This window comes from Rhincodon typus, chromosome 13 (genome assembly GCF_021869965.1).
Source record: "Rhincodon typus isolate 14 chromosome 13, sRhiTyp1.1, whole genome shotgun sequence".
Classification (NCBI taxonomy): domain Eukaryota; kingdom Metazoa; phylum Chordata; class Chondrichthyes; order Orectolobiformes; family Rhincodontidae; genus Rhincodon; species Rhincodon typus.
Window position 1 is genome coordinate 22,929,576 of NC_063344.1, and position 62,941 is coordinate 22,992,516.

Here is a 62,941-nt window from a genome sequence, read left to right on the forward strand (position 1 = left end):
TAAAAAGAAGCATATGTAACATTTAGGAAGCTGAAATCAACAGGACCTGTGAGGAATATTAGGAAAGCATGAAAGTACTCAAGCAGGGAATTAGGAGAGTAAGAAGAGGCATGAAATGACCTTGGCAAATAGAATTAAAGAGAATCTGAAGGCATTCTATAGATACATTAAAAACAAGAGGGAGAAGGTAGGACCACTCAAGAAGACAGGAGGATAAATGATATGGAGGATAGTGAGATTTGTGTGTCACATGTTAATATGCTAGGGCATTTTTGGATCAAAAAAGAAGTGGTTTTGGATCTCTTAAAGAGCATTAAGGTGGATAAGTCCTCAGGGCCTCACGGTATCTATCCCAGGTTATTGATAGAGGCAAGAAAGGAGATTTCTGGGGCCTTGACTAAGATCTTTGCATCCTCACTTGCCACGGGAGATGTCCCAGGGGACTGGCGAGTAGCTAATGTTCCTCTGTTCAATAAGGGAAATAGGGATAATCTATGAAACTACAGACCAGAGAGTCTCACTTCGGTGATTGGAAAGCTTTGAAGACAATTCTTAGGGATACGATTTATGCACATTTGGAAAACCATGTCCTAATTAGGGACAGTCACCATGGCTTTGTGCAGGGCAGGTCATGTCTTATTAACTTGACTGAATTTTTTGAGGAGGTGACGAAGATGATTGATGAGAGTAGAGCAGTGGATATTGTCTACATGGATTTTGTACGGCTTTCGAAAAGTGGCAGGCTTATCCAGAAGATTAAGATGCATGGGATCCACAGTGACTTGGCTGCATGCACTCAGAATTGGCTTGCCAATAGAGGACGGAGGGTAGTTGAGGAAGGGTGTTTTTCAAGCTGGAGGTCCATAATTAGTTGTGTTCCGCAGGGATCCGTACTGGGATCTCTGCTGTTTGTGGTATATATAAATGACTTGGATGAAAATGTACATGGATGAGTTAGTAAGTTTGCAGACAATACAAAAATCGGTGGAGTTGTAGACAGTTTAGAAAGTTGTCAAAGGATACAGTGGGACATAGATCAGTTGCAGACATGGGTGGGGAAATGGTAGATTGAGTTTAATCCAGGTAAGTGTGACGTGCTGCGTTTTGGGAGATCAAATGTTAAGGAAATGTATTCAGTTAAAGGCAGGATTCTGAATGGCATTGATGTACAGAAGGAACTTGGGGTTCAAGTCATAGCTCCCTGAAAATGGCCATGCAAGTAGATAGGGTGATAAAGCAGGTGTATGGCATGCTTGCCTTTATTGTTTGGGGAATTGCGCACAAAAGTCAGGATGTCATGTTGCAGCTTTATTAGACTTCAGTTAGGCCACACTCAAGAGTATTGTGTTCAATTCTGGTCGCCAAATGATAGGAAGGATGTGGCGGTTTTGGAGTGGGTGCAGAAGAGATTTACCAAGATGCTGCCTGGATTAGGGGGTATGAGCTATAAGGAGGGACTAGAAAAACTCAAGTTGTTTTTTTCTTGAGCGTGGGGGCGGTGGAGACACTTAATAGAAGTCTATAAAATTATGAGATGCATAGGTAGAGTTGACATTTGGAATCTTTTCCCCAGAGTTGAAATGTCTAATACGAGGGGGTATGCATTTAAGGTGAGAGGGGGGAAAGTTCAAAGGAGATGTGAGGGGTATGTTTTCTACACAGAAAGTGACAGGAGTCTGGAACACACTGCCAGTGGAGGCAGATACTATAAGGGCATTTTAGGGATTTTTCAATAAGCACATGAATATGCAAGGAACTGAGGGATATGGACCAAGGGCAGGCAGAAGGGATTAGTTTCATTTGGCATCATGTTCAGCACAACATTGTGGGCCAAAGAGCCCATTCCTGTGCTGTACAGCTTTATGTTCTAAGTTCTAATATGGGGTTTGGGTCAAAAGACAGGAATCTTTCATTAACATGAAAATATCAAGGAGAAAATTAACATCATTTAGGGGTTCACTGGCTTCCATTTCTGTGGGATTTAAATTACTAATCAGAGAAAATTAAAATGGAAATGCATAAATACACAGCATAACATCCGAAAGAGAGTAGGCAGTTTATATTTTAGGTGATAATCCTTTGTTGAATTGTCAGAGAGCGACAGAGGCACCTTTATATGAACAAATCAAAATGAGGAACAGTACAGAAAACAGTAGATCTAGAATACAGAAACTTTTACTGAGGTAGCAGTTCTTATAAACAAACTGTTATTGGATTCAACAGCATGCTAAAAGATTTTAAAACCATGCAATATTTTTATGTATGAAGTTGTAAAAATGCATTCAAAATCAAAGATAAATGAAACAGTTGCCATTCAGGGAAATGTCATTGGATATTATTAGGTTGACATGATAAAAAGCTAGGAAAGAGGGCGACCGAACAAGAAAAGGAGAGAAGAATACCCGGAGACAGACTGCAGCACGTAAAAAACAGGAGAGGTGAGTCTGGATAAGTCATATTTGACTCAAAACATTAAATCTGTTTCTCTCTCCACAAATGCTGCCAGACCTGTTGAGTTTCTCCAGTACGTTCTGTTTTTATTTCGTATCTTCAGCATTACAACACTTTGCTTTTAATGGGAGAGAGGAGGACCTGGACCCAGTTCAGGCCAGTCCAGACTAGTCTGTCTTCCACTGAGTTGACTGGCCATACCCTGATAAAAAAAATCAAAGTGGGACACAGAAAAGCAGGTACTTAATTGGATGCTGAATAGTTTTCTACTCTTTATTACCCTATTTTTCTAATCAATGATGTTATTACACACCTCTGGAGCAGGTGGGATTTGAATCCAGGTGTAGGGACACTACCAATGAGCCACAAGTGCCCTTGAATATTTTTCTGGTTTATCTTTCAGAACTTATTGCAGTAGAGAAATACCAAGTGAAAGAATAGCATAGCACATCAAATAGCGAATTTTAGTGAACTCAGGTTTATTATAATAAAACAATGAACTGCAGTTGATGAAGATATGAAATGAAGAAAAACAGAAATTGGGAAGGTCATTGATGAAACAGCTGAAGACGGTTGAGCCTCGAACACTGTCTTGAGGAACACTTGCAGAGATGTTCTAGAGCTGAGATGACTAACATCCAGCCATCTTTTTACGTGCCAGGTATGACTCCAACCAGTGGAGAGTTATCCCCCTGATTCCCATGAACTTCCAGTTTTGCTAGGGCTCCTTGCTAGGGATCCTTGCTCCGATGCGGCCTTGGTGTCAAGGGCTGTCATTCTCACCTCATTAGAATAGATAGTTATTTGGCTTTGACTGGCACAGACCCGATGGGCTGAAGGGCCCTTTCCTGTGCTGTAGACCTCTATGGCTCTTATGAATGAATATTGAGGCATTTCTTGGAAGTGGTGCAAATTTGTAGCTGCCTTTGCGTTAGCATCACGTTTGTTTTATCAACAGAGAATGATAAAAAAGAGGTTTAGTCCATTCTTTTATTTTAAAAATAACTGTATTTCAAACAATATCTTCCAAAATAGAAGTAGGAGTTGACCATTCAACACATTGAATCTGCTCCTTCATTCAACACAATAATGGCTGATCAAATACTTTCAATAAATGTTTTCCCCTACCATCCCCAAGACCCTGTAAACATTTAGCAATCTAGCAGTCTTTACTTTAAACGTTGTCAAAGACTGAGCTTCATCAGCCTTCTTGGACAGAGAATTCCGATGATTCACAACCCTCAAGATAAAAATATTTCTCCTCAGTTTGGTCCCCCTTAATTTGAAACCTTTTCCTCTGGTTCTAAATTCCCATACCCATCCCCCTCCAACATACATATTTGGAGAGACTTCTTGCCGACATCTCCCCGACTTACACTATCCCCTTTAGTATTTTGCAGGTTTTAATAAGATCGCCTCGCATTCTCTGTAACTCTTGAGAAAACAGACCCTGTTTCCCCAATCTCTCTTCATTGTACAATTCCACCATCCTAGGAACAAGTCCAGTGAACCTGCATAGAAACATAGAAAATAGGAGCAGGAGTAGGCCATTCAGCCCTTCGAGCCGACTCTGCCTTTCAATGTGCTCATGGCTCATCATCCCTGTTCCCCCCCATACCTGTTGATTCCTTTAGCCTTAAGAACTACTTCTTGAAAACATTCAATGTTTTGGCCTCAGCATTTTTCTGTGGCAGAGAATTCCACTCTCTTGATGAAGAAACTTCACCTCATCTCAGTCCTACATGACAAACTCTGTATCCTGAGACTGTAACCCCTGGTTTTGGACTCCCCGGTTATCAGGAACATCTTTCCTGCATTTAACCTATCTAATCCTGTTGGAATTTTATACATTTCTATGAGATTCCCCCTCAATGGTCTAACTCCCTTCAATATATTCCTAACCGATCCGGTGTGTCTTTATATATCAGTCCTGCCATCCTAGGAATCGGTCTAGTAAACTTTTATTGCAGTCCCTCCATAGCCAAGGCATCCTTCCTCATATAAGGAGACCAAAACTGCCCACAATACTCCAGGAGCAGTCTTACCAAGACCCTGTACAACTGCAGCAAGACATCCCTACTTCTGTACTCGAATCCTCTTGCTATGAGGGCCTTCTTCATGAGCAACTGGTGTACAAGGATGTTCAGGCCTAATTACATCTCCCTCTTTCCCAATCTATCATTCAGATAATAACCTGCCTTCCTGTTTTTACTTATGTTTATCCACACTGTACTTCATCTGCCATTCATTTGTCCACTCACTCAACTTGTCCAAATCACACTGGAGCATCTCTGCATCCTCCTTACATTTCATCCTCCCATCCAGCTTTGTGTTATCTGCCAACTTGAAAATATTACATTTAGTTCACACATCTAAATTGTTAGTCCAAGCACTGATCCCTGTGGTATCACATTAGTCACTGGCTGCTATTTGGAAAAATATCGCCTATTCCATTGACATCGACATTATCCATTGACATTGAATTTCCTAAGGCAGTGCCCTGCTGCCTATGTTGTTTTGGGACCAGGCTTATGAAGATGCTAGCCCAGATTTACTGATGGTTGCTCCAGCATTCATACTGTGGTTGATGTGGACACCCTTGTGATCCCTCACTTGGACAATGATGTAGTCAGGCAGTTGCCAGTGTCTGGACTGCAGGTATTGCCATGAGGTGCCATGTGTTTGTCTCTCTGATGAAATAGGACGTTCATTATGACCAGGCCCTGTTCCAGGCATCTTGTTAGGAGGATCGGCCTTTCCAGAGGTTTGTAGCTGTCCCAACTCTGACATTGAAATCACCTTGGAGAATCACCTGTCTCTTTTTGGGACACAGGAACCCCAACTGATCATAGTTGCACGCTGACTGATTAACACAGGGACTTGGGAGAGTAAAGTCTTTGTCCAACGAGACGGATAAACCGAGATGATTAACACACACACACACACACACACACACACACACACACACACACACACACACACACACACACACACACACACACACACACACACACACACACACACACACACACACACACACACACACACACACACACACACACACACTAGACACACACACACACACACACACACACACACACACACACACACACACAATATATTGCCCTGACATCCCTTCCTTGGGCATGCAGTCCTACTTTCTTGTTCGTATGCATCAACGGAAATAATTCAAGACTAGGTATGACCTCATCTGGTGTCACCCCCTCCTAGGCCTCAGCTGATACCAGTTCTTTATCCTGGTGGCCCATCCCAGGTGACCCACTCTCTGTCCAGATAGCCTGTCCCTGCAGTTCTCCTTGTTCTCCAAGTCCAAGGAGAGACTGAAGAGGAGGCTGAATTGTGTTCAGTACTGTATTACACCCACAAAAATAAATTCCCCAAAATTAAAATCCCCACAACTAAGTCTTTCTAAATAAAACCCCAACAATAATGTTCTATAAATAAAATAATTCAATCAATACCCTATAAAATAATTCCCTGAATAAAACACACAACAAATAAACTCTCCACAAATAAAAACCCCCAAGTAGCTCTCCCTGAATGAATCATAAGGTCAGAAGTGTGGATGTTTGCCTATGACTGTGAAATGTTCAGCACTATTCGTGACTTCTGAGATATTGAAACAGTCCACGTCCAAATGCAACAAGGTGTAGGCAACATCCTGGTATATCTTCTCTGCACCTTCTCCATTGCAATCATATCCCTCCTACAATGTGGATTCCAGAACTGCACACAACTACTCTACCTGTCGCTGAACCAACACTTTATGCAGTTTCAGTATTAAACCATGCGTACTGCTGGAACCCATAAGACACCACTGAATATTAATACCAGTTTCCAAATGTTTGGAAAGGTGTTTCTAAGTTAAATCCTTAAATTATAATCCAAATTGTTCAATATTTACCAAAGCAAAGAAAGGAATTTCCCTTACTCTTGTGATCTTGTAGCTAACCCTATATTAGAACCATTGCCACTTAACTATGAGCAACATTCCCACTAAAATGCTGGTGTATATTGAAAAGGTTCACTTCAAAGTTACAATTTTTAAAAACATGTTTGTTTAGCAGAATTGTATCCATTAAAATGATTTGCATGAATGAATGTATTTCCTGTGTTGGGGCTATTTACCTCAGTGGACATTACACTGAAATAAATTAATAAATTAGCAGCAAAACTTTCAGTAACTAAATCACCACAGACATAGATTAAATGTAATTATTAGAAAGTACCAGTTGAGGCAAAGAGGTAATATTTTGGATCAATGTTAATACTTCATTAGAAATTTCAGAAGGATCAACATTGACCTGAGGGGTTTACTCTGTTTTTCTTCACAGATGCTACTTAACCTGCTGAGTATTTCCAGAATTTCTTGCTTTAATTATTACTGGATTCAGTGACAACTTCCCTCACAATAAGCGACTACGCTCCAAGAAGTATGCGTTGGAGGACCAATACTAACGTACTTTAAGTCCTGTTTGTGCCGAATGAGAAACTGTATGAGTTGGGACGTTAGAACATAAACAGATTTTGCTTACGATCTCTGTGGCTAAAGTTGAGCAGATGGTGTGAAAATCCACTGCACTGTCCAATCCCTTTTCGAAAGCGTAGTTTATTGATCCTGTAGCATCTGCAAAAATTACTTCTTTACACAAAATGGAATTGCCAGGCAACTAAAGAGTTAACAGGACAAACCTGATTGAGACTAAAATTCTTTTGCAGTTCCACATGTTCACATCTACCCCATTTGATTGCTTGAACTCTTTTGGTTAAACAAATGGACGTGATCATCAGCGACAGTAACAGCCCCCGCATGGTAGCAGCTTGAGAGGAATCTGAAACACAAAAGAGATTTCTGAGCCATATACACTCATATATTGACTGACTCACAAAAACACAGGTCCGTTCCTTTCATTTTATGGAGGCAATAGTTTTATCTGCAAATTCTCGATCGAGCATGTTAGCTCAGTCAGTTGGCTGGATCCAGGATAGAGTGATACCAACAGCATAGGTTCAATTCCCACTGTGGCTGAAGTTACCATGAAGGACTCACCTTCACAACCTCAGCCTTCACCTGTGATGTGGTGACCCTCAGGTTAAAGCATCACTACCAGCCATCTCATACCGAGAGAGGTGCAGACAAATAGAGAGCATTCCCATTCCCGGCACACTCCCGAGCTGACTTCCACAATGGCTTGATGTGTTGACCACAAAGGAAGTTCCCTCACACTGTGCTTTTATTCATCGCATCCCAAAGAAAATCCCTGCCAAAAGGTAAACTTCTTTTCAGTGAAAAGGCCTTTTACTCTCTTGGACAGCTTGTGAAAACACAAACCGGGTCCGGAGTGAACTCCACTCAGCTCGGGTACAGCTCGGGCCTCCCCCTGTACAAATCAGCTCTATTCCATTCAGCGAGCTGGCACCAAACAGCAACCTGACTGGGTCCGTCTCTCTTCATTCAGGAACCTGCTGTAGCCGCTTCAAAGGAGCACGGTCTAAACAACTACAGAACGGAGTCAATCTCTCTCTCTCTCCCGCTCTCTCCCCAGTCTGTCCAAAGCAGAGTTCCTCGTGTCCCAGTCCACTCCAATGATTGAACCCCCGAACCTCCCCAAATGCACTGATGCTCTCCCCGTTTAGTAACAGCCTCCTGGTTGTATTCAAAATGTACCGACCATTGCACAAATGGAGCATCTTTCAGTAGCGACAGGAGCTGTGCTCCCAAAGCTCCTCGTTATTATCACAGAATCACAGAATTATTCAAGCGTAGAAGGAGGCTATTCGGGCCATCGTCACTGCACCGGGACTACTATCCATCCAGTCCAGTTCTATTACCTAATCCTGCCCTGTTATCTAATCCGGACCTAACCCGGCTCGAATAACTCATTGGGCACCTTTATCCAGTCCTGTCCTATTATCGTGTCCGGTCCTAATCTCCAATCCGGTCCCAATCTCCAATCCGGTCCTAATCTCCAGTCCGGTCCTATTATCCAGACCCGTCCTATTATCCAGACCCGTCCTGTTACCCAGACCCGTCCTATTATCCAGTCCGGTCCTGCCAATCCTGCCCTAACTCGCTGAGCGAAATAAGAATTTTTCCCTTCACATCACTTGATTCGTTGCAGAGCATTTTATTTCGCTTTTCTCTCCTCTAAGATTCTTACAATAACTCTTTTCTCTTTAAGTAAACCCCTCTCCTCCCTCTCCCTTCTCCGGTGATACAATTCCCAGCAGCTTACCCTGAGCAACGTGGAGAGTGAGCGGCGCTGAGCACCAGAGCTGCTGAGTACCAGTATCTGCCGAGCAAACGTATAGCCAGTGCTTATATTGCGAGTCCGCGCTAACCGTACAACCACGAGATCACTTACCTAACAAGGAGAGTGAGATTCCGAGCCATCTCCCCCGAGGGGAGCTCCGCTCTGAATTATAAAGCAGCTAATGGAACCCGCTTATCAAATATCCCGTAAGAATCTTAGAGGAGAGAAAGGCGAAATAAAATGCTCTGCAACGAAACACTGCCTGTGCACCCCCGTACCATCGTTTTAACGAATCCTGCCAACAATGCTAAATACATCTATAGATTGTTTTCTGTTCGCCTTGTTAGCCCAGATTGCGGTGCGGGGCTGGTAGATCTTTGCTTCGATGAACAGGGAATGTTGTTTTTACAGGAGTTTGTCACACATGTCACAAACCTTTCAAACAAATGACTGTGAAATACAGAAACCGTGGTCCCAACACCAGCGGAATTTCCCAAATAACAGTCTCAGGCTCACTAATGCGTGTGCTTTGCAGTGGTACTGGTTTGATTTTAATTTGATTTATTGTTGTCACAGTATTGGATTACGTGCTGACCCGACAAACCATACTTTACACAAGTGCATCAGGGTAATAGAACAGAATGCAAAACATGGAGATCCAGCTACTGGACCAGTTCTGAGGAAGGGTCACCGGACCCGAAACGTTAACTCTGATTTTGTTTTCCTCACTGATGCTGCCAGACCTGCTGAGCTTTTCCAGCAACTTCTGTTGTTGTTCCGGATTTACAGCGTCCGCAGTTCTTTCTGTTTTTATTCAGCTACAAAGTGCCAGACTACAGGAGCAACGCCCTGTACTCGTTTAAGTAGCTGGGATGCAGCTGAACTCAACAGTGACTTGACACTTGAAAGACTGGACCGCTGACAATACGCACATCGCTATCTTCCTCAATACTTCATTGAAGTATCATGTCCTCATCTCAGGAAAGGAATTAAAACCCAAAACCTCATCCTTCTGAAACAAAAATATTATGGAAATTACTGGAAAATCTCAGCAGGTCTGGCAGCATCTGTGGAGACAAATATCTGTCTCTGTCCAGTGACCCAAAGCATTAACTCTGATTTCTCTCCACAGATGCTGCCAGACCTGCTGAACTTTACCAGTAATCTCTATTTCTGTTTCTGATTTACACCATCCACAGTTCTTTCAATTTATACCTGATTCTTCTGTGTGTCATTGCTAAGAACAAGTCGAATCCATTTCGTCATGAAACCAGCTGGATTCCTCTCCAAATTCAACTATTTCATATTTAAAAAGTTCTTAATTTCATTTAAACAAAAAAATTCTCAGCTCATTTTGAGTAACCATGGTACTCTCAGGATGGTCAGGATTTTAAAATCATTTACTGTCTTTGCGTTTTGCTGGCATGAAGAATATTTCTTGTCCATCTTTAGCAGCCGTGATGAGGTGGCAACAAGTGGCCTTTTTGAACCATTGCTGTCCTCCAGTGAAGGTATTGCTGAAGATTGGCGATTCTAGGATTTTAAGCCAGAGATGATAAAAGAATGGCAGCAATAGATTTTCAGCTCCAACTGATGTGTGGCTTGGAAAGGAAACTTGGAGTTGGTGGTGTTTCTGTTTGTCTGCTTTCACTTGTTCTTCCATGTGATAGAGGTCACAGGTATGGAAGGTGCTGTCAAACGAGCCTGGGTGAGTTGATGCAGTGCATCTTGTAGATAAAGCACACTGCTGCCATTGTGCATTAGTGGGGAAGAGAACGAATGATCAAGGTGGTGGATGTGTGATCAGTTAAGTGGGCTGCTTTTCCCTGGATGGTGTTGAGCTACTGGAATATCTCTGGAAGTGAACTCATTCAGGCCTGTGGGAAATAGTCCAGCATACTCCTGACTTGAGACCTGCAAATGGTGGATTGGGTTTGTGGAATCAGGATGTAAGTCATTTGCAACAGAGTACACAGTCTCTCACCTGCTCTTGTAGCCACAGTATTGCCTAGTATAGTTCAGCTTCTGGTCACTGGTAGGTATTGCAAGTATCAAACTGGGGAATCAGTTCTGTAAACTAAAGTTGTTTAGAATTTGACCTAACAAGTCTCTGCCGTTGCTGGGACTAAAGAAACAATTGCTGGACCAGTGAATGGAAACCATGCAGATTCTCTTTCTTTCAGAGCAAGTCCTTGTTATACCAAATGCTCCGATCTGAATCATAGAATCCCTACAGTGCAAATGGAGGCCATTCAGCTCATCATGGTCTGCACCGAACCTCTGAATTGCATGCCCGCAAGGACCAACCACCCTCCCCCCTTACCATGGCTAATCCACCTCGCCTGCAGAACACTGGACAGTACAGGGCAATTTAGCATGGTCAATTTAACCAACCTGCACATCTTTGGAACTGGAGCATCTACTGGAAACTGACGCAAACACAAGGAGAATATGCAATCTCCATACAGGCATTTGCCTAAGGGTGGAATCGAACCTGGATCCCTGTGAGATAGCAGAGCTAACCACTGAGCCATTGCACCACGTCCACATGAAGAGTCACCAAACTCAAAATGTTAACTCTGCTGAGTTTCCGCAAATGCTGCCAGACCTGCTGAGTTTCACCAGCAATTGCTGTTTTCGTTATTTATTGCCCATCCGTAGTTATCCTTGAGAAAGTGGTGATGAACTGCCTTCTTGAACTGCTGCAGTCCATGCCTAAACACAATGCCATTAGGGAAGGAATTTCAGGACCTAATGACACTGAAGGAATGGCAATATATTTCCAAGTTAGGAAAAGTGAGTGATGGGGCAAGATATGAATTATTTTTATGGTGACTGAGTTATTTATTTTGCCACTGTAGTTTTTCACGATGATAGTTAGGAATAGTATGAACAGCATGGAACACATTGCCCACTGATTCACATTCTTTTCTCTGTACATAAATATTTCAATGGGACTTATTCCATAAAGAATCATGCACATGGATCATTTGCTACAATTCAATTGTACACTGAGCGACAAAAGGTTTCTTTCCATTATATTTATATATTCCAGAAACAGCAAGAGCAAGTTTCATGCTCTCCCTATCAACAAAACAAACCTTCTGCTCCATAGCTCCAGGTGCTACATACTACGCAAATACTCAGGGGATAGAGGCAAAAATATGTCAACAGAAACATTACTTTCCACATGAAATGTTCTTGCCCTTTAGTTTCTTAACCAATATATATTTCCCCTTTGCTTTTGGTTTTCCCACATCAGGCATAATCTAACAACTTATCAATCTTCTCCCAATTATACCACTCAAGCAATCAATGGACTGTATATATAAACATACAAATTCGAGGAGAAACAGGCCACTCAGCCCTTCAAGCCTGGTTGCCCAATGTTACTTAACATCATGGCTGGACTGATTACTCCATGTTCCTGCCTAAGCCTGATCACTCTTCATCCCCCTGCTTATAAAAGATCTGCCTTAAAAATATTCAGACTCTGCTTCCACCATTTTTTGGGAAAGATTTCCAAAGCTTACAACCCTCTTGAGAAAAAGAGAAGTCTCCTAATTTCTATCCTTAAAATTTCAGTAACCTCTTATTTTTTAAATAACGACCTCTGTTTCTAAATCCTTTCCACATCCACCTGTCAATGCCTTTCTTCCTCTTCTGAACTAAAGCGGACGTAAGTCTGGTCTATCCAACCTTTTCAAATAAGACAAGCCAGGTAATCCAGGAATTAGTCTAGTAAACTTTCTCTGAGCCGCTTCCAATTCATTTACATCCTTCGTCATGTAAGGAGACTGACACTGAGCACAGTATTCCAGATGTGATCTTGCCAATGCCCAGTATAACTAAAGCATAACCTCTGTATTTTACATTTAAATCCCTTCACGACAAACAAAAATATTTTAATAGCTTTCTTGCTTAGTAATCTCTTGTAAATCATGTATTTGGACATTGGCCTTACCATCTTAAAATGCTGCAATCGCATACCATGCTTTTTTTTTAATTCTTCTAGCCAGATTGGATGATTTCACATTTTCCCATGGTAATGGGTTACATGTTTTGGCCAATGACTTTCCTTCTCAGTCGGTGGTATAACCATATATGGCTCTGTTTTTACTGTATACCAGTTCACAATAGCATGGCTAAGACAGTTGATTGATCATGTGGAGATTCTTGTACATTAACTCATGTCTTAATGTTTTAATTTGCTGTACGCCCACTACACCCCTAAATTTTTATTAACAGAGACATATGTTTTCAAATCTTTATTCTAGTAGGCACACAGAGTTATCATTACTTCATGAATTTTGATAAAGGAATACAAATTGGTCATTGTCAATAAAATGAAGTGAGGATCGATTTTTGTAATGTTTCACCCATTTAAGGCATTTAGGTTGACCATAATTAGCCAAAAATATGACAAAAGTCATTTACACGAAAACTCCATCCATAATGCACGATTTGTCTTTCACAGTTCTCGTCACGTGTATGACTGGCACAAGAATACACGGAATTCTTTGAAAGATTATTTCATGGTAAGACTGATAGCGCATTTATTTCATTGCAAGAGGCCTGATGGAGAGATGAACTTAGGGCATGTTTGGGAATATGGGACTGGGATTTCATAGCTATTACAGAAATGTGCCTCAGGGAGGTGCAGGACTGTCAGCTTTATGTTCCAGGATGTGGGTGCGGTAGAAAGGATAGAAAGCGGGGCAAGAGCGGAAGGGAAGTGATGTTTTTGGTTAAGGATAACATTACGTTTGCCCTTCGGGAGGATATTCTTCGGACAATGTCTGGTGAAGTTATATGGGTGGAACTGAGAAATAAGGAAGGGATGATCACCTTATTGTGATTGTACTACAGGACCCCAAATAGTTAGCAGGAAGTTGAGAAGCCAATATGCAACAAGATCTCAGATATCTGTGAGAATAATACAATTGTAGCGTAAGGGAATTTTAACTTTCCAAACGTTTAAACTGGGACTTGGATAATGTTAAGCGCTTGGATGGAAGTGAATTTGTAATATGTGTACAAAAATTTGTCTTATTCAATGTGTGAAAGTACATACTAAAGAAGGAACAATTAACCTTCTACTTGGAAGTAAGGCGGGGCACGTAATTGAGATGTCAGTGTGGGAGCACTTTGGGCCAAGTGATCATAATTCTATTATTGTTAAAATGGTTATGGAACAAGATCTAAAAGTTAAAGTTCTAAATTGGAGTAAGGCCAACTTTAATGGTATCAGGCAGGAACTTTCAAAAGTTCACAAGAGGACGTTGTTGGCAGGTATAGGGACGGGTGGAGAGTGGGAGGTCTTCAAAAATGGATAACAAGAGTTAGGAAAATTTTCCTATTAGGCTGGTAGGTGTAGGGAATGCTGGATGATTGGGAAATTGAGATTCTGGTCAAGAAAAAGGAGGATACATATGTCAGGTACATGCAGCTGGGATCAAGCGAATTCCTCAAGGAGTATAAGGGTAGTAGAAGTATACTGAAGAGGGAAATCAGGCAAAGAGGGGACATGAGTCAACACAGTGTGGAGCTGGAGGAACACAGCAGGTCAGGCAGCATCAGAGGAGAAGGAAAGTCAATGTTTCAGGTCAGGACCCTTCTGAAATAGCTATGGTATATAGGATTAAGGAGAATCCAAAGACCTTTTCTATAAAGGCATTAAGGGCAAAAGAGTAACTAGAGAGAGAATAGGGCCCCTTAACGATCAACGAGGCTGTCTACGCGTGAAACCACAGGTGATGGGTGAGATACTAAACAAATATTTCGGGTCAGTGTTTACTATGGAGAAGGACATGGAAGCTAGGGAACTTGGGGAAATAAATACAGGTAGTTCTGCTATAACGCGTGTTTCATTAATGCAAATTGGCTTTAATGCGATTGATGAATAGTAGACGCTGTTTGGATAATGCAAACTTTCTGCTGTACAGGTATAACGATTTTCTGTAGCAATTTCCCTACAATGCAATTTTCTGTGGCAACTTTCTATAGCACGAGGTCACACAAGAACACATCTGTCATGTTATAGGAGAACTATCTGTAATCATGTCTTGAAAAGTGTCCATATTACAGAAGAGGAGGCGCTGGAGGACTTAAAATCCAGGGGGAGCTAGCTAAATGGAATCAAAATTGGTTTGAAGGTAGGAGACAAAGGGTGGTGTTAGAGGGTTGTTTTTTGGACTTGGAGGCCTGTGACCAGTGCGTGATACAAGTATTGGAGCTGGGTCCACTGCTTTGCACCATTTATATGAATGATTTGGATGTGAATACAGGAGATAGGGCTAGTAAGTTTGCGGATGACACCAAAATAGGTGGTGTAGTAGACAGAGGAGAAGATTATCTCAGAGTACAAGAGGACCTTGATCAGAAAGACCAATTGCCTGAAGACTGGCAAATTTGAGGTGTTTCATTTTGGTAAGGCAAACCAGGGCAGAACTTATACAGTTATTATACTCTTAATACTGGGACTGTTACTGAACGAAGAGACCTAGGAGTGCAGGTACAGGTAGACAGGGCGATGAACAAGGTGTTTGGCACACTTGCCGACATTGGTCAGAACACCAAGTATAAGAGTTGGGATGTGATGTTGCAGCTGTATAGAATATTTGTGAGGCCACTTTTTGAATACTGCACACAATTCTGGTCGCCCTGCTATCGGAAGGATGTGATTAAACTTGAGAGGGTGCAGAAACATTTTACAAGGATATTGCCAGGACTGGAATGCTTGAGCTATAGGGAGAGGCTGAATAGGCTGGTGCTTATTTCCATGGAACATCGGAGGCTGAGGGGTGACCTGATGGAGGTTTACAAAATCATGACAGGCATGGATAGGGTGAATAGCCAAAGTCTTTGTCCGAGGGTGGGGGAGTCCCAAACAAGAAGACATAGGTTTAAGCTGAGATGGGAAAGATTTAAAAAGGACCTGAGGGGTAAATTTTTCACACAGTGTGGAGCATATAAGGAACAAGCTGCTGGAGGAAGTGGTGGAGGCGGATACAATTACAACATTTAACAGGCATCTCGATAGACACATGAATAGGAAGGGTTTAGAGGAATATGGGCCAAATGCTGGAAAATGGGGCCAGATCAGTTTACAATACCTGATCGACACAGACGAGTTGGACCGAAGGGTCTATTTCCATGCTCTATGACTATATGACTCAATGAACTTGTTAAATTGGTGATAATGAGATCATCTGGTCATTAAAGCTGTTTTCCAATTTCAATATTGCAAGTAACCTGAATCTTGCTGTTGAGTACATAAATGGAGCATTCAGGATTGCTAATCAGTGTTATAATTAAAGCTATATGAACAGAAAATCAGTGACCTTAATTTCTTTAAAATAAAAGCAAATTCTGTGGATGCTTGAAATCTGAAATAAATCAGAAAAGTCTGGAGAAATTCAGCAGGCCTGGCAGCATATGTGGAGAAACAAACAGCATTAATGTTTCGAGTTCAATACAACGCTTCTTCAGAACTTTAACTTTAATGCCTACTTTTCAACTGTTATTTTCAACTTTTTTTGATTCAGGGTGTGGAAATGGGAGGGGTTAGAGTAGGTCTATAGCTGGGAGATAGCTTAATCCCACTCCACAGCTCAAGACATTTTGTGCTAAGGGGTTTATTTCTGTAGTTTCTTTGTTGCGACATATCAACTGGGATTACAGACATGTAATAAAGATGAAGAATCATTGTCCATGTTTTAGTTTGATGAAGACTCCTTTAATTCTGTTACATTGCAAAGAAGTAAAAATTACTTTCACTTCACAACAAAAGACATTCAATACAAACACAAGATCATTCTGTAATCTGTTCAGATAAATAGCTATCATTAGATTTTTGAAGTTAGCAGTTAATTTAAATTCTGCTTGCCCTGCAATTTTATTTTGGGGTGTTTTCCAGCTTGCCCTTTTTGAGTCACTGTGTGTGACTTAACACTTTTTAAGAGGAATCATTTGACTTAAATTTCTGAAGAGAAATAGATGAATGGATAACATTAATGGTTGCCAAGAATAGAAAATAAATCATTGCATTAAAGTGTTTTACCATTACATTTAACAGTATTGATTTTCCATTCACAATTATCATTTTGTAATTGCCATTGTAACATTTATATTATTCATTTATTCTTTTATTACTTATTGTATTTATACCGCATATAATGTCAAAAATAGAGTCAATTATTCATGTTATTCTGCAACATCTCAAATTTGAGGCATTAGACAAACTTACACTTGAAACAAATTTAAAAATTATCTTTATGGGTAGAAATAATCCAGCCCCTGTAGGATGTGGTCCATGGCAAAAAATAGTTGAGTAATTGGGTGAGGAGCCCAGTGAGGAGCTTTTCAATGCTGAGACCAAAAAGTCCCATTTTCAAACCACAGCAAGACAAGATTCTCTTGACTGAGTAGCAAGTGGTCTATTTGCACACCTTAGTATGTATTAACATTTTTTTAACTTAATCTCACCTCTTAGTACACAGTTTTCCATTCTTCCAACCCAACCAAAGGCTATGAACATGAAAGAACAGGTGCCTGGCAAGTCGAGCTCACTGCTTGCTCTTCCAGGCCTCCAGCTTGGATACTCGACACCAATGTCACAAGGCAACCCCAGGGCCAGCAATTATCTGCACCCCATGTCCATGGACATTTTCATCTGACATGAGCTAGACTCACCACATCATCATGGCACATCTCTGATCCACTTACCATTATGGCTCAGTATTTCAGTTTGGAACTTGGGAACACACTGACACCTTTCATTGCAATGCTGCTGCATGGACATTGGGAGCAGGCACCCAACTCATGGATTAGATTAGGCTGCATCTCAGGACTGTTTGTTCATTCTCTCACTCATTTTTTGTTTGCTTCAAAGCTCACAGCATCCCAGCCTTTCCTTGCTTTGCCTCTTGGCATTTTGTCTTCTACCCCTTAAAGGCTCAGGATATTTCTACCACGCCCTGCTGCTTAACACAGATTAAAAAAGCAGACAGTTTGTCATAGATGTCAGCAGTCAGTAGTCAAAGGGATGGACATGCTGCTGTATGGCATAATCCTATGTCAATCTCACACTTATAACATGCGCCAGCAGCCTACACACCAAACACACCACACATGCTTCAACCAAAAGACCATGCCTCTAAGCTCAAAGAAGGGCTGGTCCTCAGTGAAGTCCAGGAAGGCTGTCGTTAGTTAGAGGGTCCCAGTGCAGCTAGTCAAGGGCATCATACAATCACAGACCAAGGGTTTGGGCATAGTTAGTCAACCACTTGTTGCAGTCAGGAGGTCCATCTCACTACAGTCCAGAGAATAGACGATGACCAGTCCTGCAGGTGCAATGCAGACAGGCAGGAGGTTCACAGAACATCACTCAGGAACCTGCATGGAGATTAATCAGGGGTCTGGGCATTCATCAGTCCATTGAACTCGCCAGGGGTGTGTATCGTGGTCAATCTAGATGATGAGCAGGGAACACTGTTGGGATTCAGAAGTGAGGGAGTTCAGTGTTGGGGTTTCAAGACAGCAACCTGGGGTGCAGAGGAGTCAAGGATAGTGAAGAGAGTAAATTTGACATATAAGACAGGAGATGATAGTGCATAAGAGGACTTGGGCTACTGTGGGAGGGAATATTATCTGTGGTCATTACTACAATTACTTGACGGGAGGAGTGTGGATCAGGATGCTGGATGGGACTAAACTATAGGGACGGAGCTCAGAGGTTGAGGATGAGAGCTGCAGGCATAATTCCATGTGGTGTGTGGAAACCTGTGGGGGAATCAGTTGTGAATGGCTATCCAGAAAGAAAGGAACATGAAAGTTTTGGAAGATTGCTGGAGACAAGGCTGAGCCTGAGACTCACAATGCCAAGGCTGGAAACCTTCTATGAAACTTGACAAAAATGACACTTAGCCGAATTCTGCTGTGATTCAGCCTTATGTCCATTATTACCCATCTCGGTATTCTGATTAAGTATCAGGGCAAAATTAAACACTCGTGAAAGTGCAGGGATTGAGCGCTCACAAACAAGAGTAGCCTGAAATGCAGAAATCAAACAGAAAATCCAAAATAAAAGTTCAAAAGATCCCTAAATAGATCAAGGTGTTCTGCTGCAGATACTTATTTTGCTGTTTGAAGAAGGATGATGGGAGGGGTGTCAGCCATGCCATTTTAAACTAGGCAAGGACTCTGGGCACTTACCCTCCCTATTGTGTTGAAGGGAAAGATGTGCTTGCTGGAAATAAGTCACAAACAGTGAAAAACAAGTATGCCTCAGTGAAGATACACCAGGCAGGCTGTCAAAGAGGTTTGCGACAAGTTAGGTGTGGCACCCCCAGTGACTGCCAAGGTCATTTCAGTTTGAACTCTTGTTCCTTCAATTCATTCCAGAGTGTCTCAGGGGATCTCAGTAACATCAGGAAAAGCACAGGGAGCAGACGTGTCAGGCAGGTGACTTACTTGTTTTCCACAGCTAATGACATCATTACTTTCCTCATGAGCATCTGGCAATAGCATGGCAGGCTATTAGATTTATTTCAGTTTGTATGCTTCTCCCATCTTGCCTAGTTCTGCGTTAATAGATATTAATTCATAAATTACACAATTTATCACTCCAACAATGCACAACTGGTAGATGATCATCTGCACAGTATCATGCATGTCAATAATCATTTCCAAGGCAGTAGCCTTGATGATTTTATTTAAGGCAATCCACAGTGTAAGTGCACAGGTCATGGGCCACACTTGCCATCATCTACAAGAGGTTTAGCAGCGCTTCTCTCAATGATTGCAGCCACTTTCATCATTTGGAAAACAGGTCTCTGCTGTCTGATCCTTATCTTTAAAAGCTGAGGACATAAGCTAACACTCTAGAGAGAAAGTACTCAGTCACCATGTGCTACCACCATCTGGTGCTCCTTATTTCTGTTTATCAGCCATTACAGTTTGCTTCAACTTTATTTTCTAAACCTCCAGGGTGTTGAAGATGGTGCTTAGAGTGAGGGATCATGTATGCAATTATCTGGAAATGTGCCATAAGCCCTTTAGTTTGAATCGCTTTCATGTGAAACACCTGGAGAAAAAGAAGAACATACATCTTGCTGTGAACTTCCTGCTGCATTTTTACCTGTTCTCAGAATGTGGGAGACATTAGCAAGGCATTATTCATTTACCACATTTAGTTAGTCTGAAGTTGTAGCAGACACATCCATCTACAAGTCTCAAATCTGCAGTGTGACAGAATATTCTTTACTTGCCTAAATGGGTGTAGTTCCAATAGCATTAACTGTTTCTGGGTCAAAATCCTGGAACCTCCTTCCGAATGACACAGAAAGGTCGAGAGCATTTGTCAGCACTGAAGTCTGGAGAAGGTTGCAGACGTTGGGCTATGATGTTTATTCAGGTGGAGCAGTTTGATAGTAAAAAGGAAAGGAGGCTGAAATGAAAGCTTCCAAACCAATGGAGCAGCAGCTGCAACCAGATGCAGGGAAGATTTGGGGATTTTTTTCTATTAACTCACAAGAAAAAAATAGGAGAAGTAAGCATGGAGTATGAGTGTCTGTCAGCAGGATGAAGGGTAACAAGGTGAATTAGGATGGCATGGTGGCTCAGTGGTTAGCACTGCTGTCTCACTGCGCCAGTGACCTGGGTATGATTCCACCCTTGTGCAACTGTCTGTGTGGAGTTTGCACATTCTCCCCGTGTCTGCACGGGTTTCCTCCAGGTGCTCCGGTTTCCTCCCACAGTCCAAAGATGTGCCGGTTAGGTGGATTGGTCATACTGAATTACCCATAGTGTTCAGGGATGTGCAGACTAGGTGGATTAACCATGGGAAATTCAGAGTTACAGGGATATTTTGGGGGGATGGATCTGGGTAGGATGTTCTTCCAAGGGTCAATGTGGACTCAATGGCCTGCTTCCGTGCTGTAGGGATTCTATGAGGTCCTTCAGGCACTGGTCCTGGCCAATAGGTGCAATCCACTTGCTATCTCTGAGGATAAGGATGCAGGATGAACAAATAGAATTTTAACTGTCGTGTCATGAAACTGGAGGCAGTCAAAGTGGTGAGGGGGTGCTGGAAGATCAAGACAGAAAGGCTGCAATGAAAAGGAGATTCAATAATGAAGGCGACAGACATTGTCCTCTGCAATCTGGATTATGATTGCAGAAGATTGTGCAAAGATATTTGGATAGGAGCTTGGAAAGTGAAGTGGGTAATGGGATGTGTGCTTGGCTAGGGTGGGAAGTGATTGCAGGCAAGTGAGGGTGGTGTTGCCGTTGTGATGATGATGAGCAGAGGATCCAGTTGCCACAATTCACAAGTAAGAAACAAAGGTAACATAAACCTTTGTGGAATGAAAACAATTACAAAATGGAAATGTTAAAGATCTGTTAAAGAAAGAATAAAAAGGAGCAAATATTGAGGTCAAGTTACAAAGTTTACGCAGCAATGTGTACAATGTCCAAGTGAAAAGTGGGAACTGGAGGCAATAATCAGCTTCAAGAGCCATATGTGAATGAAGGAAGGAGCAACAAAAGGAAGGAAGAGAAAAAAATTAGGAGGGAAGAAAGATGGCAAAAAAGGAGAAAGGGGAGTGGAAGAAAAAGGAGGAAAAGAGTGAGTAAAACTTTGCCGTACCCTCTGTAAAGTGTCCATATCCTCCTGGGAGTGTGGCAACCACAACTATATATAATATTTCAAATGATCAAATCATGGTCACATATCCAAATTGCATGTGATCAACTTTCTGTCACACAGGGTGATAAGTTGGAGACTGAAAGTATAATGCCAGATAACAACCACACATGTATAGCAAAAGATTCACAGATACAGCGATGACAGATAGCACAACTTGAAGTGAAGCCACAAAGCCAAGTTGTGATGATTGCAGAGGGACTAAATCTGGTGATCTTTTATCCTAATGCATGAAGATAATGTATCCACGTACATTATTGGAAACTGGTTTCCCATTCTTTAAAGTGGAAAAGTTATTGCATCGATCTCAAACCAGATAAGCAGTGTATCTGCATGGCATGTAGCTGACATCACAAAATGTGAAACTCCGGTTTATTGGTATCCATCTTATCTTCAGTAGCTACAGAATTGTAATAATGATAGTTTGCTTGCAGTTAATGTACACTTGCTCTACGTAGTTAGTTAGCACAGATTGTCAGGGATAGTCAGAGTGGCTTTGTCCGAAGGAGGTTATGTCTAACAAATTTGATTGAATTTTTCAAGGAGGTGATCATGTCTGTAGACAAGGGTAGTGCAATTGATATAGCTTATATGGATTTCAGCAAAGTCTTTGACCAGGTTCCACATGGGAGATTGATTAACAAAAAGATAAAAGTGCATGGGGTCTAGGGTAACTTGGCAAGATGGATTCAAAATTAGCTTAATGGTAGGAGACAGAGAGTGGAGATTGAAGGATATTTGTGTGATTGGAGGGATCAGTGCTTAGTCTTTTGTTGTTTGTGATGTATGTAAACAGCATAGACGAGAATGTAGAGGGAATGATAAGTAAGTTTGCAGATGACATGAAGATTGGCCAGTGGTTGGCAGTGACAAAGTAGGTCTTAGGTTACAGGAGGATACAGAAGGATTGGTCAGATGTGTTCCTCAGGTGGCAGACGGAATTTAGATTCAGATAAGTGTGAGATGATGCACGTTGGAAGGAGTAACAACACAAGGAAACACACCAGGAAGGACACAAGGTAGCTCAGAGAAACAAGGCATCTTAAGGTGCTTTCAGATTCCCGAAGGTGGCAAGAAAAGTTAATAAAGTGGTTAAGAAGGTATGTGGGACACTTGCCTTTATCAAACAAGGCATAGATTTTCACAGCAGGGAGGTTGTGTTAGAACTGTACAAAATTTTGGTTAGGTTACAACTGGAGTACTGCATGGTTTCTGTTCACCACACTACAGGAAGGATGTGATTGCATCTGGGGAGGATGCAGAGGAGATTCACCAGGAGGTTGCTTGGGATGGACCATTTTAGCTATAAAGAGAGGCCAGATAAGCTCAGATTGTTTTCTTTGGAGCAGAGAAGGCTGAGGGGAGATCTGACTGTGGTGTAAAGGGTCCCGAACCGAAACGTCGGCTTTCCTGCTCCTCTGATGCTGCCTGACCTGCTGTGTTCCTCCAGCTCTACACTGTCTTATCTCTGGACAGGAAGCAGCTGTTTGTCAAAGGGTCAATAACTTTAAGGTGAAGGGCAGGGGTTTTAAAGGGGATTTCAGGAAAAAATGTTTTCCTAGCTAGTGGTGGGAATCTGGAATGCACTGCCTAAGAGGGTAGTAGAGGCAGGAAACCTCCCAATACTTAAAAATATGTGAACAAACATTTGAAATGTCATAACATTCAAAACTATGGACCAAGTGCTGGAAAGTGGGATCAGGGCACACACAATGAGCGAAAGGGCGTCTTCAGTGCTGTATGACTATATGACCCTTTGAGAACCCAGACTATGTGTAAGTCTGTAATAACATGGCACTTTAAACAGTTAGCATCGCTAAAAAACTTTAAGACATCTATCTCAACAAGAACTCAATCCTACGGATATATGTTACATTAATAGATGGATGTAGTGTTAAGGAGATAGGGAGGCTACAGAAGGACTTCACAGGCTAGAAGAGTGGGTAAAGAAGTGGCAGATAGAATACAATGTAGGAAAGTGTGAGGTTATGCACTTTGCTCGGAAGAATAGAGGTGTAGACTATTTTCTAAAAAGGGAAAGGCTTCAGAAATCTCAAGCACCAAGGGACTTAGGAGTCCTGCTTCAGCATTCTGTTAACGTTATCATACAGGTTCAACTAGCTGTTAGGAAGAAAAGTGTAATGTTAGCATTCATTTTGAGAGGGCTAGAGTACAAGAGTGGTGATGTACTGCTGAGGCTGTATAAGGCTCTGGTCAGATTGCATTTAGAATATTGTGAGCAATTTTGGGTCCCATATCTAAGGATGTGCTGGCCTTGGAGGGAGTCCAGAGGAGGTTTACAAGAATGATCCCAGGGATGAAAGAGCTTGTTAAATGAGGAGCTGTTGAGGACTCTGGGTCTGTACTCGATGGAGTTTCAAAGGAAAAGGAGGGAATCTGATTGAACTTATAGAATACTAAGGTCTGGATAGCATGGATGTAAAGAAGATACTTCTACTAGCACGAGAGACTAGAATCCAAGGGAACAGCCTCGGAGCGAAGGGATGACCCTTTTAGACCTGAGTTGAGGGGGAGTTTCTTCAGTCTGAGGGTGGTGAATCTGTGGAACTCGTGACCACAGACAGCTATGGAGGCCATCATTTGAGGACCCAGACTATGTGTAAGTCTATAATAACATGGCAATGTAATAACAAGACAGAAATAGATAGGTTCTTGGTTGGCAAGGGTATCAAAGGTAATGGGGAGAAGGCAGGAGAATGGGATTGAGAAACATTAACTGTGATCAAATCAGGGAGTAGACCTAATGGACTGAATAATTCCTATATCTTATGGTCTTATGGCCTAATTAACATATAGGAAGCAAACAGACTAGACATACCTGCAGTGATGTTTGCCCCAGGAAACTACATCAAGAGTCATCTAAATATTTGTACAACATCGGGACAAACACTTGGCAGCAATTAGTTGGAGAGAAATCACTTGCACAATGGGACACTGATTGAGAGAGCAATTTCCAGCCATGATCCAATCAAGGAATGTGCAATGCACCAGCCATGACCATATTTGGATCACTGGGCAGTTAGAGTGTGAAGTATGTGACAAGCCACTCACATTTAAATACCTGTTTTCTTTACAGAACTGGACAAAATCACTTGGGAAGCAGAAGGAACAATACCCAGAAGTGGGTTCCTTCTTTCTCTCAATATCTCAGCCAACTTGCCCATTTTACACCAAGCCTGCTATTTTGACTATCCAGCTGCTGCATGTAGAGATTTCTTTTTTTAAAATCCAACCAAGCTGGTGCTGCTGTTGTTGAAAGAATAGACGAATAATCTATCGAGAGCTTTAAACTGTCACAATGCCAAGAGTAGCAGAAACACTGAGTTAAAGCAGCAGGCCCATCAAGTTCAGACTGAAGCTGATTTAGTCAAGTCACCAACCTTCCAGAGCCAGATTAATTTCACTGGACTCTAAATTACTTAATCTATCCTTCCGAATCTGTGTGTGTGTGTGTGTGTGTGTGTGTGTGTGTATCAGTCTGAGTGTGAAAGTCTGAGAAAATTTATTATTCCACTTATAATAAGTTAAACACAATTAAATGATCCACTTGCTATAAACTCAAGAATCATATCTTTTGATGTCATAACATGTGAACAGTTAAACACTCATGGAATTGGCAAGCATATCTATTTATTTAAAGAAAATCCTCCACAGCCAAAAACAAGTGGGAAAAGAAGGGAGATAGTAGGAACTGCAGATGCTGGAGAATCCGAGACAACAAGGTACAGGGCTGGATGAACACAGCAGGCCAAGCAGCATCATAGGAGCAGAAAGGCTGACGTTTCGGGCCTAGACCCTTCATCAGAAAAGGGGGAGGGGAAGGGGGTTCTGAAATAAATAGGGAGAGAGTGGGAGGCAGATAGAAGATGGATAGAGGAGAGGATAGGTGGAGAGGAAACAAACAGGTCGAAGAGGCAGGGATGGAGCCAGTAAAGGTGAGTGTAGGTGGGGAGTTAGGGAGGGGATAGGTCAGTCCAGGGAGGACGGACAGGTCAAGGGGGTGGGATGAGGTTAGTAGGTAGGAGATGGGGGTGGGGCTTGAGGTGGAAGGAGGGGATAGGTGGGAGGAAGAAGGGAGTCATGCATCTCCTTCTCACCTAATTGTAACCAACATGAGGAATAACTGGGAGATATGTGGTGTTCCCATTCATCTGCTGTCCTTGTTCTTCTTGTTGACAGAGGATATGGGTTTGGGAGGTGCTGTCAAAAAGCTGCAGCAGTTTCTCATAAAGATAATATTTACTTAACCATGTTGTGCCAATATTGGAGGGAATTTGATGTGGTGGATGGCATGCTGTTTTAAACAGATTGATTTGTTCCTGGTTAGTGTTGAGCTCCTTGATTGATCTAAGAGCTACACCAACCTAGGTAAATGGAAAGCATTTCGTTACTCTATTGACTTCTGTCTTGTACTTAGTAGAATAATGACAACTTGCATTTATGCAGCCACTTTTATATAATAAACTATCTCAAAGCAATTCACAAGAACATCAAAAACATTTGAAACCTAGACACAAGACAACATCAGGCAGAAGGTAAAAGCTTTGAGAGTGCTCTCAAAGGAGAAAAGAGGTTGAGAAACTTATAAAAAGAATTCTAGTCATTAGGCCTGGGCAGCATAAGGCATGGTGGAGCACTTTACATTAGGAATGCTATAGATATTAACTTAATTATGCTGGGTTAGACAAAATGAAATGAAATGAAATAAAATGAGGATAAGAAACATGAAGTCTGTTGATTACCTTATGGTTAGAAAGATCGCAGGTTTTAATGTGTTTCCTGCATGTGTTTATATTGAATGTTACAACTCATTGGTAATGAACTGAACTGTCACAGCAACTCTGGAAAAGCTGAAGTTCTGTAGACAGCAATGGGCCATTTATCAGTTAACAACTTGTATCATCAGGTAGAATTATGCTGTGTAAATATCATATTATTAATTGGATGATTTAAAGGTCTGAAAGCTAAAGCTAAGATCAAAGTTTGTTAAAATTAAGAGAAAAGCCCCTTTCCAGGGAGAATCAAGCAAGTCTTAATGAACAATTAACTAAACTAACCATTGTAGGTGACATCTTTGTAATGTTTGGTGGTCAAACTGATCATGTGCTAGAGACAGGGCAGTGTAAAAGTTGAAATGCATAGCTTCTTTGTATGAAAAAAAGGATACATAGAGAGCTTGCCTTAGAGCACAGTTAGTTAGCTCAGGAAGGGCCATCTGATCAGTGCCTGGAAATTAGATGGAGAAGGCTGATCTGGTCTGATCCCTGCCAAGTCTATCTAACTAGGTTCATTTGTGATTGTAAGTAATGTATGGGTAAGATTTTTGCAGGGATTTTTTGTAGTGTACATTGCTTTAATAAAGAACATTGGGTATATTCTGTTGTTAGAATTGCTTTGGGTTAGTGATACCCAGTGTAAAGCCAACAGTCCAAAGAAAGTGGGAATAAAAGCCTACAGTTCACAAGAATCTGAAATTAGAACATAGATGGCTTGAAGCATCTAGGGTTGAAGTGGGAAATCAAATTGGAAGGGTAAGGCCATCAGGGCATTTTAAATCAAAGATGAGAGTTTTAAAGTTGAAATATTGCTTATTTGGAGAGTCAGTACAGATCGACAAGCACAGGGATGATGGATAAGTAAAGACAGACAGCAGATGCTTAGATGAGCTCAGGTTTATGGACAGTAGGATGTAAGATATAGGAGGCAATCTTGGAGTGTGCTATAATAGTCAAGTCTAGATGTAACAATGGCTTGAAAGAGGGTTTCAACAGATGAGCTGAGAAAGAGAATCAGATGATGTTACAGGGAAGGAAATAGATATTCTTTGTGACAAGTATAGACTGTGGTTAAATTTGACACCAAAGGTGTGAACAGTCTGGTTTAAGGCTTGTCAGTTACTAGGCAGAGTCAGCAGACATTCATGCAAACTATTGCATAATAGATCATCAAACTTAAACACTTTCTCCACAGATGATACCACACCTTTTAAGTATTTACAACCTTTTGTTTTCGTTTTCTATATGTGAAGTATTTCATGCATTTCATGGCAGATGGAGGACAATGTTGGAAAGTGTGAGGTTATGCATTTTGGTAGGAAGAATAGAGGTGTACACTAGTTTCTAAATGGGAAAAAAGTGCCAGAAATCTGAAGCACAAAGGGACTTGGGAGTCTTGGTTCAGATTCCTTTAATGTTATGCAGGTTCATATGGCGGTCAGGAAGGCAAATGCAATGTTGGCATTCATTTCAAGAGGGTTAGAATACAAGAGTACAGATTACTGCTGAGGCTGGAAAGGCTCTGTTCAGACTACACTTAGAATGCTGTGAGCAGTTTTGTTCACAAAAGGAAAGATGCACTGGCATTAGGGATGGTCCAGAGGAGGTTTACAAAGGGATGAAGGGCTTGTCTTATAAGGGGTGGTTGAGGACTCTGGGTCTGTACTCGATGGAGTTCAGAAGGATGAGGGGGATCTCATTGAATGCTACAGAATACTGACAGGCCTGTATAGAATGGATGTGGAGAAGATGTTTTGACTATCAGGAGAGACTGGGACCTAAGGATAGAGCCTCAGATTGAAGGGACAACCCTTTCAAACTGAGATAAGGAGGAATTTCTTCAGCCAGAGGGTGGTGACTCTGTGGACCTCATTGCCATAGGGGGCTGTGGAGGCCAAGTTATTGAGTGTATTTAAGACAGAGATAGATAGGTTCTTGATAATAAGGGGATCAAGTCTTTCAGGGAGAAGACAGGAGAATGGAGTTGAAAAACAGATAAACCATGATCAAGCAGACTTTATGGACCAACTGGCCTAACTCTGCTCTTGTGTCTTACGGCATTCAGTTTCTACTGCTTTATTTGTAGATGTTCCCGTACTTATAATTGGAGATAAGATTTTTCTGCAAACTACATGTAATTTAGAAATGCAAAATGTGACACAACTGCAACAGAAGGGATGTGTGTTAGGTGTGGCATATTTTTAACACCATTCGTGCATCTCTTGTGGCATTATTTATAGTAAAGATGGAAATGTTTACCAGTCAGTGGAAATGAATCCTAATTGTGAAGTAAACCCCAGCTTAGTTTTCTTGTGGTTCAGGAACATTGCACATTCTAAAGTGCTAATCACTTCACAAGATGAAAACAGTTAATTAAGAAAAACTGGTTAGAAGTGGTCAGCTATGAAGTGTTCTCACTTCCAAATTTGCCACTGTACAAGGGCTAAAAGTATACAAAAATATCCATAAATCTATTCAAAAGAAAACAGTGGAGTACATGATAAATATAGCCACTTTGACTTTGTATTTTTATTGCCAAGATGAGAACTTATACTGTAACTTTTCTGTATTTTCACAGTGTACGAAGCAAAATAGTAGCATGCATGAAAATTGAATAATATAAGTTTGAACAACAATGCACTTTGCTAAACCATCTGCAATAGAAAAACCAAAATGGGGCAGCTTGCATTAAGTCCTTACATAAAACAGTTAACCCCAGCGGCTGGATAAACATTTAAAATAACTACAACACAAAGAATAATGAGATCAAAAAGTCTTTATGAGATGGTTAAAATTGGTGACTTTAATTTCAAAACTCAGTGGTTTACATTTTAAGCTTATCATCCGGATATAAGGCTGCTATGATGGCTTACTGATTGTCTTCGAAAATGAAAATTAATATTATTTCTGAGTAGGGATGGCATGTAACTTTACTCTCTGGAAAATATACCTAATACATTAGAAGGTAGTTTCTAAAACAAGCAAGCAATGTGGAATGCATGAATTACAGCAGGGTGTGAGGGTAAGAAGTTGCCCATTCATTTTTTTGACATGTTAAGTCACAATGGCAAAAGAAGAGATGGTTTGTACAGTCTAAATCATCAGGTTCATTATTTTCATGCACATTAGTACTAAATATGTCAGTGCTCAGTTTATGCCTACCTAGTTGATAACATGACCTCAGCCAAGCCCTTTGTAATTTGGAGAAAAATTACCACTGCATGTGTATTTGGCTCAATAAATTCTAGTGATATATGAATCAGAGCTTAAAATCAGTACAGATGTTTTGATAGTCACCTTACTTCTAAAGGGGTCAAATATTGACAACTAACAATAACTTGGAGATGCCTATTATGACTTTCATTTCTAGTAAAAGTAAATTTGCACAATTCATAGTCCACACAAAAAACCTTAGCATATAATATGTCATTCCAGTTACATTAACTCACTTGTGATGTGCAATCATATAAACAATTCATTTTGATAACAGATTAAGATGTTGATTTGTGTGGTTTTTGATCACCTCTTTATTAAGGGCAATTCTGTTGATCTATTGTATCTATTTTATCAAGTTTGATTTTATGATCTTTCAGAATATCTTCCAGTTGCTCGATGGTACTTTCTTCCATATACGCATGTCTTGACAAAATCCATGCATAGATTGTGGGATACATATAATGCTGAGTACAGGAGTAGACCAGTGAATAACTTTTATAGTTAGAGGCTAATATCTGGAATGGGATAAAGTCGAACTCATCTGCAAAAACAAAGTTCACAAAACTTTAATCTGGGAGAAGCAAGTTATTCTCACAAAGAAAGAGCAGAGGCATGAAACAAATATTTGATGTTGTCTTCACAATAGAAGACACAAGCTGCTTACCAAAAAACAGGGCTACCCAGGGGGTAAAACAAGGAAGGAAATTAAGCTTGTAAAAGAGATAACTATAGAGACAGGATGCACTCACTAATTTAGGGTACTTAATTTGGGGAGGTAGTGCATAGTGGTAAAGTCACTGGACTAGGAATCTGGATAAGTTTTCCTTCATGTGGAACATTCCTTGTCACGATGGACGTTTTGGCACTCAACACCAGCATCCTCCGTGATGACGGCATTGTTGCAACAGCCTCAGTACTCAATACCAACAACTGCAAATTTCCAGACACCATCCTACAACTCATCTGCTTCATCCTTGACCACAATGTCTTCACCTTCGACAACCAGTTCTACATCCAAACATACAGAACAGCCATGGGGACCACATTTGTACCACAATATGCCAACATTTTCATGCACAAGTTTGAGCAAGACTTCTTTGCTGTGCAGGACCTCCAACCACCACTATACCCCACACAAATTGACGACATTTTCTTCCTTTGGACTCATAGCGAGAAATCACTGAACCAACGACATAGTAGCATCGACAAGTTCCATCCCACCATCAGACTTACCTTGGGCTACTCTTTAGAATCAATCTCATTCTTGGACACACACATCTCCATCAAGGACGGACACCTCAGTACCTCCCTCTATCTCAAGCCCATGGATAACCTCACAATGCTGCACTTCTCTAGCTTCCACCCTAAACATATGACAGAAACCATTTCCTATGGACAGGCCCTGTGCATACGCAGGATCTGCTCAGATTAGGAGAAATGCAACAGACACCTAAAGGTTTTGAAGGATGTCCTCATAAGAACAGGATAAGACGCTCAACTCATCGATCACTAATTCCGATGTGCCACAGCGAAAAACCGCAATGACCTCCTCAGAAGACAGACACAGGATAGGACTGATAGAGTACCATTCGTCGTCCAGTACATCCCCAGAGCAGAGAAACTATGCCATGTTCTTTGCAGCCTTCAACATATTATCGATGGCGATGAGCATCTCGCCAAGATCTTCCCCACACCTCCAATTCTCGCCTTCAAACAACCAACAAACCTTAAGCAGACCATTGTTCACAGCAAACTACCCAGCCTTCAGGACAACATTGACCACAATGCTATACAACCCTGTCATGGTAATCTCTGCAAGACATGTCAGATCATCGACACGGAAACTACCATCACACGTGGGAACACCACCCACACCGTACACGGCAGATACTCATGTGACTTGGCCAATGATGTCTATCTCATATGCTGCAGGCAAGGATTCTCCAAGGCATGGTATATTGGTGAGACCATGCAGACACTACGACAATGGATGAATGGATACAGAGCAACAATGGCCAGACATGTATGTTCCCTCATAGTGAGGGAACACTTCAACGGTCAAGGACATTTGGTCTCTGATCTTTGGGTAAGTGTCCTCCAAGCTGGACTTTGAGATACACAACAACACAGAGTCACTGAGCAGAGACAGATAGCCAAGTTCCGTACCTATTAAGATGGCCTCAGCTGTGATCTTGGTTTCATATGGCACTATATGTGACCCCGCCACACCGTTCTGTATCTGTAAAATCTTCCTTACTGTCCTGTTTTGACACCATCACCTTGATCAATTGTTATGATCTCTCTACCTTAATTAGTTTGTACAATTTTGTATTACTTATTACTTTGGTTAGACCCTCAGCATACAACTCTTATACCCATCATGTTATTCCAGTCATTTGGTTGTCTCCAGTACCACCTTATTTTTAATTATTTTGTAATTATCTCTCTGCTTCATTTAATCGGATTATAGGTCATCCCTTCGCTGCTTATTCAGCTGTTGACGCTTTACTCACCATCTAACACTCTTGATCACCTGCAGAGACTTATTAGCTGACACTGCACTCATACCAGTTCTTTTGATCTCTCAGCCCTTGATCTGTCTGCCTATAAATTCTGTGTCTGTGTGCTCTTTTCTCTCACTGGACCTGACGAGGGGGCTGCACTCCGAAAGCTTGTGAGATCAAATAAACCTGTTGGACTATAACCTGGCATCATGTGACTTCAGACTTTGAAGTTTTCCTTGGGACATAGGTTCAAATCTCTTCACAACAGATCATAGAAAACCTACATTGTGGAAACAGGCCATTCAGCCTATCAAGTCCACACCGACTCTCCGAAGACCATCCCACCCAAGATCCATCCTGTAACCCTGCATTTCCCATGGCTAACCTGCCTACATGGCAATTTAGCATGGCCAATCCACCTGACCTGCACATTCTTTGAACTCTGGCAGAAAACCAGAGCACCCAGAGGAAACCCATGCAGACCCGGGTAGAGTGTGCAAACTCCACACAGACAGTCACACGAGGACGGAATCCAGGTCCCTAGTGATGTGAGACAGCAGTGCTAACCACTGAGCCACCATGGTGATGAAATTTGAATTCAAAAATATAAACTGGAATATAAAAGCTCATCAAATGGTGACCATTGAACCACTGTCAATTGTTGTAAAAATCTAACTGTTTCATTAATGTTTCCATATTGAAGGAAATTTGCTGTCTTTACCTGGTCTGGCCTACATCTATCTCCAAACCCACTGCAATCCGGTTAACTCTAACTGCGGTCTGGCCCAGGTTGACTCTAACTGCTCTCTGGCCAATTAGGAATAGGCAATATGAAGGCAGCTCACTGCCACTTTCTCAAGAGCAACTCCAGATGGACAATAAATTCAGCGTAGCCTGTGAATGACTGCAATCCCTCTGTAAAAGCGAACTCATTTTCCAAAATTCCTTGGATGAGCCAAGTCTATGAACATCAACTTGTACAAATTTCGAAAACATTTTAGAAGTTCTGCTTTTCCATACTTAAAAACAAATTTAATAAACTCATATTTCCCCACATTTACACTCCATCTGCCACCTTGTTGTCCATTCACATAAACTGTATCTCTTTGCAGCCTGGTTAGTCCCACAGCTTTCCTTTCCACCTAGTTTTATGTAATTAACAAACTGAGGTAGGCTCCTGTCATCCTTTTCATCCAAGGCATTTATACAGACTGTAAATAGCTGAGGCCCAGCACTGAAATTTACAGCACTCCATTTGTCACAGTCTTCAAACTTAAAAGTTCCTAATTTATGTTCACTCTGTGTTTCCTGTCCAATAAACAATCCTCTATCCATGTTAATAAATCATACCTCAACTCCATGAGTCTTTAACTTGTATATTAACGTTTTGTGTGGCAGCTTATCAAATACCTTTTAGAAATCCAGGTATACTACTGATTCCTCTTTATTTATTTTACTAGTTACTGTCTCAGAAACACAGCATGTCCTTTTTATAAAACCATGTTGACTATGAATGTGATGGGCATGTAAATTAGGAACAAAAGCATGTCACTTGGCACTTCAAGCCCAATCTCCAATTTGTTATGATCATGGCTGATTTGTTTGTGTGCCAAATTCTACTTTCCCATCTATCCATGATAACTTTGCCTCATGAAAATCTATTTAAATCCGCCTGAAGAATATTCAATGACCCTGCCTCCATTACTTTCTGTGCATAATGCTCAGAGAAATAAAGGTCTCCTCATCTGCCCCAAAAGACAATCACTAATTTTAAAACAATGTCCTCTAGTTCTGTTCTGAGGAATGGTCACCGGACCCGAAACGTTAACTCTGTTTTTTCCTTCACCGATGCTGCCAGACCTGCTGAGATTTTCCAGCAACTTTGTTTTTGTTCCTCTCGTTCTGGACTGACCCACAAAAGGAAACATCCTTTCCACACCCACCACACTCACAGGCTAGAGGAAAGAAAGAATGGTGAAGAATAAGAATAAGTCAAAGGCAGGGGAAAGCTGAAATGCCATCGATGGTAGGACATGCTAAGGGTAGAAAGGAAGCTGTAAAAAGGACAAGGAGTCTGTATGAGTAACTGTTGGGACAAATGCTGAATGAAGCTATTATTCTGGAGTCTGGGATGATGGTTTGGAAACAGTCCTACTGTACACTTCTGCAGAGAATGGAGATTAATCAAAGAGGAACAATGAAGCAGCCTCAATAATTAATATGAATACTTCATTAGTGAATAGTTTGGATTTAGCTTTTCTGGAGGTAGAGACACAAAACCTTAAGGGGAAAATGAAGGACATTTAGACTAGTGAAGGTATTAATCGGGACTCTGAGGTAAAAGGTCACCAAATAATGATCATATGGAATGATTGGAACATCAATACAAGACTATCAACAAACTTATCTGGGAGGTTAGAAATTACTCCAGTGAGGCCAAGAAGAATAATCCATATGTCATAGAACAAACCAATGAAAATACAAGACAAATTTAAGAAAGAGAAGTGCTGTCATGGGTCACTGAGAACCCTTTGGAAACATTAGATAAGTCCGAAAACAGGATCACCATGGATCAGTTTTCTATTGGTATCTGGACAGACAGATTGTGAAAGGGACAATATTAGAGTAGTGAGCTTGGTATTTTATTTTCCAGTGATTCCACATGAGATGACACAAATCCCAGTATACAGAGTTGAGAATAAGATCATAGGACGTATGAGTGATGTAAGCCATTGAGCCCATTGAGTCTGCATTGCCATTCAATGAGATGTTGGCTGCTCTGATAATCCTCAATTTAACTTTCCTCTCTTTCCCCTGTAACCTTTGATTCCCTTACCGATTAAAAATCTCTCTCAGCCTTAAATATACTGAATGACCCAACCTCGACAGGCTTCTAAGTAAAGAATTCCACAGATTCACTACTCAGAGAGGAAATTCCTTGTCATCTCTGACTTTAATGTGCGATCCCTTATTCCAAGATTATTCCCCGGGTCCTAAATTTTCCCACATGGGGAAACAACTTTTCCCCATCCACCCAGTAAAGTCCCCAAATAAATCCTATGTATTTCAACTGGTGACTCCCCATTCTTCTAAAATACAATGATTACATACCCATCCTATTCAACCTCTCAAATAGTATTGGAGTTTTGGAAGGAGACAACCACATGCAGTATCATGATATCCAACCGTATGCAGTGAATTTGGGCGAATATATAATGGAAACCTGTGTAAAGGGTTGCAACACTTGAATGACTAAAGTAGTGCATGTTTTCAGGATGGAGGGGCATGGCCAGTTAACCTGTGCTTAGAATATCATGGGTGTCAATTGTACCATTGAGACAGACAAATCTACTCAGGTAATTTATGTAGGGGAGGGACAGTACTGTACACCATAAACAGGAAACAGTGCCAGTATGAGTAAATTTGACTAATGTGATAACCATCCTATCTTCTGTTCAAGGTCTGTACTCAATGGGGTTTAAAAGGATGAGGAGGGCTATCTCATTGAAACTTACTGAGGGGCCTGGATTGAGTGGATGTAGAGATGTTTCATATATGGAGAGACAAGGAACCAAGCATACAGCCTCAGAGTGAAGGGACGACCCTTTAGAACTGAATTGAGTAGGAATTGGTTCGGCCAGAGGATGGTGGATCTGTGGAACTCATTGCCACAGAAGGCTGTGGAGGCCAAGCTTTTGAGTGTCTTTAAGACAGAGATAGATAGGTTCTTGATTAGTAAGGAGATCAAGCCTTATGTGGAGAAGGCAGGGGAACGGGATTGAGCAACGTATCAGCCATGAGAGAATACAGGAGCAGACTCAATGGACCAAATGGCCTTATTCTGCTCTTGTACCTTATGGTCTACTCCTGAGAAACCCATGCAGATTGGAAAAATAATTGGTGAACAACTGCATTTATAGCAGCACTGAAATTAAAGCCCAGGAGATGAATAAGGGGGAATTGCAGAAATTGGTAGAAAGATTTGGTTACGATATTCCATGATGACCGTAACAGCTAGTTGAGCTGCGGGAAGAGATGGAAAAATCGCAGAAAATAACCAGTTGGAGCTGGCGAATCATGAGATCCTGCAGGAAATAAACACCATTAAACAGTAGTCTTGGCGGGATACATTATGAGACTGGGGAAGTAATATTGATGTCCACTCTGGGATACAAATCATATCTTATGGATTAGTTTTTCCACAGGTAGCTATTGTCATATGTCTTTTGCATGACTTAGGTTGTTAAGTGTAAACATAGGAAGTTGAAGCAATGATCTAAAGGCCAACAGGAGGGAAGTGTAATGAAGAATAAAGTGGTACCCTGACCGACAAACTGCATCCTGAGTATATCAGCAGAAAGGCAGGATGGGAAAATACACATATTTATCGTCTACAAAGTTAAAAGTGCAGCGTTGGAGAAATGTACCCCCTTGCGCCTATGACTGTAAGGATAAGACAACATCCCAGGCAGCTGCCTGCATTTTCAAGAAGCATAACCTTGAAGAGAGGCCCACAGCATATCTGTCCACTGATGGATTTGAACAGAATAGGGATGTGATTGAAAACCAATTAAACGGGCCAAAACCAGGTATTATCTTAGATGACACAGTAATAGAAAAAGAAGAGGTTAAAAAAAGGACATCATAAATAACTTGCCACAGCAGCCACTGACAGCAGTTTGGTCAGTTGCTCCAAAATCATGCCAGGAGATCTGCTAGATTGACCACTTAAGACAGACCCTGGTTCATGGGATTTCTAAGCAACCAGTGTCATTGTGAGTATGTACTATTGCTCAGTAGTGTCATAAATAATTGTTTGCTAGAACTTAAACTCTACTAAAGGGAAACAAGACAGCAAAGCTTTTCATTTTGCACTCATCAGAAGCTGGCTGCAATAAAACACACTAGAAGAAAGGGGGCATCAGTTTATAAAGCTTGAGATGAAGTTGCTGAGCGGTTGGGCCATCATTGGCATGGCCAGGCAGCAAGAGCAGTTGACTATCAATCTTAATTCTCACAGCAGGCAGGTAAATTTTGATTGGTCAGGGTGTTGCCATCAGGATACAGCAGAGATTGGCCTGTTTCTGTGACTTCTTTTTTTTAAACTGAAAAAGTCTCAATGTACGTACAAATTCCTTTCAGCTACATATAACAGGGTCATGTGTATTTATATACATAGCTTTTAGTACACGCAATAGCATCACAATGTGAGCCGGGCAGATGATTTTAAATCAATTTCCAGTGTAACTCTTAGCACAGTCTGGAATAGTTAATAAATGATTTCCAATATCAGAATCACATCTAATGATGATATAATTTTCTGAGGCTCTTAAGCACAGGCTGATAGAGCATGATCGATATATTTCCCACATTAAAGGTGTGGGAAATTAAGTGGACTGTATCTAACTTGTGTGCCATTGATGTCTGAGACTGAATGTTTAGACTCAGAAAAGGAGGGGTGTTTACAAGAACTTGTAGATGGACAGACAGAGACAGAGTCACAAAGAGAGAGAGAAAGAGACAAACAAGACAGAGACGGACAAGGAAAGAGGGATAGATAGACAGAGAGAGGGAGACAAAGGTTGAGTGAGAGAGAGAGACAGACAGAGAAAGAAAGAGAGAGGAACAGACACATGGACAGGGAAACAGATCAATCAAGTTGGCAGACAGAAAGAGAGATGAACAGATAGAGAGAGAGAGAAACTAGGAGATAAAAAGACATGGAGGTAGAAAGACAGAGACTGACAGATAGAGCCAGGCAGACAGATGGAACAGAAAGATGGACAGAGAGATACAGGGAGATAAACAGACAAAATAGGATAAAGAGCAAGCGTGAGATAGAGAGACAGAGAACTGGATGGGCAATGTGATCAGCACATTTGAAAGTGATTCAATATTTTACCTGAAGGATGATGCAAGACCATTACACCTCCAAGGAAGTGTAACATGCACATTCAGGAGAAGCTTTGAGCAGAACTGGACAATATTTATTTTTATTCATTCATGGCATGTGAGCATCACTGCCTAGGCAGCAGTGATTATCCATCCTTTGTTACCCTTGAGAAAATATGAATGAGGAATGAAAGTAGGGAACCATCTGCTACCCTGTCCTTCTAGTTGTGGGTTTCTAAGGTGCTGTGTTAGGAGCCTTGGTGAATTTTTGCAGGACATCTTGCAAATAGTGCTGCTACTGAGCAATGGGGTAGAAGGAGTGAATGTTTGTGGATTTGGTGCCATCAAGCAGGCTGCTTTGTCCTGGATAGTGTCAAACTTCTTGAGTGTTGTTAGAACTGCCCCCATCCAGGCAAGTGGGGAGAATTCCATCACACTCCTGACCTGTTCCTTGTAGACGGTGGACAGGCTTTGGGGAGTCAGGAGGTAACTTACTCATCCCTGGCCTGCACTTCTTGCCACAGTACTTATAAGGCTAGTCCAGTTCAGTTCTGGTCAGTTGTAACCCCTATGATGTTGATAGTGGGGGATTCAGTGATGGTAACACCATTGAACATCAAGGGAGGATGCTTAGACTCTCTCCTGTTGGAAATGGTCATTGCCTGACATATGTTTAGTCTGAATTTTACTTGCCACTTGTCAGTCCAAGCCTAGATATTGTCCAGCTCTTGTTGCATTTGAACATGGTCTGCTTCAGTATCTGAGGAATCGTGAACTGTGCCCGATACTATACAATAGTCAGCAAACATCCCTACTTCTGACCTTATGGTTATAATTAAGGTCATTGATGAAACAGCTGAAGAGGGTTGGGCCTAGGATACTACCATGAGGAACTCCTGCAGAAGTGTCCTGGAGCTGAGATGATTGACCACCAGAATTATCTTCCTGTGTGTCAGGTATGACACCAACCAGTGGAGAGTTTGCCCCAGTGTATATTGATTCCAGTTTCATGAGGGCTCCTTGATGCCACACTCTGTCAAATGCAGCCTTGATGTCAAGGTCCATCACTCTCACCTCCCCTCTTGAATTCAGCTCTTTTTGGACCAAGGCTGTAATGAGGTCAGGAGCTGAGAGGCCCTGGTGGAACGCAAATGAGGTGTCAGTGAGCAGGGTGTTGCTGAGCAGGTGCTGCTTGAATGACGCCTTCCATCACTTTACTGATGATTGAAAATAAACTGATGGGGCAGTAATTGGCTGGGTTGGATTTGTCCTGCTTTTTGTATACAGGATATACTGGGGCAATTTTCCACATTGTCGGGTAGATGCCAGTGTCGTAACTGTACTGGAACAACTTGGTTTGGGGAGCAGCAAGTTCTGGAGCATAAGTTTCCGGGATGTTGTCAGGGCCCATAGCCTTTGTAGTATCTGGCGCCTACAACTGTTTTTTTGATATCACATGCAGTGAATCAAACCGGCTGAAGACTGGTATCTGCAATGCCTGAGCACCGCTGGTGGAGGCTGAGATGGATCATCCACTCAGTACTTCTGGCTAAAGATTGCTGTGAATCCTTCAGTCTTATCTTTTGTACTGATGTACTGGGCTCCCCCATCATTTAGGATGAGGATGTTTGTGGAACCTCCTCCAATGAGTTGTTTAATTGTCCACCACCATTCATGACTGGATTTGGCAGGACTGCTGAGCTTAGATCTGATTCCTTGGATGTGTAATCACTTGATTCTGTCCATCATTTGCTGGTTATGCTGTTTGTCACACAAGTAGTCCTGTTTTATAGTTTTACCAGGTTTGATATGTCATGTTTAGGTGTGCCTTCCTCCACTCTTCACTGACCTGGGTTGATCTCCTGGCTTGATGCTAATGATTGCCGGTGGGGGCGACATGCCTAGCCATGAAAATGCAGATTGTTTTGGAATACAATTTGGCTGTTGCTGATGGCCCACATTTCCTCATTGTATGTAGGTACAGAAGGTGTAATAAATATCTATTGAATCTTTCAGTACTCCATTACTCACTTCTATTAATAGCGAAAGTGACAAGAGAGTCATAGAAAAGACAGCCATGAGAGACACACACAGACAGAGAAACATAGAGAGCTACAGAAAAGAGGCTGACCAACAGGGAGAGAGCATACATTTCTTTAGTTCAGTTTCAGAGAATCAATAAAGCAATGAGGAACCTGTAATGTAAGAAAAGGAGCTTATGGTTGTATTTAAAAGTAGAACATGGAATATACTGTTCAGAATTTAGGTTTTAAGTATAAATGCTACCCAGATATAATGTCAAATTAATACGCTTATTCTTGTTCTTGAACGTTACAGTAAAACTATTCATTTAAATGTAAAATCATGTTGCATTTTTTCCCATTATTAACTGGTAATCCACATTTTTTTTTAAAAGTTACCAGGCTTTTTACAGAGACTATAATACCATAAGAGAGGTTGAATGAAATGGTGTAATCACTTCTGTAAAAACTATAAATATTTCCCTTGGCCTGAAGGTAGCAGTGATGAAGGCTGTAGCAGGGGTGGAGGGTAATAGTTTTAATGTGGACCACATCACTCAAGACTCAGCACCTGAAACTCAATACCATCCAGGACAAAGCAGCCTGACTGATAGGCACTCCATCTAGTGCTGGCTACGGAACTTTGGTCAATTGTTGCAGTGCTTCTTATAGATGGCACACACACTGCTGCCACTGTGCACTGGTGCCGGAGACAGTGAATGTTGAAGAATTTAGATGTGGTGCCAATCAAGCTTTGTCCTGGGTAGTGTTGAGTTCCTTGAACATTGTTGGAGCTGCATTCATCCAAGTAATGAGTATTCCATCACACTCCTGACTTGCACCTTGCAAATGGTTGATAGGCTTTGATGAGTCAGGAGTTACTCTCTGCTGAATTTCAAGCATCAGACCTGCTTTTGCAACCAGTCCAGTTTAATATCTGGTCAATGGTAACCTCCAGCATGTTGATAGTGATGGATTCAGCAATGGTAATGCCATTCAATGTCAAGGGAAGATGGTTAGATTCTCATATCGGAAAATTCAAACTTCTTTGTTAAAAAGTGTTGAATATTTCAGTACATACCTGAATCTGGAAAAGTAAAGCTCATGTGCACACCTGAATTGACAAAACAAAAATCAATGTATTAACACCATGTTTGCCAAGAAGTAACAAAACTAACCAGTAACAATATCAATGTCAATGTAAAACTAAAATCACCTAAATTCAGGCTAAGTGAATGCTACACACTCATCCACTCTGAACAAAGTAAGAAATTGACACACAACTGCACAAATTATCAAGGGCTGGAATATTTTGTGAATAATGCAGCAAATTATGTGCACAAAACTGATATCAAATATGAATATTGTTGGCAGAATTCACTAAATGTATTGTAAGATTGGATTTTATCAAGATTAGTTTTCTAAAGATGAAGTTATTCATCGATGTTGTGATGTGGAAATTATTTAGAAATCAACAACAATGACTCCTGCTGCCAGATTGTCTGTTTGATATCACAGAGGAAGCAATGGCCACATCTTCCAGTCAGCCGTGGTGCTGCTTGCATTGGCACTGCCAAGGAAGATTTCTGCACCCCAAACACTTTGTGATTCTTCAGCCTAAACTTCCAATTCTAGCATCAGGCATCCAAGACAAATGTGCACCAAATCCTCAGAGTTGCTCTGGGCAATACCTCACCGGCATTGCATGCCAAGAAACACTTCTTAACAACTCAGGAAGACCAACTGGACAGCTCAATTGTTGAATACCAAAATAGAGCCACTACTAGTCCCAGCCTGGGAGAGACATTCTGTAGACCCATTCCTGAGTCTGCTTTATTCCAATTTTTTTATGAATTGAAGTTTCATCATCTGCCTTAGTTGGATTGAAACCCATATCCCCTGAACATTATCCTGTGGGGGTTCTGAATTAATAGTCCAGTGACAAGACCATTACACCACGGCCTGCCTCTGCTGAGTCTGCTTTGTGTTTTTTCTCAATATATCTGGAAGTGTTATCACACACAATCAAATGCTTTCCCACCACCAAATCACTGACTTTTGTTTTGCTTTTTTTTTAAACTATTAACCATCACCAGTAACCACATGTGTAATCAATGAGAAATTTACATGCAAAGCCCATAATGGGCAATGCGAATGATCAAAAGAGAAGGGGGAGGGTAGGGAGAGTGGGATGGGGCTAAATCAAAATGGAGTTGGAGAGGAAAATAAAGCACTTTATCTTCCGTGGTGCCCACATCTCTCTAAAGGCATCAAGAGCATTGCTGGACATCGCATTCTCCCTCTCCAATGACCCAAGCGCACAGGCATAACCATGGAAGAAAGGCAGGCAATCAATAGAGATGGCCCCCTCCATGGACTGCTGCCTGCAACTGTTTATAGTCACTTGGCCAGGCCCAAGAGCAGACCCATGAGGAGATCCTCCAATCTGCCCATACCCCTCTGCACTAGATGCCCAAAAATCAGCAATGCTGGGCTGAAGTGCAGCCAAAACAAAACAAAGGATTTTTCAAATAACTTCTGAGACTGCTTTATTTATTCTTTTATACCCAGAAATGCTGAGTCTGTTTCCTTTCTTTGCTTTTTGTTTTATGCTCGTAAGTGCTATCACGCACAACTGAGCGATTCCCACCACGAAAATCACCATGACTCCCTTTTTGCGTTTGTTTTCTTTTTAACTACAACCAGTGATCACCCATGCAGCCAATTAAATATTTACAAGCAAAGCCCATTATGGGCAATGCAAATCATTAAAGGTAGGGAGAGAGGAAAGGGGTTAAATCAAGATGCGTTTGAAGGAGGAGATAAAGCTCTGTATCCTGCACGGTGTCCCACCATCTACAATGTGACACTGATAGTTATTGTCTGCTTCCCATATCTAGGTTTGGCAAACACAGCAATCTGTCTCTTGATATTGAAATCCACAAGAGCATCACAAAAGCTGCAGCTGTTATCTCAAAGCCAAATAGGTGAGTGTGGAACACAGCACCCCAACTGAGAACACCAAACTGCAAGTCAATCATGCTCAGCAAATCCGTTTGCAGTAGTGAGACCCGGACAAAACACAGCAGCAGATGAAAAAGTGAATATATTTCCATCTTCACTGTCCCAGACCTATCGTCAGCATATCTTGGCATGACGAGGTCACCAATTCAAAGAACATGGGCATTCTAATTCCATCAGCATACGCATATTAGTAATCCTATGCCAACTGCCTGGTTTGATCATGCTCATTGGCTAAATATCTATTGGTAACTGGGTAAAAAATATTTTTTACTTCATGATGAGAACTAGGAGTACAGGAACTACAGCAACAATGAGTTTCTCCCATCTTGGTCAGAACATAATATTGTGGGCTTGCATAAGTACATCTGATGCTGACAACATGTAATTAGAAGTAGGGTAATGTTAATTGGAGAAGTTTAAAAGGTTTCTTATGTATTATTAAACCAAAATGGCTTTGGCAGCTGCTACGATTTATCCCGGTATGAAGGATTTTATCTCCAAGTGATTGGCAAAAAGTAACAAAGACAAGGCTATTAGAATTGGCAGATCATAGATTCCCTACCGTGTTGGAACAGGTTACTCGACCCAATGGGCCCACACTGGGCCTCTGAAGACCAACCCACCCCTGTAATCCTGCAATTCCCTTGTCTAACCTGTCTACACCCCTGAACACTATGGGCAATTCAGCATGGTCAATCCACCTAACTTGCACATCTTTGAACAGTGGGAAAAAACCGGAGCACCCAGCACAAACCCACACAGACACGGGGAGAACGTGAAAACTCCACACAGATGGTTGCCCAAGGGTGGATTAAACCTGCGTCCCTGACACTGTGAGGCAGCAATGCTAACCGCTGAGCCAACGTGTTGAACACAGTAGAAGTTAAATTAAAAGCAAGGGCTTGATAAGCAGTTCATAATCTGGGAAATATTCTCATGAGGAAATTTCTAACTGGAGATCAAGCGGGGTGCAGTTTACATTTCATTTCCCAACATTTCATGAAAAGACCATAGAGGAATTTTTTAAAGTTTCTTTTGAAAAAGTATCCAAGCTGATGAGGTCACCAAAGGAACACTGGCACTGCTTATGCAAAGCAAGTTCACCAGCAGAACTCATAAGGTCTATGTCTTACTCTCTGAGGAGGCTTCTATAGATTACGACAGAAACAAAACTTTCTCATTGCATACGAGTTCCTTCCTGAGGATTACAAGGAGAAATTTGTAATATATGGAAGTATCCTGGGAAATCTATATAGAATTTTAAGAAAGTAAAGAAAGTAAAATAATTTTGACCATTGGTTGAAAGCTTTAAAAGCAGAAGACTACATATGAGACTTTTCTCTGGGATTTTCCATTTTTTAGGGAAAGTGTGGGATCAGGTGTTTTTAAGGGGAGAACCACTCCCAGCCCACCACCAACCAGTGAGAAAGCCCATCAGGTCAAATGCCAACCAAGTAGCTCAGTGATGACCTAGACGCTTCTTGGCCAATCACGTCCTGCCCCATCTGAAGCTGCCGGCCAATCAGAGGTCAACAGCCTCTGTGTGTAGCATTAATGTGTCAAAGACTGCCAGCTGAACCACAGTCCGGAAGACTGGGATCAGCTAAAAAGGTTTGTTCTGTGCACGGGCACAGGGGAATCAAGTGTGGAGGATTGCAGGGGCCCGGGCGGGGGAGTGCTGGCAGTTGAAAGGAGAGAGGCATCGTTTTCAGTAGCTATTCCCTGAACTCTTCCCCACCTTCCAATGACACCCCCAGATTGGGAAAAATAGAGACCACTGCCCAAATCACCTGGCAGGCCACCCATTTTGCCAGTTGGGAAGGTGGCCAATTTGCACATCCACCAGGAAGCCAGGTAATCAGAGTGGTGGTGGGTTAGGGTCCTTAAGTGGCTAGAAATTGACAACTTAAGGCTCTAAGTTGGGGTGAAGTCAGGAAGGTTGAAAATGGATCTTTCCACCCAGAAATTAATTGCTGAAGTGGTGGGAAGATCATGCCCATTGCTTCAGGTCTGGGACATTCCATCAGAAGGGAGATGTAGAAGAAATGAGTTGTGCTTTGCTTAGCTTTACTAAGTGCTGCCATTTATTGCACAGTGAATTAAGCATTAATAACCCAAATCTTCTTTGTCTAATAATTTGTGGTTCTACATATTATTTCCCTTCCCAAGTCTTATCACATTGATTTTGACACATAACAAGGCTAAAGCAATCGGCTCACACTCCCAACTTAACCACTTCACTTCCTATGAATCTATTTTTGAACTCTCTTCCTATTTTATGCAACAACCCATTTTGTTTCTGCCCATAGCAGTGAATCTTTTGCCATCAGTGTTACCATGATGTTGTTTGTTGATTGTAAGGTAAAAAAAACAAGCCAACATTTGTTACACCTCAAGTCACACTCCAGAATGGTTGGAATATCTTGTGCTGGAGCTCTGTTCATGTGGAAAATTATTTACAAGTATGAAGATTGGGGAGATATGGATAGAAAATCAGTTTTAAAAGTATTAAAAATCATTGATTTATCTTTTGAATTTTTTTTTGCTTAACTGCAAGATTGGAAAGTTTACCATTTAAGATTTCAATTGTATTGTTATATTGAGTTATCAGCCGTGCTATCTCGTCATTGTGTGTTAACTCATGTTTAATCACAATTCACGCCAAAACACAATAAATGGGTATCATAAAATGCATATTACTTGTTCCTCTGCAGTTGAACGGTAGCAAAAAATAAGAACAGGTTTTCATGAGGTAGACAAGAAGGAAGCAAGTACTCAGTGTGGAGAGTGAGAAATATGTGACTGCAAGGCAAGAGAGAAAACAATGCAGTCTCCCCTATTAGTGACGAACCAGGATTGTCTCTGAAGATTGAAATGTGAAGGACCTAAAGTTTCTGCGCTAGAAGAGATGGAGGTGCATGCCCTCTGTGAAAGGAGCATGAGCATTTTCTGTGTCAGTGTGAAAGTGCTGTGGAAAGGATAGATTGAGAGAAAAGAACAGAGATGAACATGATCCATCTGTGAGGGAAGATGGAAAGAAAATGCCACTTATACAAGTTCCCATGGAGAGGGAGATGTGTGCCCGCTGTTGAAAAGCTGCCTTTGCTTTGAGGAAGGATATGCTTCCTTGATGGGGATGGAGGGTCAAGGTCAACATATTTTTCTTAGATGGAGAGAGAAAGACAGCTTCTATGGGCAGTGGTGTAAAGTACGTATTTTCACACTGGCCATCTTTTAATACCCCACCAAATATTGTCAGTTTGAAGCCAATTCCATTTCTACCCTTTTATTTGGAGGTAGCAGATAAGTACCAAAAAGCCATTCAAATATCAGTAAGTTTCACACAGTCAGGAAGGAGAGATCCCATCCAGAGTGAGACACAGCCTGAGTATTTAGTTCAGGGAATTGGGTGGCATGTGGCAACAGAGCTAGTCAATCTCTCTTTTCTTTCTCCATTTTAAAAGTTTAAAATTCAGTAGTCCAGTGAAAAGGTTAATAACGTAGCTGACTGATGGATCATTATCAGTCAATCGCCAGACACCTGAATCGAGCCTTAATAAGTGCTACAAAAGCCAAGTTGCTGGAAAAGCTCAGCAGGTCTGGCAGTATCTGTGAAGGAAAAAAGAGTTAATGTTTTGAGTCCAGTGACTCTGTTTTTTCTCCTTCACAGATGCTGCCAGACCTGCTGAGCATTTCCAGCAACTTTGTTTTTGTTCCTGATTTACAGCATCCGCAGTTCTTTTTGGTTTTTACTTAATAAGTGTTAATTCACTTTTGAAGTTTAACTAGTGTGAGAGGGAGACACAGCCTGAGTGAATATGTAGTTCAGGGAACTTGGCAATGTGGTAATTCAGTGTAGAGGTGCTTTTTGTTTGTTTCCTTTTGGCCCATAGTTTGTAAGTTTTTTTTCAAACAGGATAAACAAGAGTCACATCACAGGTAAACCGTAAGGTCATTGGTTGGTAATAGTTACTAATTAGATGATCTATTATAGGTTACTCGCAGATTGAAGGTAAATAAGGAAACATTTGCAGGCCACAAGCTGAAAGACCAGTACAAAGTTTTTAATTTGATTTTTTTCAAAAATTAAATGATTAAAGTCAACATGCCAGGCCAAGCGATGCATTGTATATGCATGGTGTAGGAGCTGGTGGACCCCATTGTGGTTCACAGTGACCATATCTGTAGCAAGTGTTTGTTGGTTGAGGAACTCCAGCTCCGAGTTGAGGAGCTGGAGTCTGAGGTTCAAAAACTGTGACTAAGCAGGGAGTGGGAGAGTTACCTGGACGCTGAATGAGCCTTAGCCCTTGAGCTTGACTAACAGGTTTGATTCTGCTCCATGTGTGGATCAGAGTGGGGGCTGTCAGGAGGTCGAACAAACTGACCATAGCACAATGGTACAGGGAGCCATTCAAGATTGGGGAGAAAAGAAAAATGTATTTGTGGTTGGGAATAGTATAGTCAGGGGAATGGACATGGTTCTCAGTGGCCAGGATTGAGGATCCTGAAAGCTGTGTAGCCTGCCTGGTACCTGGGCTCAGGATATCTCATCTGGGAACATTGAGCTGCAAGTTTTGTTCATTTCTTAGCCAAGTCTCTGTAATAGCAATGACGTCCCAATCCCATATTCTTAAACATGCCCTGAGTTCATCAGCCTTACCTGTAAGACCCCTTGCATTGAAAGAAATGCAATTTAGTTCTTCAGAGTTACTGCACACTCTGACTCTCTCTTGTATTTCTAATTAACATGCTCTGCTCACATTCAGAACCTACCCCATCAATCCTTCCATTTACACCACTACTTAGAATTCCTTCACTCACCTTCTCTATCAGTATAAATTTCCCTGCTAAGATATTGGTCCCTTTCCAGTTTAGGTTAGACCCGTCCATTTCTATCCCAAAAGACATTCCAATTGTCCAAAATGCTGAATCCCTGAACAATACACCAGCTCTTCAACCATTGACTTGTCCCCTTTAACCTTTTGTTCCTTTCCTCGTTTGAGTTTGGCATTGGAAGTAAACCAGAAATTACTACTTTTAAGGTTTTATTTTTTAATCTTCTACTTAACCTCTTAAATTCACTCTATACTGCTTTAATATTTTCCCTAAAAATGTCATTCCTACCAATGTGTACAATAATTTCTGGTTTCTCAATATCATCTTTAACAATACACTTGAAATGTTTAGAAACATTCTTAATCCTAGCACCAGGAAAGCAACAAAACATCTTAAATTTACACTCATTGCCACAGAATTGCCTGTCTAAGCCCCTGACCAGAGAGTCCCTTATAACAATAATTCTACTAAGTCTTGTCAAATGCTGCCTAACACAAAAAATCATTCCAAGTGTCCAATATCTGACTGGCCCTTCCAATTTCCTCAGACAGACTATCCCCTTCATTTGTTCCAAAAACTGAATATCTATTTGATAGTTCAAAAGTCTCTGGTGGCTATTCCTCGATCTTCGTTCCTTTCCTGACAGTCACCCATCCATCTGACTGATCCTGCTGGCTAATAACTTTTCTAAATCTACTAGCCGTCTCACTCTGTACCTTATATATGGCCTTAATAACATTAAGCCAAAAAAAAATGTTATATATAAAATAAACTACCTTTCATTACCTACAGAAAATAATGTCACAATGGAAAAGAATTTAAAATATATATATTTATACATAACAATATATAAAAATTAAATAAAATCAACCACTTGGCTGATTAACTGAATAAAAACAATTCCTCTTCAATAAATTACTTGAAGAAAAACAAATCTTCTCCTGAGCTGACCACATGTAGTACTGTCCAGAATAAAAACACAACTCCTCATTTTTAAAAATTATTTTTTAAAAAACTGTTCAGTTTTTTTCCAAAAATATCTTTGCAATATTAAAAATAACCTCTAAAACACATAAAGACTTCTTTTAAATTTCTGAATTAAGAATAAAAAAACTCAGCCATTCACTGCAGATCCTTATAAAAAAGGGTTTAAAAGAGTGTGTTTAAAATAAATTGTGATTTTTTTTTGTTTGGCTTTTTTTGAATGTTAATAAAACAAGATGGAAGGACAACTTATATTAGTAAACTAAAGTAAGTGTAAAACTGTTAAAAAAACACTATAATAAATCTTTAACTAAGCCTGCAATCCCAGGAGCAGCTGCAAGATTCCCGCTGCTCACTTTAACATGTGGTTGACCAGAGGAACTGGAATGGAGGGAAAAGATCAGTTGTCCTGGTTCATGTAGGCAATAGCAATATAGGTAGAAAGAGGAAAGATGTTCTGTTGAGGGAGTATGAGCAGCTAGTGGTTAAATTTAAAAAGCAGAACTAAAAAGGAAATAATCTCTGGATTACTCCCTGAGCCATGAGTAAATTGACATAGAGACAACAAAGAGTGGCTAAAAGATTGGTTTGGGAGAAACAAGTTTGAATTCATGGGACATTTGCACCAGTACTGGGGAAGGACAAAGGGTTTTGATGGTTAGGCTGCACCTGAATTATACTGGGTCCACAGTCCTTATGAGTTGTATAGCTAGGGCTTTGGAAAGGGCTTAAAACTAAATAGTCAGGGCATGGGTTCAGTTGCACTGAAAATTATAGAAAATGTTGAGGGTGGGGAGTGGGCACTCAGCAGAGGTTAAAGTCTCCAGAACAAGTAATAGGACAGAGATTCCTGACTGTTTCCAGACACTAGCGTCAGGCACAGCAGATAAGAGGACAACTATGAGAACAGGGGCAGTCAACACAGGACTGAGGGTGTGAGATGCAAATTCACACCGTATATGAAACAAGACAAACCAGTTTCTCGAGTAGATGGAAATTGGCGGGGACAATGTTGTAGGTATCACAGAGACATGGCTGCAAGGGGATCAGGGCTGGTAACTAAATATCCAAGGATGCACATCCCATCAAAAGCACAGGCAGCTGGCAGCGGAGGCAGGGTTGCCTTGTTAGTAAGAAACGAAATTAAACCAACAGCAAGAAGTGATATGGAGTCAGAAGATGCAGAATCTGTGAGGGTAGAGTTGAGGAACAGCAAAGGGAAAAGAACCTGATGCTAGTTGGTAACAGGCCTCCCAGCAGTATTCAGGATGTTGGGAAGAAAATAATTCAGGATATAGAAAAGGCATGTAATTGTGCCTCTCTTTACAATAATCATGGGAACTTCAGTATGCAAGTGGACTGGGAAAATCAGTGCCAGATTTCAAGAAAAGCAATTTGTGGAATGTCTTTTTTTTTGGAGTAGCTTGTGGTTGAGTCCACGAGGGTACAGGCAATTCTGGATTTAGTGATGTGTAATGAACCAGACTTGATTAGGGAGCTGAGGGTGAAGGAGTCCCGATGTGCCAGTGACCATAAAATGATAGAATTCACCCTGCAGTTTGAGAGGCAGAAGATTGAATTAGAAGTAACAGTGTTACACTTCGGCAAAGGTAGATACAAAGAATGAGGGAGGAGCTGGACAGAGTTGATTTGAAGGAAATCCTAGCAAGGAAGATGGTAGAGTAGCAATGGCAGGAGTTTCTCGGGGTAATTCTGGAGGCACAGCAGAAATTCATTCCAAAGAAGAAGAAACATATCAAGGGGAGAATGAGGCAGCCATGGCTAACAAGGGAAGTCAGGGATAGCATAAAAAGCATGCCATGAAGTGAAGATTAGTGGGAAGCTAGAAGACTGGGAAGCCTTTAAAAACCAACAGAGGATAACTAAAATAAAAGCAATAAGGCAGAGAAGATGAAATATGAGACTAAGCTAGGTAGTAATGTGAAATATTGCAAGAGTTTTGTTTGGATATAGAAAAGGTAGGAGAGGCAAGAGTAGACATTGAAACATTAGAAAATAAGGCAAGAGAAGTAGTAATGGAGTACAAAGAAATGGCAGAAGAGCTGAATACGTACTTTGTATCAGTTTACACAGTGGAAGACACCAACAATAAACCAGAACTTCAAGACAGTCAGGGAGCAGAGGTGAGTGTAGTGGCCATCACTAAGGAGAAGGTGCCGGGGAAGCGAAAATCTGTGAATGTGGATAAACCTCCTGGATCAGATGGACAACACCACAAGGTTCTTAAGGAGATAGCTGAGAAGATTGTGGAGGCATTGGTGGTGATAGTTAAGAAATCACTGGAGTCAGGGAGGGTCCCAGGTGACTGGAAAATGGCTAATGTGACACCACTGTTTAAGAAGGGAGGAAGGCAGATGAGAAGAAACTATAGGCCAATTAGCCTGCACTTGGTCATTGGTAAGATTTTAAGAACCCATTCTTAAGGATGAGATTGCAGAGTACTGGGAAGTGCATGGTAAAATAGGGCTGAGTTAGCACAGCTTGGTTAAGTAAGGGTTCATGCCTGGCTAAACTGTTAGAATTGTTTGAAGAGCTAATGAGCAAGTTAGACAAAGGAGAGCCAGTGGACATGATCTACTTGGATTTCTAGTAGGCCTTTGACAAGGTACCATTCAAGAAACTGATAAATAAGACCCAACATGGTTAGGGACTGCGATAGGGTTAGGGTTAGGGTTAGGTTTAGGGTTCGGGTTACTGGCATGGATAGATGATTGGCTGACTGGCAGAAGCAGAGAGTAGAGGTCTTTTTCAGGAATGCAGCCATTGACAAGTAGAGTTCCTACAGGGTCCATATTTGAACCACAACTATTCATGTTATATCTTAACAATCTGGGCAAAAGAACTGAGGACATTGTTGCTACATTTACAGATGACACAAAGGTAAGTGGAGTGACTGGTTAGTATTGAAGAAGTTGGGAGGCTGCAGAAGGCCTTGGACATACTAGGCAAGTGGTAAAAGAAGTGGCATACAGAATACAATTTGGGAAAGTGCCAGGTTATGCACTTTGGTAGAAACAACAGAGGCAAAGACTATTATTTTAAAATGGGAAAGGCTTTGAAAGTCTGAAGCGCAAAGGGACTTGGAGTCCTACTTCAGGATTCTCTGAAGATTAACATGCAGGTTCAGTTGGCAGTTAGGTAGGCAAATGCAGTGTTGGCATTCATTTCAAGAGGGCTGGAATACATAAACAGGAATGTACTGCTGACGCTGCATGAGGCCCTGGTCAGACCACATTTGGAGTATTGTAAGTAGCTTTGGGCCCCCATATCTAAGGAATGACATGCTGGCATTGGAGGGGTTCCAGAGAAGGTTTACAAGAATGGTCCTGGGGATGAAGGACTTGCCACATGAAGAGCAGTTGAGGACTCTAGATCCATACTCAATAAGTTTAGGAGGATGAGGGGGAATCGGATTGAAACGAGTAGGATAATGAGCAGATATGGAGAAGATGCTCCCACTAGTAGGAGAGACTAGGACACAAGGGCACAGACTCAGAGTGAAGGGATGACCCTTTAAAACAGAGATGAGAAGAACTTTCTTGAGCCAAAGGGTGGTGAATCTGTGAAACTCATTGCCACAGTAGGCTGTGGAGGCCAAGTCATTGAGTGTACTTCGGACAGATAGATTGGTTCTTGGTCAGTAAGGAGAACATGAGTTATGAAGCAAAAAGGCAGGAGAAAAATATCAGCTACGGTCAAATGATAGAGCAGACTCAATGGACCAAATGGCCTGATTCAGCTTCTATTTCTTATGTTCTTTTGGGTTTAATGAAAAACTGGCAAGAATTTTAGACCAATGAAAGTAGATTTAATTTTTTTCTGTACTTACCTTCTGCCCACCGTACTTGAAGATTAGCTGATTCGTTCAGACGAGCTACTGTTAATCTTCCCATGTAAAGTATTCTTTTACCATCGTCCCTGCACAGAACACAATTTTTAAAAAGATGTGTGAATAACCTTTACTTCAGCATTTTGTAACCTAATATTGATGAAACAATTTGGAATCTCAGAAATACAACATGACCAGGTCTGGCTCACACTACTATGAGAGATGTGACTTGAAAAATCATTTCCTGTTATAATGCTCTGTAGCAATACTCAGGGGGAAAACAATTTCTCCAGCAACTATAACATGTGGAGCCAAATGACTGAATCAGAATCTATTCCTGCACATTTTTCCCCCCAAAGAAGATGGATAGAGAGGTTAAAGAAAAAAGTTTATCAAAAATTTATCCTGGTCAGTATTTTTAAAGAAACCAGAAGTGAATTCAACAATATTAAATCAAGGCACATCTTGAAGGACAAAATTAAGATGTTTCTCAACAATCAGAAAAGCTCTGAAATGCTGAATGATTTTCAAAATGTTTTCATTAATTTAATCCATTTAGTTCTTGTAGGGGACATCTATAACTTCAGCGGGAATGATGTCATTACTTTAAAATAGTCTGGGTGTTGCATTGCTGAGATAAAGACAGTTTCCCACACTTCTCAACTACTAGCTGTTGATTACTGGCTGAAATTTGGAAAAATGGAGATTGAGGGATATGTAAGAGATTTATCATAGATCATAGAATGCCTACAGTTTGGAAACAGGCCCTTCGGCCCAACAATTCCACACTGACCCTCAGAGCATCCCATCCAGACCCATCCCCCTATAACCCACCTAATCTACACATTCCTGAATACTAAGGGCAATTTAGCATGGCCAATCCACCTAGCCTGCACACGTTTGGACTGTGGGAGGAAACTGGAGCACCTGAAGGAAACCCACACAGACACGGGGAGAATGTGCAAACTCCATACAGTCGCCCAAGGGTAGAATCGAACCCGGGTCCCTGGCGCTGTGAGCCAGCAGTGCTAGCCACTGAGCCACCATGTCGCCCAAAAACCAATAACAATCGACTCTTAGTTCTAGATTTTATTGAATTCAAATTCCACCATCCACAATGGCAGGATTTGAACCAACATCCCACAGTCTCAGGATTAATAATCTAGCAATAACACCACTAAGCCATCACTAGCTCCCTAGTCTCCTAGTTCTAGAATTGCTCTTTTTCTTTCAAAAATGGTGTGCTGTAGAAAATAATCCTTTCCCAATATTTCATGTATGCAAAAGATATTAATAATTGTCCTTGATCATAATATGATGCTAGTTTGACATTGCCACCTTTGCCATTATGTAACCTGATTTTAAAAAATATGCTCAGACTGTCTCTGAGCGGAAGTGAATCAATAAACCCTAGAAGGCATTGACAACCTGTTTGGAATACAAAAGGTTCCAAGGGAGGAGTGATTCAGCAATGATGTCCTGTAAAAGATAGTATGCAATAAAGGGCATCACGGTGACTCAGTGATCAGCATTGCATCTGGGTTCAATTCCACCCTCAGGAAACTGTCCGTGTGGAGTTCGCACATTCTCCCTGTGTCTATGTGGGTTCCCTCCTACAGTCTAAACATGTGCAGGTTCGGTGGATTGGTCGTGCTAAATCGCCCATAGTGTCCAGGGATATGTAGGCTAGGTGGGTTAGCCATGAGAAATGCAGAGTTACAAGGATAGGGCGGGTCTGGACGGGATGTTCTTTGGAGGGTTGATATGGACTCAATGGGCCAAATGGCCTGTATACACACTGTTAGGGATTCTATGATGAATGAATCAGAAGTCTTAGTGATGAAGGGCAAGACAATAACAGCCTATTGCAGAAATTAAAGATAGCAGCAGTTGTCAAGTTGATTTCAGGCACACTCATCGGAAATGAGGCAGGAAGAAGGTGTCTTAAATAAACTGCAAGAGTAAACAATTAATCCAACAATCTTCCCCAAGAGCCTGAAAATAAATCTGCAGAAAGCAATTCAATGAAACTTACCAAATCACCATTATTAAACAGTCAGCTATACTTTGACATTTGAATCAGTGTGACCATGTATTTGCTTTTATAATTTTACAGAGTGTTTTTCTTATTCAATTTGACTACTTCATACTCTCATTGCATAATAATTACCCTAAATTAATTACCTTTTCTGATCATTTGCATGAGACAAATTCTCTGATAAAAGTTTTCAATTCATACCATCAATTGCACATATCTATAATTGTATATATCTAATCATTGAAATGTAATGTTCTCTGTAATCATGCATTTTTTCTTTTCCATATATCTAAGTCCCTTTTTAAAGTTACTACTGAAAATGTTTCTACTACCCTTTCAGGCAGTGCATCATGGATTATAACCACTTGCTGCATAAAAATTCTTCTAATTTTACCTGTAGTTCTTTTTCTCAGAGGAAATAGTTCTTCCTTATTTGTCCTATTAAAACTTTAAAACATTTCAGTTAATAAGTTTCTGAAAAATCTCACCTTAAGTGTCTCCACATGACAGAAATCTCTCACCCCTGGTGACATTCTAGTATCCCTGCATTCACTTCAAAATCTTGACATACATGCTGAAGTGTTGCGCTAAAAATTGGACGCGGTACTTTAACCAAGGCCAAACTAGTGAGTTAAGCTTTAGCATAACTTCTTTCCTTGGCTCATATTTATAAATCCTACCATCCCATGTGCTTATTTTCAGAAAGAGAAAGGTCTTATCCACTTGTTTTGCCATCTTCAAAGTTTTGTACCTGCAAAGCCTCGTTCCTGAAATACCATTAAATCTACTTGTCATTGAATTTCTTTGCACTGTTTCATAACATGTTTACTCCTAATTCGGACACTAATTTCATCAGGAAACTATTTGGTTGATTAATTTCACTGCTAAAAAAAAAATCCTCCAATCTCTTGTCTATTTTGTTGTCAGATCCTACCCTTCCATTTAAGTTTGGATACAATTTTCTCTTTCCCATCACCCAATGGCAGTGTGCCATCAGCTTTCCAAATGTCAACCTTTGGAATTCCCTCCCTAAAGCTTCCCAACTCTCTCTCTCTCCCACTCCATGAAAGTGGCTAGTGACCTGAATCAATCTTTAGTTCAATTTCAATTTTTGTCTCTGTATGCTCATGTTTTGAGTTTTTAAAAATACTTCTAAAATATTAGACAAATGTGAACTATTTGTGTTGTTGATGATAAGTTACAATTGCTTTGAGCAACTCCATCGATATCCTTTGATAGGTTAGGCTTTATACCTGAACAGAACAAAACCTGATTTTTGCATCTTGATAAATAAAATCCAAATTAACTGCAACAGCTTCTTCAGAGCTCCTGACTTATCTTAATAAAATAGATTTATTAACGGGTCTGTTAAAACAAACGTGCAGAAATTAAATATTGCAATGCTGGAAATCTGAAATAAAAACAAAAAAATTTCAAAATATTCAATAGTGAACTGACTGACTGAAACCAATTCAGGCAATATTTTTGTTTTTATTGTTGCAATGATTATGTGTGTTTGCAATATGATTTACCATTTTTGCAGTCTTGATTTTTACCAATTGCTCCACTTTCCCTTTATTTCTGGAATACTTACTTCTTCTCTGTAGTGTTAACGTTGATCCAAAGATTAGAGCTTTTGGCAAAGGTGTGTGTGATGCAGCTTCCTCTCAGGAAACGTGTAGAAAGTGCTTTAATTTCATACCATGTTCCCATGAACTGAAAAGCAAAATGTTAAACATTAGGTTAATGAACCTGAATGTAAACATCACCTAAAATTCAACAATAATATCAAAACAACTTTCATTTCCTGTGAACCCTTCATACTTCAGATCATCTCAGACATCACATAGTTCATTACTATTTAAAATATGATCACTGTCAAGCACAGCAGTCAATTTGTATGAAGCTTTGCATTGCAGCAATCAAATGCATCCTTTTATAATTGTTTGAGGGATAATTGCTGGTTATTACACTGGAAGAAATCCATTCTGGTTTTCAAAGTGTAACGGTACGTTTTATGTCTGCCTGAATTGGAAGTTGCGGCTTTGATTCACCCAAAAGGTATCGCAAAACAATGGTCCTTGAGTATTGCACTGAAATGTCAGCCCAGATCAGTGATTCTGAACTAGTGGGGCAGGATGTGAAGATCATCTATGTGGCACACACAGGTTCTGAAAAAAATGCATTGAGAACAGAATTAAAATATATCTGTTTGAACATATATGAAGACATGTTAAAAAAACCACTGCACGTTTCTTCCAAATATTTTTGTGAGCAAGCCATCCTTGCCACGGCTCCTATAATATGGAAGGAAACCAACTTCAGCTTGAAACAGCTTTTCATGTCACTATTTCAAACATTACCCCAAGAATTGGCATGTTTGCCAATTGGTACAACCATATGCTTCTCATTGAGGCTAAATCATTATCTCCTTTTTTTATTTACAATTTGACAATAAAATGAACTCAGCAAAATCATTGCAATTTTTAATACCCTTAAATTTCAATTATTGATTAGTACTGTATAACACTTCCATGCATATAAATGTAAAAATGCACTCCTTTGAGAAAGTGAGTTTGGCTTTTATATGGAGGGACCAATATTTTTTGCCAAAATGGTTAGTGGCATGTATGTTGCAAAGGGTTTTGAACAATTAATCAAAATTCTGAGTCCAAGTGGAACTTTGTGGTCTTCAAAGGAATTCATAATCAGTGACAATTAGAAAAAGATGTCAACAGTCTTCCATGTTTTAAGCTAGTCCCTTTCCATCATGATGTGTAGGCAAGTCATATGGATAACATGCTTCAAGATTAATAGTTAAAAATGATCCAAAATATCTCAGGGCACAATCTCATTGTTGGTCATCAAGTTTACATTGGAGGAGGACACAACATTTGCATGAGTCAGGCTGGTTTACGAATCACTATAGGGACTTCTCCAACACCCACTTCTCCACGCCTATCTGAAATATTAGCACCTCTCGGTGTGAGGAGGATTGGTTCCAGTTACCTCCAACTCTGCCAATGGACTGATTTGCATCTCCACAAGACGAATGACCAGATAACATTCTGGGGACCCGAGTTCAAATCCCACCATGGCAGATGGCGAAATTCGAAGTCAGCAAAAATATCTGGAATTAAGAATCTAACAATGACCATGAATCCATTGCTGATTGTTGGAAAAACCCATCTGGTTCACTAATGTCATTTAGGGAAGGAAACCGCCATCCTTACCTAGTCTGGCCTACATGTGACTTCAGACCCATTGCAATGTGGTTGACTCTGAACTGCCCTCGGGGCAATTAGGGATGGGCAATAAATGCTGGCCTAGCCAGCAACACCTTCATCCCGTTAGTGAATAAAGAAGAAAAAAAAAACACTTTGCTCATTTTTCCTTTTATTTGAAACAATTCAGAGATGCCTCACTGGTCGGGTCCACATATGATCTTGTAGAGTTTGGTACGTGACCACTGAGTTGACAGTTGTCATTATTACAACAGGTTTCTTTCTAGTCAGAGCAGCAGGAATTCTTGGCCTCAGGAAGCCCAGAACAATTTTCAATTCCCTTGTAAGGGGTGCATGAAATTTCAACCCCTTAAAAGCCAAAAGGTAACTCATAGAAACAGTATGGTCCATGAACAAACTATCCACCTCTATGAGTGACATGCAAAAGAGTCTGGAATTAGATTTCCACCTCTGAAATGTGCTTTGTTTCTTCACTTATTTTCCCCCCTCAAATTAGCTGAGTCATAAACATCAAGCTCACATGATACATTAATAAATCATCTTGAATGCTTCTTCCATCCAAAAAGCCAATTGTTTACTTAGCAATGTGCTATTACTGCTAGGTCTTTCCAAACACAAAACAAAAATTTGTAAATTATGCCTTGCAGGTCATCGAATTTGTTTTTCAAAAAAATCAAAACCAATCCAGAAGAAAACTGTGGATTCCTTCCTATGAAGAAGAGACATGAAGTGAAACAAAGGGAATTATTTTGTAAATTACTGTATGGGAAGCGAGCATCACTGGCAAGGCTGACATTAGCTGTCCATTCCTAATTGCCCTTGAGTTGATTAGTTCTCCAGGCCATTTCAGGTGCAGTTTACAGGAGATCACATTTCTGTGGGTTTGGAGTCATATGTGGCCAGACTAGCTAAGAGCCCTTCCCTACCGAGACATTAGTGAACCAGATAGGTTTTTATGACCAGCAGCAATGGTTACATGGTTTTAATTCCAGATTTTATTAAATTCAAATTTCATTATCTGTCATGGTGGAATTTGTCCTCCACAGATTAGCATGGATTCTGGATTATAAAATGGTCATCTAATGATGTGGCAGAGTCTTGCAATTTCCTTTCTTCAAATCAACATCAATATCTAACAAATACATGTCTCATTAATTGCTCTATATGCAATCTCCTTTATAATATATTATGTTATATTTTACTACATTATATCTTTTGGCAGTGACTGCAAACAGTCAATTAGTGTGCTTTGCAATACCTTCTACATTTATTTGAGTGTAAATATTACAATTCTTAACATGAAAGATGCCAGTGCTTGACAACATTAGTTAACCATTTTGTGCGGTACAGTTTCTTGATTCAAATGTAATATAGCCAGATCTGGAATAAAGTTTTCTCAACTTTCTCATTCATTTGCCTTACAACAAAACTCAAAAAAAACATGCTTAACCAAACCGTTGGAGTTCTTTGAGACAGTAATGTGCTGTGGAAAAAGAACCTGTGGATGGACTGAGCTTGGATTCTCAGAAGGCATTTGACAAGATGCCACTTTAAAAGTTATTGTGGAATGTAAAAGAACTCATGGTTTGGGAGTAACGTGTTGACATGGAAAGAAAATTGGCTAGCTAAGATGTAACAAATAGTGTACCCACAGATGGGTGCTGAAGCTTCAACTTGTGCCATAAATTACTTTACTGAAGTTCTGAAGGTATAATTTCTAAGTTTGCTAATGAAACAAGGATAAATCGGAAAGCAAGTTGTAAAGAGGACATTAGGAGGCTACAAGGTATATGGATAAGCTACACGAGCGGGCAAATATCAGGCTAATGGAGTAATGTGGAATTTTCCATTTTGGTAGGAAGAACAACTCAATAGCATAATATCTGAATAGTGAGAGATTGCAGGGCTCTGAGATAGAGAGGGGACTGGGTAATATTAATCACAAAGATTTAGTATAAAGTACAGCAAGTAATTAGGAAAGCTAATAGAATGTATGTACATATTAATCTCCTTATTTAAGGAAGGATATAAATGCAAAGAAAGCAGTTCAGAGAATGTTTACCAGACTAATATCTCAAAAGTGTATGTTAGCTTATGAGGAAAGGTTGGACAGGCTTGGCTTGTATCTGCTGGAGTTTAGCAGAGTAAAAGTAACTGGACTGAAACAGATTTTCCTGAGGGATCTGGACAGGGTCAATGCAGAGTGGATATTTGCTCCTGTGGAAGAATCTAGAATTAGGGGTCACTGTTTAAAAATAGGTGGTTGCCTAGTTAAGACAGAGACAAGAGGATGGCACATCTTCCTCAAAAAGCAATGAAGGCAGTTTCCTTGAATATTTTTAAGGTAGAGGTAGATTGATTCTCAAAAACATGGTGAAAGTTTATCAGAAATCAATGGGAATGTGGAGTAATCGATCAGCCATGATCTTGTTGGATGACAGAGGGGGCTGAAAGGCTTACTTCTGCTCATAATTCATATGTTTGCATGTTCATATTACATACAGGACCTCTGTTACCTTCAGCAGACAATTGGTTTCATCAGGCTATGCTGGAGTGAAATCCAATTCCCAGAAGTGAAAGAACAATGTGCTGAAGCACTCTGCTATTCAGTCTTCTTAATAAGTACTGTTTTCTACAATTTCTAAAAGCTTCAAAGCATGTTGGTACAGCAGGATAGGTGATGCCACATAACTAACTAATCAACAACATCTACTCACTTCACTGAGAGTGAAATTTCTTTGCACCGGTAATTTTGGACATGATTTGAGACTTCCTTTGGTGAAGCAGATAGAAAACACAAGCAGCATCAATATCAGTCGCTGCATGTTACCGTTTTGGTGGTGATCTGAAAGAAAGAGAACCTATATTAGATTTATCGACCTCATTATTCTGAGCTTGCATTCCAGAGAGTGGCATTTTCAAATAACAGATGTTAAAGCAGAAACACTGTTTAAAATATAGCACATCCTTATATACGTTACTCAGTAGCTTAACTGCACTTTTTATATAAGACAGCATCAATGAAATTATTTTTAACTCAGTTGTTAATCTTGTTAAAGTTAATTATAATCATCTCCAATCTTTGCTTTTAATTTCCTTTTAACAGGAGTGCTGTTGAAAACATTGAGATCAGGAACTGGAAAGTTACACAACTGGAAAGGTTAATTCTGCTTCGCTCTCAACAGAAGTTGCCAAACCGACTGAGTTTCTTCAGAATTCTTTTTTAATGTATATTTCAAATTAACATTGCCTTATAATGGTTCAGTCTGGTATTTTAATCAGTTCCGTTCATTATCGAGTTCTTTTCAGAACCGGACCCGAAACGTTAACTCTGATTTTTTTTCTTCTCTGATGCTGCCAGACCTGCTGAGCTTTTCCAGCGACTTCTGTTCTTGTTCCTGGTTTACAGCATCCGCAGTTCTTTTAACAATCATTGGAGTTTGACTCTACCCACCAAACAAACCAAAGGCATTTCTTACTTGTGCAAGATTCTCGGCTTTCCTCGCAGCACTTTCTGATGGGAGAACAGACCCTGTGGCCGGCGCCCATTAAACCGACCTGAACCTCTAAGTGATGATGGTCGACCTATTGCGTATTGCAAGCTGCTATATACACATAGTTTGCAGTCTTTGTTCTTGTTGGGCATTCAGACTTTTCACTGGCTTTTCGTGCTATTTAATTTGGAAACTATGTTGGAACAATTGAGCAGAAAACTTACGTTCATTACCTCTGAACGCTTTCCAATCACTTTCCTATGTTCCTCTTTTTTAGTAAATCATGAATCAACACGTCGGCCCACCCTCGGGTCCACACACCTCGACGCTATTTAAATGAATTGTACCAATTTGTTTTTAGTCGATAGTTTAAATATACTGCTGCAATTTTCTTGTACAAATAAACTCACTTACACGTGGTGTTTTCATTTAAAACTCCCAAAAAATACAGTCCCGTTTCTTCTTCCAACTGACTCAAAATAGGCAGAAAAATTATCAGGCCAGGCAGCATCAGAGGAAGTTCATTTTCTGATGAAGGCGCCCGACTCTTTCCTGCTCCTCTGATGCTGCCTGGCCTGCTGTGTTCCTCCAGCTTCACACTGTGTTATCTCTGACTCCAGCATCTGCAGTTCTTACTATCTCTGAGAAAAATTATCAGGTTTTAGCAAGGGGGTAGCTAAGGTCAGAAACCCACCCCAGCTGCAAATTAGTTTGTTACAAAAGCCCTTCTCTGTTTAAATACCACCTCCCACAAAATTAAAATTCCCAGCAGCTTACCCTGAAACAAAGTGGAGAGTGAGTGATGCTGTGACCCGCAGGTATTGTCTGCCACGACCTACTGAACAGCCCCACAACCAGTCCTTTTATCCGACTCCTCGCTACCCACTAGATCAGAGAGTTACCTAACAGGGCGAGATAAAAGTAATCCCAGCCCGCGGTCTCTGGGGAGATCCCAGCAATGTACACGTCTATATATAAGTAATGTTGAGAGAGTGCTCGTCAAACTGCTTAGTTACTCTACAGTGCACTATATGCTTTTAAAACAGAAGGTGTGCATTGTAGAAATTAATGCAAGTTTTGAGCTCTGGTGAAATAATCGATCTGTCTTGGGAAGTGTCACTTCTACTAAACGTGCATGGGTGCTGAAAGGAGTTATTACCTCACAGTCTGCGAGCTCCGAAACACCTCTTTGGTTTTGTTCAGTCAATTCACAGATTTAAGGGGGCGAGACTAGTCTGTACATGGCAAGCGCATTCAAGCAGCAATTAAAATAATAACCTTTTTTTAAAAAATGTGGACTTATCTATCTTCAGGCGTCTGTTACAAATTAAAGCTTTCTGCATGTAAATTTCCCCATGGTATACAACACATTCCACTTCAGACCCCCTCTTCCTCCGTTACATTGATGACTGTATCGGCGCCGCCTCGTGCTCCCACCAGGAGCTCGAACAGTTCATCCACTTCACCAACACCTTCTACCCCAACCTTAAGTTTACCTGGACCATCTCTAATACCTCTCTCCCCTTCCTGGACCTCTCTGTCTCCATATCAGGCAACCACCTCGAAACCGATATTCATTTCAAGCCCACCGACTCCCACAGCTACC

The 62,941-nt window shown here is 40.8% G+C and overlaps 2 protein-coding genes across 2 annotated transcripts in view; both read right to left on the reverse strand.

The window, feature by feature from the left end:
- The window catches only part of LOC125484743 (apolipoprotein D-like), a 20,723-nt gene extending 13,424 nt beyond the window's left edge, over positions 1–7,299 (reverse strand). Inside the window, exon 1 of the mRNA XM_048604747.1 lies at positions 7,165–7,299. Coding sequence (XP_048460704.1) covers positions 7,165–7,284 — 120 coding nt within the window. The 5' untranslated portion in view covers positions 7,285–7,299. The remainder of the gene's footprint in view (positions 1–7,164) is intronic.
- A 22,462-nt stretch (positions 7,300–29,761) lies between these two features.
- Positions 29,762–60,666, reverse strand: LOC125484656 (apolipoprotein D-like). The gene is made up of 5 exons (XM_048604173.1): positions 60,559–60,666; positions 56,191–56,312; positions 52,559–52,647; positions 40,946–40,978; positions 29,762–29,988 (listed from the first exon to the last, which is right to left on the reverse strand). The coding sequence occupies exons 1-5, from the start codon at positions 60,664–60,666 to the stop codon at positions 29,762–29,764; spliced, it is 579 nt and encodes a 192-aa protein (XP_048460130.1).
- Between the last annotated feature and the right edge of the window lie 2,275 nt (positions 60,667–62,941).

What these genes read in the sequence shown, in the direction of transcription:
- LOC125484656 (XM_048604173.1), bottom strand. Translation starts at nt 60,666, where the DNA reads ATGCAGCGACTGATATTGATGCTGCTTGTGTTTTCTATCTGCTTCACC. An exon ending in GTTAACACTACAGAGAAGAA is followed by an intron (nt 52,648 to 56,190) that starts GTAAGTATTCCA and finishes TGTTCTGTGCAG; the next exon opens with GGACGATGGTAAAAGAATAC. An exon ending in TCAAGTACGGTGGGCAGAAG is followed by an intron (nt 40,979 to 52,558) that starts GTAAGTACAGAA and finishes TTGTCAATTCAG; the next exon opens with GTGTGCACATGAGCTTTACT.